The sequence below is a fragment of the Mytilus galloprovincialis genome, chromosome 1 (genome assembly GCF_965363235.1).
Source record: "Mytilus galloprovincialis chromosome 1, xbMytGall1.hap1.1, whole genome shotgun sequence".
In the NCBI taxonomy this organism is placed as follows: Eukaryota; Metazoa; Mollusca; class Bivalvia; order Mytilida; family Mytilidae; genus Mytilus; species Mytilus galloprovincialis.
This window is the reverse complement of record NC_134838.1, coordinates 59,628,236-59,700,324: the sequence shown is the minus strand read 5'-3', so window position 1 is coordinate 59,700,324 and position 72,089 is coordinate 59,628,236. Positions and strand designations below refer to the sequence as shown.

General features: G+C 31.6%; 2 protein-coding genes across 10 annotated transcripts; one reads left to right on the top strand and one right to left on the bottom strand.

Moving 5' to 3' along the window:
* Positions 1–14,301: 14,301 nt before the first annotated feature.
* Positions 14,302–34,826, bottom strand: LOC143080111 (protein bicaudal D homolog 1-like). Of its 8 annotated transcripts, none has more exons than XM_076255832.1 (5): positions 34,491–34,826; positions 25,661–27,802; positions 24,123–24,158; positions 20,646–20,687; positions 14,302–16,668 (listed from the first exon to the last, which is right to left on the bottom strand). In XM_076255832.1, the coding sequence occupies exons 1-4, from the start codon at positions 34,704–34,706 to the stop codon at positions 20,676–20,678; spliced, it is 2,406 nt and encodes an 801-aa protein (XP_076111947.1). In that variant the 5' UTR covers positions 34,707–34,826; the 3' UTR covers positions 14,302–16,668; positions 20,646–20,675. The 8 variants fall into 8 exon arrangements, with proteins under 8 accessions (XP_076111947.1, XP_076111955.1, XP_076111937.1 ...); XM_076255840.1 differs by lacking the exon at positions 24,123–24,158 and adding an exon at positions 22,792–22,831; XM_076255822.1 differs by lacking the exons at positions 20,646–20,687; positions 24,123–24,158 and adding an exon at positions 22,792–22,831 and having other exon boundaries at positions 25,572–27,802.
* A 2,442-nt stretch (positions 34,827–37,268) lies between these two features.
* LOC143080097 (histone lysine demethylase PHF8-like) lies at positions 37,269–70,101 on the top strand. 2 transcript variants are annotated; one of them, XM_076255781.1, is made up of 21 exons: positions 37,269–37,400; positions 40,873–40,958; positions 41,816–41,874; positions 42,591–42,649; positions 43,043–43,206; positions 43,777–43,918; positions 44,488–44,686; positions 45,471–45,721; positions 49,505–49,611; positions 51,108–51,202; positions 52,658–52,675; positions 56,257–56,352; positions 56,977–57,141; positions 57,824–57,981; positions 61,570–61,763; positions 62,186–62,405; positions 63,762–63,931; positions 65,119–65,202; positions 65,989–66,101; positions 69,209–69,368; positions 69,867–70,101. In XM_076255781.1, exons 1-21 carry the CDS (start codon positions 37,300–37,302, stop codon positions 69,947–69,949), a joined length of 2,724 nt encoding a protein of 907 aa, XP_076111896.1. In that variant the 5' UTR covers positions 37,269–37,299; the 3' UTR covers positions 69,950–70,101. The 2 variants fall into 2 exon arrangements, with proteins under 2 accessions (XP_076111896.1, XP_076111902.1); XM_076255787.1 differs by lacking the exon at positions 52,658–52,675.
* Positions 70,102–72,089: the final 1,988 nt, after the last annotated feature.

The window sequence follows — 72,089 nt, the reverse complement described above, 5'->3', positions numbered from 1 at the left end:
CAGATTTGATGTACTGAAACATATAAATAAATGTCATTGCGAATATCAGGTAAGACAAAAATTGCTATGAAATTGTGAAGCACCCGCAAAATAAGCTGGTTTAAAACATATGAATTTTTGGTAAATGTGCATCATGAAAATATATGTTATCCGATACCTTTATGGTATAACATGACGCGGGACCTTGTTAACACATGATTGATAAACTCATAAATTATTTTTTTTATGCATCATTGGCTTTCGATTGTTAAGGTTTAAGCGTTTTTGATCAAAGTGAATCCAAAACAGCTCTTTGGCTGCCCAAAGTTTATCAAGATCATTTTTCCGTTTTTTTATTTTATTTCTTTCTTTAATTTTTTTACAATTTTTGAAATACTTTACAGCAGTAAGGTAGTTAAAACCTTACCCTGATGAATTTAAATCATTGCACTTATGTTTTTAGTGTTTTTCATAATAGCACTATACCAACATATGGGATCAATCAATCAGTCAGTCAATCAATCAAATGTGCTGATTGTGCATCTAGTTTACGACAATTTGGTTTTACCCAATTTTCTCGCTCATATACTGTGGATTCATTTATATTCGTGGGTATCAATTTTCGTGGACTTGCATATTCGTGGATATTTGACTTCGTGGTTTTGCCAATCTCGGTATACAAAGCCTATTGAAAATATGATATTCGTTGAAAATTTGAATTCGTGGTTCACCTGTACCCACGAAAATCGGTATCCAACGAATAATAATGAATCCATAGTAATAGACTAATTGGTCGGACTTTAAATAGGGGAAAAAATAGAGGCAACATTAGTATACCGTAGTTCAAAGTCATTAATCGATTGAGAGAAAACAAATCCGGGTTACAAACTTAAACCGAGGAAAACACATCAACTTTAAGTTGAAAACAATGAAGTGCAACAAAAACAAACGACAATGTAACATACATAGAAACGAACTATTAGATAACAACAGCTATATTCCTGACCTGGAACTAAACATTTTAAGGAAAATGGAAGATTGAACCCGGTTTTGTGGCTAGTCAAACCTTGCGCTTTTTGACAATTTTAAATATACGCTAAAATGACAATATTACATGACAGGAGTACAGTAAAAATAAGTGCAAGAACAGCCAGGACAGAGAAATACATAATTAGATAATATAATAGTACATTTCGACATCTTTAACACAGAATAATTAGGACAGTACTCAAAAACAGCATAAATGACAAATAATGATGAAGATGAATGCACTTGATTCGTCTCCTAAACATCTAGCTGACATAAGAAAATAAAGTAATTATCATTACTATGATTCAATGAATTTTAAACGGCCTTACCGTTGAACAAAATGCATATGGACATATAAATAAACAAGGCTGCTTTTGGTTCCATTATTTTTTTCCTGCTGCATTTTTTTTTAACATCAAGTGGAAAATTTTGATATTGCAAATATTTCCTGATTGTAAAAAATACATATCCTGTTTTAGTTGTAACCTAGTACTACAAAACTTGTGACAATCGGAATTGAATAACTATGTATAAATAATGATCAAATGTTGAGTTATTTGTTCTATAATTTCACAGAAACTGTTTTATAATTAAACTGAAACATGGGCTATCTGAAAAATTAGACTTGATTAGACGCAGTTTATGCGCTCTGGATGTAAAAGGAACTTATGAGTAAGCGTCACTAAAGATACCAACCTTATTACTTAGTAAACAAGCGTTCAAATAAGAGCAGTTGGTTGGTAGGCCCAAAATCAATTCCAAAAGTCTTTTCTTGACAAGTTTCTGGTTGAGGCAGTGTTTTGGATAAGGTTACACGCAAATCGGTTCACAAACTTCTTCCATATTAAGCTTATATCGTTCAAATTTGTTAGATTAGTAGTGTGTACTGTTGTATTATTATTGTTGTTTTTTTGGGAGTTTTTTGTTGTTTTTTTGTTTGGGGGGGGGGGTGGGGGGTGGTCTGTATAAATCAAACTGTCACCTTACCAAAACATGAGAATATTTCTCTTATGTTAACTATTATCACGTTCTCCGTACAAGAGCAAGGTAAGCAAGGCTCTTTTGGAAATTGATTTTATAAATTTTGTTATAAACTTATTGATTATTGAGGTGGAAGTACAATTCCATCTGCTGACATTGAATAAATGATCAAACTGTTTATAATGATAATAAAAGTGGTTGTTTACATCCCTGTTTTTTATTTTATTTACGTGATCGTTGAGTAACTCATTAATTATAAATTATTTCCCACATTGCGTCAACCTTTACAATGGAATAACCGTTCGACAAATGGTATCGGATATGTTCCTTACGTCGTAACTACAATCCTCATCCCTTTCATGGATGTGACCTACCGAATTAGACTATTTACAGAATTTGTTATCACATAAGCAAAACAACGGGTGCCACATGTGGAGCAGGATCTGCTTACCCTTCCGGAGTATCTGAGATCACCTTCAGTTTTTGGTGGGGTTCGTGTTGCTTAGTCTTTGGTTTCCTATGTTGTTTCTAATGTACTATTGTTTGTCTGTTTGTCTTTTAATTTTTCCAATGGCGTTGTCAGTTTTTTTATCTCTGAGTTTGACTATCCCTCAGGTATCTTTCGTCCCTATTTTACACAAGCAAAGACTAATGGAACAGCATGTTTTTCTGGATAACTTATAATTTGTCTTATAATGAAATTATGTTGTTGTTTATCAGCAAAAGGCAGGCATCAATTGAACAATTGTTTCATTATAATACGTGGCTAACAACAATCCCGCGTCATTCTGAAATTATAACCTTCATTTCAAAATAAATTGTAACATTCGATCATGATGACACACGTTTCCACAATAAAGTGCACAGGTAAACAATAGACTTTATTGTAATCCTGATTTTTCTAATCATTGCGAAAAAAAGTAATTATTATAAGTATTTAATGTTTCTTATGGTAATTTCATAGGGTTGAAAAGCGTTAACCGTGTGCACATTTGAATGAAGCGCTTCTGTGCTTCATACAAAATTTACTTTGGTCAACGCTTTTACATCACAATGAACTTACAATAAAAGCATTCAATTCTTAGACCCCGTTTACCCTGACAAAAAATATCGATCTTTTTAAGATCGATCTTTGGTCCAGTGTAAACGGGTAAGATCGATCTTCAATCGAACTTAAAAAGTCTCCCTCTAGAGGTGGTTTTAAAAAGATCGATCTTATTTGAATCGATCTTTTTTTTGGGTGTAAACACTTAGGTCGATCGCGATCGATTTTTTTCTCTCGGATGAATGCTATATTTAGATACAAATATAAAGGTCAGACCGGTTCTTTTTATTTTGTAGTGTAAACGCACTGGATTAAATAAGATCAATCGCGATCAATCTTGCGTGAGCAATGTAAACGCAAACTGCCTTTTTTAGAACGATTCAAGTAAAGATCGATTCAATTATTTGGTGATGTAAACAGGGTCTTAATTCAAACTTCACCAATTTGGCAATGAATTACAGTTTGGACTATTTTAAGAATTGAAGGAAGACAGAAAAGATCCAATGATAAGAAGCTCAAATGACGCAGACGGTGCTGTAAATAAACAAATCATAGACACCAGGGCTGAAATATGGTATTTGCGCCGAACGCGCGTAAATATGATGAAGTAGCAAATGACATTTGGGATCTAGAAGTGGAAACGGAAAATGAAGAGGTATAATTCCTGGAAATAATGGTCATATCTAGTTACAAGTTTTGAGGTTTGAGATGTTTACCATTATAAATACAGTGCCACCGGTTGAATAGAAAAGTGCAGGACTACGCTTCAAGATTTGCATAGTTAATATAGGGTAATGATATGAATATGATATATTACAGATGTTAAGCCTGCAAAGAAGGAATCAATTGAAAATTGCACCATTGCTTTACGAAATATTCACTTATATTTGATCATTCGTTGGTAGAATCTTTTTATACTGTGCGACGTCATCGGCAAGTTGTCGACCCAAAAGCGTGTGTACAATTGCAAATTGCGGATGCAGTCATCAGAGACATAGAGGAATCGACTCAGTGGTAATTATGAATAGAAGATACCAAGTTGCAATCTTAAGCAATAATCGTATTTCAGAAAGACAATCATGATTAAAAAAAAAGCTGTTGGTAAGGATGATTTTTTTTTGAGAAAAATAAGTTAAATATGTTTTTTTTTGATTTTGTGTTTTTACCTAGTGTAAACTGTATATAGGGTCCGTCTACAAAGTTGCTCGTGATTCATTGTAAAGTTGGTCAATAGTAAAGTAAGGAGGGGTAGAGGCGTTTAAAAAGGGATCTGTAAAGGAATTCTAAATGTAAGTATTTTTGATATTTTATCCGACTAAATAGTATTCTCATGTCTTTGAATTGGTCTTTTATGTCAAGTTAATACTGATTTCAAAATCTCTCCGCAATAAAGAACTCTACATGTCACCTTTATTTTTCGTGATGAACCTTTCGTGACAAAAGTATATTAAGGATCAATCTACAACAGCTGTGTAAAATACTTAGAAATAGGTTTAGCTATATACTTAACAGTATTTTGTGGACATTTTAACCCAGTGAAGGTTTTAGCGGTGCACCATGAAATTGACAATTACTCTTTTCATAGTCGTTGCAGTTTGCCAGCTGATCTTTGTTGATCATGTTGATGGACGCTGTACTTTTAGTAAGTATAATTCAGATTTTTATTTTAACTTTATATGCATGTTATTTCTTTATTTCGTGAGTTTATACAAAGCGATTATGGCATACCTGATTTGGCTAACTAGCTAACCTCATATAAACTTCTAAAATAACTTTGGTCAATAGCGAACCTGTAGAAACCATGTATATTTGATATAAGGTCAGTGGGAGTGGTTTATTTGAAATACATTGTAAGTAGTTGTTTTTCTTCATTAAAATTGTTATTGCTGGCATTTGTTTAAGAAATAATTGATGCAAGCTATACTTTATTGTACTTTTAACATGGGTAGGCATTATTTTCGTGATTTTTTTTGCCCAAGCGATAGTGAGGGCTAAAATAACACGAATATAATTAGTTGAATGATTCAAATCAAAATATCTTTTTATCACAGTTGAAAATTCTTAAAAGTTCACGTGATTTTTTTTGCCCGAGCGATAGTGAGGGCTAAAATAACACGAATATAATTAGTTGAATGATTCAAATCAAAACATCTTTTTATCACAGTTGAAAATTCTTAAAAGTTCACGTGAAGATAGAAAATTTAAATTAGACATAGCTGTATTACAGTGAACAAGTCATTGCCTTGGGAATTCTTGTACCTACGTTATCTATTAATCTTCTTTAATAGTAGTTGAGTTATGTTAGAAAAATAGGGGAAATGAGAAACGTTTACCTGTTAACTAATCGAGATATTTTTCATTCAGATAATTGTAGCCATCAAACAGCAAAACAGATTCCTGCCTTTAGTGCATCAATGACGAATGCTAAAATTCTTGGTGCCACCGAAATTTTGCAGTTCGACAAAATTTGGACAAACAATGGAAACGATTATGACCGGAATACTGGGATATTTAAGGCCCCTTTATCAGTTCTCCTTCACAGTAATGTCCAGGCGTGGGAAGAAATTACGGGTTTATCTCTGGCATAATGGAAACCGTTTGGTAGCTGTATATCCTGGTATTGGTTATAACGAAGGAACTGCTACTATGGTGTTAAATCTGGAAAAGGGCGATAAAGTTTACGTCAAGTGTGGCGGGAGTGGACACGGATACATTCACACAGACAATGGATATTGGTACAGCATGTTTTCTGGATATCTTATACATACAACTAAATAAATTGTTTATTTAACGATGAAATTTTGTTGTTGTTTATCAGCAAAAGGCAGGCTTTATCTCATAATTATTATTCACACTATGTTACTATTAGTTGTCTTGGTCTCATGCTCCTTGCCCGAAATTAATATAAGTATTAAATTCCACTAGTCACTTATATTTTGGAAGATGCCAAAAAAGATATAATATGTTACATAAATTTTCAATTTTCGTCAATGGTGTTAATGCTTTATACTTCCGATATCCTAATGAGACAACCACCAAAAACGATTGGTTTGACATTCTTTTCATCTAAAAATAGCAAACATTTTACTTTACACTTTGCCTAAGCATTCCTCATTTCAAACTAAAAGACAAATTGACAAGTTGGTCCAGCTATGCTTTATAAAAAAATGGCAAACATAGATACATTCATCTTGTCCTGATTAGATAAATCATACTTTGTAAGAATTCACTCTGATTTTAACAAAACAAGAATGTGTCAATAGTACACAAATGTCCCACTCACACTATTTCTTATTATCGTCTCCTCGGAGACGATATTAAGAATTGAACGATGGACAGTCAGTGTGTGAATGCTTCTTACTAGTGGACCGTGAAATTGGGGTCAATAATCTAATTTGGCATTTAAATTAGGCAGTGGCTATTCGTCCGGCTAGCCGCACAAATAGCATTTTTACGGTATTTGGCTATTTGTCCGGCCAAAAATATAATGGTGAAGATATAACATCGTGATTTAAGGAGATAAATAAACGCTGAGTAGTTATGAGAAATATTGTCTAAAATCGTATATCAACATCTATGCAGCAAATACACCTTTGAATAAGTTACTTATAGTCCTGGTAAAAAATTGTGCAAATTATTTTCATTCATTCACTAAAACATATCAAAATGCAAATGAATATACTACAAAGTAGACATTTTATTCAGATTTGTTTTTATTCTAAGGGAGTTTGGGGAGGACAAAAAGACTCTCCATGATCTATTTATTTGTTCTACTTATGAATTTCATTTAAATTAAAGAGTCTGACCACTGATTACTGGCTTCTGTAGACATCTATGATTCCATAAGCAGATTCTGAATTTATTGTTCCTTGAAGTTTGGTTCAAATCAGGTCGTCAAATGATTTTCAGATCATATTTTTTTTTATTTAAAATGTTCGGGGATTTTTAACATTTTAATAGGAAATAAGAGAGAACGGTAGGCAGGTGTAACCTTCCCCAAAAGTCAAATTGTCTTTACGATAGAAAAATATAGAAAAATTGTTTATTAAGTTAAACATAATTAAACAAGAATGTGTTCCAAGTACACGGATGCCCCACTCGCACTATCATTTTCTATGTTCAGTGGACCGTGAAATTGGGTCAAAACTTTAATTTGGAATTAAAATTAGAAAGATCATATCATAGGGAACATGTGTACTAAGTTTCAAGTTGATTAGACTTCAACTTCTTCAAAAACTACCTTGACCAAAAACTTTAACCCGAAGCGAACGGACGGACGAACGGACGCACAGACGAACGGACGAGCAGACGCACAGACGGAAGGACGAACGGAGGCACAGACCAGAAAACATAATGCCCCTCTACTATCGTAGGTGGGGCATAAAAAGGGGGGTTACCCCAACCCTGGTATCCTATTCCGAGTCAAGGTATATCAATGCATGTTCATAGATCTCCGTTGTAGTAGAACTTAGAAATAATGCATCCAACCAAATTTGATTTAGTTATTATCCGAATTCGTTTTGTCTCCATTGGGTAAATCAGAAATTCCAGTTTGATGTCAGGCTTTATTCCTCTAAGTTTACATGTATACTATATATGCTATTATTCTGGAGTCACTAATATATAAAAAATTGTTTCTATTGTCTCTATAGTGGAAGATATTAGCAAGCAAAATCAAGGGAATTGTGCAAATGATGATACAAGCATGAAAATTAGCACAAAGCATCATTATTATATACTTTTTAAGAAAAAACTGCTGGCCATAAGAAATTTTAATTTTTTCAAAATGGCCACCACTTTTTCTAAAATGGCTGATTTTTTCAAGATTGAAATATTTATATTTCTGGAAAACATTTTCTTTGACCTTCTCTGAGTAAAAGATATTACCAGGTTTGGTGAATACCTTCTTAACATGTGACGTTTATACTAGAAATAAATATTTGACATGTTCTTTGTTTGCGCATGCGTGAAAATGTTACAAAATTCCAACTCAAACATTTAAAGTATTTATTACATGCTTAGCGCTTTTGAATTTTTAATGATGTTATGAATTTGTTTGATGACATCTTTTAAGGTTATGATACAAATGCGTTTAACAATTTCGCACATGCGCAAACTATTTATTAATAAAGAACGAATACCACGCACTGCACTTGAAGGGCACAATGATGGAAATCGTAGTTCATCTATCAGATGAGGATTTGAATTTGTTTAACATATCTTGATCTCATTAATTCCTCTTAGCATCTAGGTTCTGTTCGAGTATAAAGTGTTGCTTTTGATGCCACTGTTTGAAAACATGTCCTTTCAGTTGCAATGATCAAGCATTCGATGGATAAGATGAAAAAGGTGGTTAACTTTCTAAATATCGGGCAAACAGTTGGAATGGCCAGACTTGTACGAAGAACATATGTTTATCGTCATGTTTGGTGGATTGTACAATAAAATGGCGTATTAAATTATAATCCTGGTGCCTTTGGTGACTATTTTACACCACTGGGTCGATGCCACTGCTGGTAGACGTTTCGTCACCGAAGGTATCAACAGCTCAGTAGTCAGCACCTCAGTGTTGGCATGATCATCAATTATATGATCATTTAAATAAATTTCCTGTCTACAAAACTTTGAATTTTTCCAAAAATTAAGGATTTTCTTATCCCAGGAGTCGATTACCTTAGCCGTATTTGGCACAACTTTTTGGAATCTTGGTTCCTCAATGCTCTTTAACTTTTTACTTTTTATAGCTGTTTTGATATAAGCTTCACTGATTAGTCTTATGTAGACGTAACACGCGTCTGGCGTATTAAATTATAATCCTGGTGCCTTTGGTGACTATTTTAAAATTCTGAGTGATATATTGCGTGATAGTGGATGGACATATGTTCCACTGAAGCCGATATTGCAACACCTAGAATAACAGATGCTTTTTATGTATGTTCAAATGTAATTAGGAATAGACACGCGCATCAGATAACTGCATACATGTATGTGGTTTGCTTGTAAGCCGTTACGAAAGCGTTAACACAGAACATATAGTTCATGACTCTGTGTGACGTTCAAGTATGGCTGTGATCAACGGGTATAAGGAAAAAGGGTCATATCGACCAAAGTTTAATTTCTGGCGTTCAATTATGAATAAAGAACTTCATGTTCCTTCGGTAGTATGCTCACTTCACGAGTCAGATGTCGTAATTTACAAGCAGTCCATATCAAGCATGATACCAATGTTGGTCTTGATCGTGTAAATCATGTTCGATGGTTACCCATCCATCTCCATGATATGGCTTCCCTTCAACAACATCACCAAAACGTGGCAATGAAATTTGCAAAAGCAAGTTGATTTCTTATATTACAATTGATCAGACACAAACACAGAATAATAAGTCGTGAACGGCGATGTTGTTACCATACGTTTAATCGAAGATCCCTTCGAGACGATAAATGGTAGCTGGACCAAGAAGTGAGTAGACTGGTAGATGAATTTGAAAGATCTCGTGGTTTGAGTCATTCCACAACATAAACGACGTCATGAAGACTCTACGAAAACACGAAATGATTTCTTCGAAAAACTTTAAAGGCTTTCTAAAGTGATGAACAAGTTTGATAATCCATTTCTAGAAGAGTCGTCAGATTTGTACAAAATTTACTCTTCTAAGGATATTTTTGATTCAGAAGTAGGTAAGATGTGTATATAAACTCCAAGATATTGGGTCCAAACAGCACCATCTTTTGAAGCAAACGCGAAACGAAAGAGAATCTGCTTTTTTAACCAGATGAAAAAGAAAATTTCCATATAAGAGCCGTAAAATGAAACTGGAAACTTCTTTGTCAAAAAACAAAGCTACAGAACAAGAACACTGATTGCGTTCTCTTTTCTATATTTTTTATTTCTTCTTTAGCCATTAAAACCAAACTGCTCCTCCGTCTATGTGTCAGGATGTGGCATTAAATCGCAGCAAAGGTATACTTGAAAAATTCTGCGATTTGCCATCAACTGATCCAAATTATGATGCCTTTATTGTTGGTTGGGCAGCAATGGTTAATTTATTGCCACCACTTGGGGCAAACATATTTGACGATTATGTAAATGATATCATACTGCCTTACATAAATCTTCCTTCGATAATAAATATCCAAGAGTAGACATCGATTTGTTGTTTACTAAATTAATTATTTAAAGGCTGGGACGAAAACATGAGGCAAAGAACTGGTTTTAGACAGAAAGATGTTGGTTCTGGTAGAACGCCAAGGGTTTGGAGTAGTTTTCTCTGAAGTTGATAACAAAACGAAATTGTTCAAGTTTCTTGCCGACAGAATTGCTTCTTTAGAGACTAATGAAAATGCTTATGCTACTCAAGTTGAAAATGTACTTTGCAATTTCAATATGATACGTCCCAGACATTCCCTTGTAACCATGAATAAGGAGACACACGAAAGATTGTCCATGAAAATGGTTGTATAAAGTAATTTTAAGTAGTACTGACATAGATGTAGTAGTATTAGGAATTGCAGTGCTCGCAAGATAAGGTGTGGACAAATTGTGGATAGGTTTTTGAGGGAATAAATACTTTCGACTGCCTCCTGTACATGTCATATTAAATGTGTTTGGTCCTCGTGTAGCAGCTTTTCCTTTCTTCAATGCATTTAGTGGGTGTGACACTAAGTCGGCATTTCATTGGAAAGTGAAAAAGTCAACTTGGTAGACATTAGAAGTATTTTCAAATGTAACGGACACAGACATGGACATCATAAAAATATTTGTTTGCATCATGTACGGAAACATCACCGTTTGCTGTTAAGGAGGCACAATTAAAATCGTTTGCAAGGAAGGAGCGGCCTTATTATGCTATGTCGCCTACCAAAAAATCATTATGATCACCTGTGGTAGGCGGAATAGCATCAGAAGGCCGCTGCTTCCTTGCAAACGATTTTTATCTTCTGGAGCACATCAAAGGAGAAGCATATATCAAGGTGGACATGTTTGGGCTAGTCTGGATTTATGCATTCGACAGGTTCATGTACCAAGTCATGACCACAGGAGTTGGGTTAAAGAAAAAAAAAAGAATGATTATTGGAAACCAAAATGGACTTCCTTGTTGGCCGCTGATCCTCGTGTCATGATTTTTTAAATGCGGATACCAGAAATTCAGCTGTGTTGGTAACTGTAAATACTACCGTTCAGGCCTTCCGTGTACATGTTTGTGTATTGGTAACTGTCAGATAATTATAATATAAGCAACCTGCCTTTCTAAACAAACTAAATATGCATTTGAACTTTAAAAAAGTCAGTAATATCTCTTGTTAAGATGATAGAAATGATAAAATTGACATTTTCCACATTTTGCCGCCATTTTGGGACCGGAAGTCACGCTTTTTCTTCATGTAGGTATTTTTTTTCGTACTTTAGGAACTGTACTTTAAGTACTTTATCAAAACTGACATTGGACTATACCTATTCCGCAGGTTTCAAATGATTTACGAAATGTAACCAATTGCATATGACGCCATTTGCAAAATGAGCGGTGGCCATCTTGAAAAAATGAGAATTTTTTATGGCCAGCAGCTGATTTTTTTTAATTATCATTTTGTCTACCCATATACCAAATTTCATGCTTGTATCACGATTTGCACAATTATGTCCATAATATCTCCCACTACTAGTTTTCTTTGTTACATCTTTAAATATAAATCACGATCTCCAATTCTCAGAACGTCCATTGCATACGCGAGTTTGTTATCCGACACCTCATCCGGGACACGTTCAGCGCCACATGGCACTTTTATTGATATTAAAGATTTGCCTATATGCATACGGTTAGCCAGACGAATAGACACTCCCTACATATTAGGAAGATCCTATTATAGGGAACATGTGAACTAAATTTCAAGTTGATTGGACTTCAAGTTCAACTTCATTAAAACATGTTCATACACCAAATATAGTTGACCTATTGCATACAATATTGGAAAACAGACCATAACACAAAAACTTAACAAAAACCACTGAACAATGAAAATCGGGCAAAGTCAGATGACACCAGCCAGTTAGACGATAAACCTTATAATCATTCCATACATCAAAAATATAGAACTATTGCTTATAGAAATGGATTTAACCAAGAAAACTTAACCTTGTTCTAACTGAACCATGAAATGAGGTTGAGGTCAAGTGAAAAACTGTCTGATGGACATGAGGACCTTGCAGGGTACACACATACCAAATATAGGTATCCTAGTACTCATAACAAGAGAGAAATTAAGAATACTAAATATCTTCTTTTTTTTTTTAAATAGTCACTAAACCATGAAAATGAGGTCTTGGACCATGGACATATGACAGACGGGAACTTCATAACATAAGGCATCTATATACAAAGTATGAAGAATCCTGGTCTTCTACCTTCAGAAAATTAAGCTTTTAAGAAGATTTTTGAATCACTATCCCTATGTCGAGCTTTCTGGGACTAAATTGCAGGCTCTACAAAAATTATACGACCACAGAGATGGAAACTTTAATAGTTAGAGCAAGTTTGGACACATTAAATGAAGCTTGATACGGTTTGTATCAGCAAGTTCTGACCAAGATGAAATGTGTGACTCATACCCTATGATTTAAAAGACATATTAATCAGAACATGATAAAGAGCTTTTGCTGCCTATTGTAAGGGATAACCAGGTGCTCCGCAGGGCGCAGCTTTATACGACCGCAGAGGTCAAACCCTGAACAGTTGGGGCAAGTATGGACACAACATTCAAGCTTGATACAGCTCTGAATTTGGATTGTGATCAAATTTTTTACATTTTATGAGTTTCTGACACAAAACAAATGTCAAGATCTTACAAATCTATTGTGCAATATAGCACAATTAAAGATTTCTTCTTCAAACTTTTCAAAAATTTGGAATTTGAGAAATTTAGAAGAAAAAAAAATGAAAACTACTACTACCCCCTTTTTTTGTGCAACAAGTCCAAAACCTGACTGACATTTCTTTATACATAATTTACAAGTAATGTAAGGGAGGTAAATCCTAACATACCCAACATTGTATGTTAAATGTTTTTGATTTACCTCCCTCACACTGCTTTTAAATTTTCTTAATTATCCATTGACAAGAAAAACCTAGTTTTTCCCTTTTTTTGCCCCCATTTCCAAAACATTTTGAGCCATCAACCCCCAAAGTCAATACTAACCATCCTTTCATGATATTGAGATATGTGGTATAATTTCAGAGAGATTCATACACTGAAACACAAGTTATTGTTTGAAAAGTACAAAAATGCTTATTTTGGGCCCCCTTTTTGGCCCCTAATTCCTAAACTCTTGGGATCATAACCCCGAAAAATCAATACTAGCTATCCCTTCATGGTATGGAAAGGCATGGTATAATTTCAGAGAGATTCATACACTTATACACAAGTAATTGATTGAAAACTACAAAAATGCTTATTTTGGGCCCCCTTTTTGGCCCCTAATTCCAAAATTGTTGGGACCATAATTCCCAACCTTCCTTTAGTGGTATTGAACCTTCTGGTAAAAATTCATAAAGATTCATTCACTCAAACTAAAGTTATTGTCCGGAAACTAAATATGTCTTTGAACGACGACAACATGATAGCATTATACGACGCAAAAATTTGTTTGCGGTTGTATAAAAAGTATAAAGTCATAAGGTCAAAAGTATAAAGTTATCAGAGGAAAAACAAAATTTGGATTGTGATAAAATTTTTGACACAAAATAAATGTTGTCAAAGATCTGAAAAATCTATTGCTAAATACTGTGCTTTTGTGCAATACTGTTCAGTTGCAGATATCTCCTTGAAACTTTTCAAAACCTAAAATTTCACAGAGATCCATCCACTTACACCCAAGTTATTGTCTGGAAACTACAAAAAGGCTTCTTTTTGGCCCTTTTTGGCCCCTTATTTCTCAACTTTTGGAACCATAACCCTCAAAATCAATCCCAACCTTCCTTGTGTGGAATTGAACCTTCTTGTTAATCTTTATAGAGATCCATTCTCTTAAACTTAAGAAATTGTCTTGAAACCAAATTTGTTTTCAGATGACTACGACCAAATTCCAGACGAAGCAGATTACATCCTTATAGCATTACATAAACATAAATATTTTTTTGTGTTTGTTTAAAAATGGATCACAGGGCACTTTGGGCCAGGTGAGTACAAATTGAATTGGCCTTCTTCTTAAGTTATCCTAGGTACAAACTAACATAAAGAGTAGAGATTTTAAAACATGAATGAAGATAAACACATTAAGTTTATATTTTTACTTTATGCATATTCAACATTTGCCCAGCAAAGACAAAACATACAAAATAAAACAAATGAATTATTTCTACATTTGACAAGAAACATGTTATGCATTTTTCTTCTTTTTTTAACAAAATCTTAATGAAACTTTTTAATGATACCAAATTAACAAAACAGATTTCCTTTTGGTATTACTTTTTTTTTATTTTGATTTTAAGAGACTTCTATAATAGAACATATGTAAATAACAAATATAAATTTTTCAAATATAAAGTAAAGCTTGGTAGCATTCTACCAACTTCTAGTGTAAATTTAATAAAAGTTTTTTTTTTCTTTTATGTATGTTCTTGTTAGTTCAACAAACAAGTGTTTTTTTCACTTGTATTTTTTTCAAAATGATTTTTACTCCTAAAAATTGGAATCATTAAAAAGTTTTCCTTAAAAAAGTTTTTGTAAGATATGATTCAAAAATGTTTTTTTAAGACATTTTATAAAATGTAATAAAAAACATGATAAAAATGTATATGGACGATGATAAAATAACGATATAAATTAACATATTGCATTTTTGTATAGCTTTTTTTGTTCTAAATTTAAACATACAACCTCACATTCAAGCAATCTCTTTCAAACACACAACCAGCATAGTGGTTACCATAGATACACATAGAAAGTATTAACAATTATTTTGAGTATATTAAATTAGTTTTGTGTATAAATACTGGACTAGCTTATAAATACATAATATATACAATTGCAATAACAGTCATATTTGTGCCATAAAAACAGATATTACATGTTAGAACTAATTAGCTACATGTTAATACCAGATAGTTACTAATATAGCCTTGTGTTACAAATATTTTGAAGAAAATTAGGTTCAGACATTTTGCAAAAAGATTATTTTCTGCAAAAAAATCAAGTAGTTTTATATGATGCCTTTATACTAATTATTTCCATCATGATAGGCCAATACAAATGTGTTTTATTTAGGCAAAACTGTTGGTTTAATCCACCTGTATGAAAATAGTAAAATTAACACTATAAAAGACTGTATAATTAAAATTGTCTCCCTTTTAACAATTGAACACAAGTACAAGCTCTGTCATCAATAAGAAAAAATTAAAATGCCCTTTCAAAATATTGCACAGAAAGACGTGCTCAATTAGTTGTACAACTAGTAATTCAATAAAATATTTATCTGTTTTCATGGCACAGTCTATTCTATATGAGGTATTATAAAGTAAAGGTCTTTATTTTGACATGGGTTAGTTAATATCTTTGGTGGCAGCATGGCAATAAAAACAAACCAAGTACCCTTCAGACGACCTTGAACATAAATAAAATAATTTAATTTTAAGACATCCCTGATGTCCACAAATTTAACATCCAATGAGACAAAATAAAATCTCAAAATGTTAAGCTAATGATATCTGCAATTTGTGCACCATTAAAAGCTTTTGAATTTTACATCTTTGAGATCTCCCCTTTTAATCCAGCCATGGAAATGACACACAAAATGTAATAAGCTCTTATATCACAGTGAAAAAATTCTACATCTTTGGGGAGCATCTCATTACATTTGGAATGAGCCATGAATGGCAAAAATTGAGTATACACATTAATTAAGTAAATTATTTTTGTAATAAGTATTTTGAATATTTTTAATACAAATATTAATTTTGCATATAAAATGATTGGTTAATACTGTACAAAATGAACTTTTCCTTCACCTTTTACTACCAAACCATTCCATATAAAAAGGGCATAACTAGAAACTCATACTTAAATAAAATAAACTTGTCATTTTTAAAATCCTGTTTACACTTACAACAAAATTATAGCATGTAAAATTTTAGCCAGATCTATATTGTTCAAAATGTGGTAAGAGTAAATAAAATCTAACAACCATATTGTAATTGTGTTATAAACAATTAAAAAATCAATAATAGAAAAATGGAAATCACTTTTTTCTTTCAATAAAATTAAAACCCATCTCGATCAAAACCATATAAAAAATTATACTTTATAAATAAAATATTAAATCTATATGTTTAAAATTTCTCATTCTTATTAGTAGGCAAACATTATTCTGCCAATAATCTGCTGGAATATAAATAAACTTGATCTTTGATCAGTAACATAACAAAATGAAAACATTCAAGTATATCTATTCCCATTGAGTCCATATCAAAGGCATCTGTTTTTTTATGAAACACAAGAAAGCGTTGACACATCTAACACAGCGCTGTACATCAACAAAATCTTATCCCACACTACCACTATACACAAGGCGGAGTACATTCATCCTTTCTGTTTCTTTTTTCATTTTTCTGTCTGTCCTATATTGTTATTCCCTTTATCTAGCACTGAAAATATAATAAACAATTCTTTTTATTTATTATTCATAAAATAAATTCAATTCAAATCAAATGCTAAACAAGCAACAACCTTTTACTTTATCATCACCAAAATATTTTCTAATTGCATCTCATAGTATCTATAGACAGTAAGATGTTTTTCCAGTGAAATTAAAGATATAACCATTCATTGAATTGAAAACAATTTATAGTTTTTAATTTATCCCTTTTAAAATATAACTTCATGTAATGGATTATCATTAGTTTGTTAAAAAGATACTGTGAGAGTGGATGTAAATATAATAACTTAAATATAGAACTTTCAGTTCTGATAATGGATATTATATATATATAATTTTGGTCCATAATAACCCTTACTTAGAAATCTCTTTTGATCTGTAAATTCAAATACTGTGGATTCATTTATTTTCGTGGGTACCAATTTTCGTGGTTTGGGGAAAACTTGCATATTCGTGGGTATTTAATTTCGTGGTTTTGACAAAGTATGCATATATTCCTTTAGAAAATTTGCAATTCGTTGAATATTTAAATTCGTGGTTTCCCGGTACCCACGAAATCCACGAAAATTGGTATCCAACGAATAATAATGAATCCACAGTATGCTCTTTTAACAAGGACAGTCAAACTTTCTATGGTGATGGGAAATTTGTTAACACTGAATGACAAAACTTTTCATTTATTTCCATTTATACATTATTGAACTGTGAAAATCAAAATATATTAAAATACACTTCATATTTCACTTCTACCCATTAAAAAAACAGCCCCCCCCTTTTTTTAAATCCTTGATATTCCATTGCCATTGTAGTGGTATTTTTAGAACAGGTTTCATAACATACGCAGCTGCTTAATGTACTACCTAACAGTACATCTAATATATAAAGATATTATCAATATAGATCTAGCAGAAACAAAAGGTTTTCATGCTCCATGCAATCAATAAATCAGGAATAATGTAAGTAAATTGGTAAGACAGTCACTGATGTACTAGATGGTTCTCAAGGGAACAGTAGGCACTGGCAGATAACAGTTTTCTAAAAATAACATCTCATACATATATATTTAACTGTTTTCATCAGGTGTTGATGTGTAAAATGAAAGTCATGAATTCAAAATAGATATTTATTATGTGGGACAAAAATGTTTTAATTGCATTGGCCATTGTCCTTCTAGATTTTTTATGAATGATCTTAAACAAATTTATTTTCCTGTTATCTGATAGACAAAATGCAAGCTAATCTAACTACTTAATTTCATGCCATATCTGGTTGGTCTTTTTGTTAACATATAACTTGTAATGTAACTCAAGTATACACTGGGGTAAACACGTATACTTTTACTATTCTCTTATAAAGGGAAGCAACTCATAAAAGAGAATTTAGAATTCAGGAAATGACTGCTAAAAAAAGTCACTAGTAAATGTGACTTTTCTTTTATTGAATTCATAATCTGAATGGTTAAAAACAGACATTGTTTGAAAATCACAATGGAAATATCAAAGAAAATCTTGACATTTTTACAGGAAAGACTTACTAAGAAAATAATTCAATGACAACATTAGTAAACCCAGAGCGGAGCAACAACAATAGCAACCAAAAAGATAGAAATAAAGATGTAAATTAATAAATTTGAAAATAAAAGAAAAATCTTGAATATTTTGACAACCTTAGTCGTTAATTCAATACATGTACATTTAGGAGATAACTGTATTGTATTTTAAGCTCCGACGGCATCAATTGGGGATTTGATGGTCGCAAATTAAGTTTACTGGCGACGCGTTAGCGGAGACAGTAAACAGGTATTTGCGACCATCAAATCCCCAATTGATGCCATCGGAGCTTAAAATACAATATTGTTATCTCCATTCTAATTAAACTGACAGAAAATAACGTTCAAAACATGAATTTAAAATCTGTCATATGCCGTCTGCGCTTGCGCGTACGTCCCATAGCATCAATTGTCAATTGATGCCATGTAAGAAAGTGGCGTTATCCAATTAAAATGAACGTTACAAACGTTGTTGCATTAGAATATAGGACTTTCTTAATGTTGTATCCAAACATGTAATTTTACAATCAAATGATGCCAATGTACTTTTAAAGAAGTTCCATATTTTGACTATTTAACCTATTCTATTATGTCTGTTTTGTTCACGCATAGTTGTAAATATAATGGAATTTGATGCGACTGTCATACAAATGAGAGGTTTAGCCCTATAAAACCAGGTTCAATCTGACATTTTTAACATTTGAAAATGCCTGTACTTAGTCAGGAATATGACAGTTGTTGTCCATTCATTCGATGTGTTTTATCATTTGATTTTGCCATTTGATTAGGGACTTTCCGTTTTGAATTTTCCTCGAGTTTAGTATTTTTGTGATTTTACATTTTCCCATATATGTATGTGTAAAAAAAATATAAGTTGTGACAAACAAATCAAAAATGTGTTCATTTTAAAAATGTGAGATTAAAAAAAAACAAAAAAACACACTATTCCACCATTTGATGTTATGGTTACAAATAACAAGTGATATCAAACATATAATAATTTCAAAATTATATCCTAAACACAGATCCAATCTTCAAATATTATATTAAATGATGTGTAAGTTAGGAAAACTGTATCTGTACACATTTAGTAATGCAGGCGATAATACACATTTATAACTTCAGTTTGACCTGACTGTATGAGCATGGCTGAAATAGCTAAGAAACAGGTTAGGTTCTATTTAAAAGGAGATTTGTTGCGAGACATTTCAGTAACAAATTCATTTGTGGACATAAATAAGACGAGGGTCTATGCCAAAAACTTTTCTAGCTACTAGCCGGAATTAGAAAATTTCAACATTTTTCCTACATAATTCAACAAAATTTCACTGAATTTTCAATAGCATAAACTGATTCTTACTAGACCCTGACATTTGGGCAAGAGGCTAAAGGCACGGACTGAGACGATAACAAATCAGTACATGCATTACATTTAACCTTTTCTTGGAAAGAATGTCCATAAATTATGTAACAATTTGAACCAGGCTCAAATAAGGTTGACTGAATTGAGTTATACATTTGTAGACTAGTAAGGTAGAGTAAATAATCATTACAGAATAGAAAGTTAATGGTAGTTTATATAAAATATCAAACAAGAATCACTCAACCTGATATTTTCCTTCAAGATTTTCAAAAGACAAGATGGACAAGTTTTAATTCAGTGACAGCTACAGCAATTATTGTTGAAAACAGATGGTATGAAATTTTTAAACTGTCACTGCTGACCTCTTTTCAAATAGGCGAAATTGAAGATACCAAATGAACTTGACAATGCCAAAATAAGGAAAAAACTACCAAAAGACAAATAACGGTCCACAAAACATAACATAGAAATCTAACACTGAGCAAAACTGTCCCCTTACCCATGCTTAACAGGCATTGCCAAAATATATATGTTTAGACATAGAGAATTCAGAGTTCTATCTAATAGCTGCAGTGCTTTGTTAAGACATGGCTATCACATATCCGACTATCTTCAAGAAATTTAGGTATACCTTAAAAGACCTTCTTTAAAATGTTCCTGATGCATTCTCGAGTTTAAATATAAATTTTGGAAAATTGGTCAAGAAACTCTTAATTTTAATTACATGTGCAAAGTCAGATATATGATGATTTATTTAAAAGTTGTATGGTAAACCACAATACAAATCTCTCAAGACAATTGATTGCAGGCCTCATGTTGCCTGCTGAGTCTACTTTGTGAAAATTTACAAGCCTAATTATAAGCAACCTAGTTTCTACTGCCATGAAAGCACCCAGTAGCAATTATGCTTTTTTTTCATTTGTACTCCACATGCATCCTACAACTTTTGGAAAACAAGAAAAAAGAACATGCCATTTGACAAGCAAACTAAACTTCTAGGAGAAACCATTGTTAAAGTAGGCTAAAGGCTTGGATGCATCAAACAGATTTATACCTTTTTTACTTGGATTTTTATTTAGGAATATCAGAATTCATTCTGGAAATAAAGAAGAAATAAGTTAGAGTAAGAAAATTACAAAAAGTAAATAAAAAGCATTCATTCAAACAAATCTGCTTTGTCTTGCAAAAGGTAAAACCAATATATATGCACTTGCATTTCCAACTGTTATTTCTTTAAATAATAATCAATATCAACTAAAAACTTTTTTGTAACGAAAATATGATAAATTACATCAAATATAATGTGGATTCATTTTTTATTTTGTGGTTACAAATTTTTCTAGAATTGAGGAAAAGTGGTGATTTTTGTTCCACTCATATTTGTATCAATATAAATTATTGTTTACACTGTCTACTGCAATTCTAAAATGTTTTAAATTTGTCCTAGTATCCATGTAACACATGCAGCCACCCACATTTATTCAAAAGTTGTAAATAGTCCCTAAAATGCATGGTTAATGGTCAATTAAGTGAAAACTGTATTGACAATGGTGATCTTACATATGAGAAGCCAGAATGGCCTGCAGATATTTCTCAAAACTCTTTTATCCATAAATAATATAATATTGTATTACAAATATCTTTATTCATATTTGTAGACTTATAGTGCATGTACTTATCAAAGCAACAATAAAATAAATGTGTTACCACATGAACTTGTAACTTAATGTATGCAAATAAAACCATACAGACAAATTTAAATCTGCTTAAATGTAGTTGTAAAATTTGTTTTCCAAGTTATTTTTTGCTGATTTTACAGAATGACTAATGGAAAAGGTCAAGCCAAAGAAATACCTCAATCTTACCCTGTTATTTTGAATCCCATTAGCTGAAAATCAACTTCTTGATGAGTACTAGTGGTAATTAGCATAAAGTATGTTAGCAAAAGAGTTTTCTAGTTCCCTTATTATGGACCCAAAAAGCACTAACATATAGCCCTTCCCTTAATTTTATTTCGAATAGGGAGGGGAGGGGGAGGGGGGAATATGCTTTTGCTTTAATAGTTAAAACTCTTGTTTTTTTTATCTGTTGCAGGATGCTGCATATAACATGTAGAATGGCTATTTAGACAATATTAGAATATCTTTTCAAAATCATTAAATGATACTTAGACATGACAGACCCCAATCAGGTATAGAAAAATTTACATCAATACTATGTAATTTTTTTTATCAAATATAACAAAATGACCTGAAAGTAAGTTTGATTTGCATGAAATTTAGAAAAACTTATTCTATGTTCTTTAAAGAAATATGCACCTGACTGTCACAAGCTGTTACTGCAGACAATATCTGCTGATAAAAATGGACTGTACACATATGTATGCTAAAAATATATATATTTAACATACATTCCTATTGAGTGAGACGTAGATTAGCTAACTCACTCTACAGGAATCTAATAATATTGATTCAAATGATGTGTGCATATTACATACTTAACATCACAAATCAATAATGAATGTTACTTTTTCATTTTTGCTGAATTGGTGATTGACAATATCTTGTATAAATATATTAACCCTTTTTTTCTCTCTTTAGTGTTGTTGGATTCAATTCCTGATTTCTTATTCTTGGGACTTGTTATAATCTAGACCTTTGAATTTACTTTGAAATTACATAGGTTTGAAAAACCAAAGCAGCAGACAATGTTGGATAAAGACTGGATTCACGATTGCCTTGGATCTCATTGATTTCTTAGAGAGCTAACAGATAGAACCCCAAGTTACTTGTCTATCAACTCAATCATATTCATAGTGCAAGGAGATAACAAGAGACAAAATGAATGACAGACAGACAGACACATAAGCAGACCACCTACCTAGTGTAGATAACATGACCAACAGCAACTTAAAAGTGTTACAGTATATATATGTGATGATGTCTTTCATTAAAACAGAAATTTAACAAACATTGATCAATGATAACATTAAACCCTGATAGATGAAATTTGAGTGCACAAATTGTACATTTCATGAAATCAATGAATACAATAAAAACAGCTGTCCAATAAAATAAAAGTCTTAGACAAGAAGAAAAACAAAAGAATATACACATAAACAGCACATCAACATACTCATGTAAGTGCAGACTGAAGCCACAAAAAAAGCTAAAATATATATTATGAAGTTCAGTACATACTGTTATTTCCAGAACATGGATTAGAAAGATTGAAACAGACCTAGAAAAGGGAGATAATTTCACATAGTTTAGCCATACAAATAACCTTTTTCACATGTTCATTCATGTCATTATGACAATTCCAACTTAAACCTCCTTTGGATACATGTAATTATAATCACATATACTGTGGATTCATTTATTTTTGTAGGAACCAATTTTTGTGGATTGAGGAAAAATGGTATTTTCGTGAATATTTGATTTCATGGTTTTGCAAAAGTTTACACCCAAGCATTTGTACTTCGTTGAACATTTTCACCCACATTTTTCGTGGTTCACCCAGCCCTTACCCTTCAAATCCACGAAAAAATTGGTATCCCACTAAAAATAATGCATCCACATTAGTAACTTCTTTTTAAAAAGTAAACACTACCTTCATACCTTGTTAGAAATACAGGGTACTGACAACTGATATAATTAGAAATGATGATGACTCTTGCATCTTCCCATATCAGTAGGCGGCCTTGAACAATTTATCAAAGATCTAAAATGTATGTCCACTGACCCCTGACCTTTGGCTTTAGAGCCAATAAATTCTCATGTTTTGAGGCAATAAAGTCAATAGCTTGCTTATCAGATCAATTATTTCGCATCAGCAATTATTAACCAAGCATTGGCATTTTTATCAGAAAGGAAATTCACAATAATCCTCTTGAAATTTAGAATTTAGAAAACAAAGCCATCTGGAAAGTAGTTAGACTTGCTACAGTTCCCTTTCTAATATTTCTCTCTTACTAATTTATATGTTTACTGATAAGTGCTGGCCTACTGATTGCCCTTGCAGATGTCAGTATAATTGTAATCTCCTAGTTATAGCAGTAAAATTATTAAAGGGGCAAAATTGAAAAAATAATAATAATTAGGAAGGGACATGTAGCAAGTCTAGAAAGTAGTGTACACATGATAATCCTTGAATAACAAAAACAATGGTCATTGATGACTCAATATATTAAGAAGAAAAGAGAAAAAACTCAGATACCCTCGACTTTAGATTATCTGTACCTACAATAATGTTTTCCTGTTGCATGCATATTTGAAGCCTTAATTTCTCTTCCCTTTATTACATTACTGAGACAGAAAAGGGATTTTCTTACAAAAATCCAAATGCTTACCAGGCAACCAGCCGCCAGTCCAGAAACTCATTTTAGACAACAGACTTGGGATATTATGAATTGTTGTTAAGCATGCAAACTGTTTAAAGCCAAAATCAACAAGTTTAACTTCATAAAACACTAATTAGAACTCCCTTTTTTGGTAAAGCCTTAACATGCTTAAGGAGGCAGCTGACATACCTGTCTCCAAAAACGTTTAGGCCATTCAAAAGAAACCTGTAACACATGAATGATGTGTGCAATTTATAACGGCCAACAGAATATACAATTTCACTTGCCCCATTTGTGAATTTGCCTATGTTTTCTTACAATTATCAATTTTCTGAATTTCTAAGATAGTCATTATAAACTGTCATATAAAAAGTGATAAATTTTAAAAGGACTTGTTGCAGATTCATCAAATTTCCTGCTATTACTGTGGATGATTCACTTAGAAATGTTTCTTAGAATTGAAGGCAGTGTGCAATTGTAGCAGCCAACCTGTTTAACTATGATTAACTCAATATTCATGATATATTCAAATGATATTAGTGACATCACTGAAAAAGTGACTTTTTACATTTATAACTGTCTTGTGTGTACTACATGTACCAAATGATTATAAACATGATAAATAATGTACATTTGTACAGTACAGAATGACAGACAAAACACAATTTATACTAGTTAGATAAAAAATCTAGTATGGATATGCTCATGATGCTGAGGGAATCACTGTAGAACAGAATGATTGAACATTATCATTGTTATAACTCACTTGATTTATAAATGCAATCATGGTATTGACATGTACAGGGAAAGAAACAAGAAAAATTGAAGAGTGAATCAATAAATACAACTATGAACATTCACAGTGAAATGCCACTTTTTTGTCAGATTAAATTGAATCACTACATGTACATGTTTATGTTTGTAAAAAGTCTTGCAACATTTAGGCCTGAGAGGTTTGGACAGGAAAAATTATGTTAAAACCCCAAAATTTACATCAGAATATCAATCTGGACATCAAACTCTATTTGGACCTAAATATTTACCTACCTATAGTAAATTTTAGAATAATAAATATATTGAGGGCTTTCAACAGCCAATTTCAATAATCGTAAGTGTACATAGTTCAGCCTGAATTATAGTTTGCTCGAGCTCTAGTCTTGATCAGCTTCTAAGTTGTTTTTTTTAGACAGAAACACAACTACATGTATATGTCATGTATGTGGATACTAAAATGAACATGATATTTATGTGTATACAATAACAGTATACATTAATTTTGAACACACTATATATCCCAATTGAGTGTTAAACTTTACCCAAATTAGTTAAATCTTTTTTATTCATTTGGTTAGTTTTGAAAAGAATTCAATCTTTAAGAACTTCATGCGTGGTTGAGGTATTAATTTAGACTTTGAATATCAAAAACACTTTTCCAAGAGAGCAAAAACACATTTTTTATCAAGTTTTTCAATATATATTATTTCAGAATTACTTTAGAAATTTTAGATATATATATATTACTATTATCAGAAAGAAGAGATGGTGTTATAAAGCTTGGTAAAGATGTAAAGTGAATTTCTAGCTAGCACCCAGAAACCCAAGGACCATTCTCAAGAGACTAACTCTTTATCAACTTACCCTGGGGCCTAATAATCCCTCCTGTTATGGTATGATCGGCCAGAAGCCCTACCATAATCTTCATAATGTGAGTTGTGGTTGTGACTTACTTTGGAAGTCCCCATTTTATTGCGTCCGCCTTGTCCGCTTCTACGCATATTCCGACGTTCTCTGTCAAATTCCAGATCTTCCAACCTCTGTGTAAGGGTAAGTTTTTGTTGAATTGCCATTCGTAATAATGAATTCAATGTCTTCTTCTCTTCCTCTGCGCTCGCCAACTGTCTCTGCATTTCATCCAGTTGTGTGACATATTCATCACAACGCTGTGCAAACATTGCTCTTAGAGATGCAAATGTGGCTGCATCTTCTTTCAATGCTTTCAGTTCATTTCTCAGCTTCATCATTGTCTCAGTGACAATCACTTTTTCAGTGTCATATTTTTGTTTCAGATTAGCTAAAGCTACTTCAGCAGTTGATTTGTTTGCTTTGAGCACACTTCTCAATGTTGCTATTTGTTCTCGTTTTGTAGACAACATGGCTTTCAATTTAACAACTTGTTCTTGTAATTCCTGAACATCTGTATTTTCGTTATCACCATTACGTTGTCGTGACACTTCCATCAAATGCTCTACTGCCCTCTTCAAGTATTTAACCTGATCGATGACGGTTTCCGTAAGTTTGTAACATGATATCGGATCACCCTTGATATCATCATAATTCTTCTTAGCTTTTGATTTGGTCTTTCTTGGTGATTTGTCACCATTCTTTTTAGCGATAGGGTCTTCTTTCTCTTCACTACTGCTACGTGAACCATCTCGAGACAACTGTGCCGCAGCTTTGGCATGATCAAGCATAACTCTGCTTGGTGTTTCACCATTCACCTCACATACAAGATGATAAAGCTGTGCCATTTCTTCTGTGGCCTTTACAAGTTCATCTTGAGTTGTATTCAAACTTCCCTGAGCCTCTGAAGCAGCCATTGTCATGGCTTTCAAATCTTTCTCTAAGTCTTTAATTGTATTTTCATACTGATTACACTTATTCCTGAGGTCCTCTAAAGCATGACCAAATTCTTTCTCGTCATATCTGACAGTACCATGCTGACCTCTAGCTTGAAGGTTGTTAATCTCATCATTTAGGGTACTTATTTCAGAAAGGGCTTTGGAATATTTCCTTTCATTAACACGGAGATTCTTTTTCAGTTCCAGTAACGATTTCTTATCTGGATCAGTTTCATTGGCTATTAATTCATCTAAATCGGTTGAATCATCATCCATGCCAAGCTCCGTCTCTCTTTCCTTTATCACAGAATTTATATGAGATTTCAATTGATCGGCACGTTTCTTTTGTTCTATAAGGTCCTGCTGAGTGTCCTCAATCAGCTTTTGAGCCTCATCTAAAGCTTTTTGAAGTTCACCTTTTTCTTGTTCACTTTGATCTAAAAGTTGTTCTAATTTTTTCACCTCATTCTCTTGAATTTCACTAAGAATGTCATTCACTTTACCAGGACCTGGTTTAACGAGAGATTTTGTATCATCATTTTGGAAGTCTGCCTCTATCCTCCTTAATGCAGGATTATCGTGTTCACCCTGTCCTTCATCAGTGTCATCAATAATTTCTGATCTACTATTTGGTAGTCCTTCACTGAGCCCGCTCATGTGAGCTAAATTACTTAAATTAAACATAGATTCTTGATTAATTCTTTGGTCAAGTTCTTTCTTGAGTGAATGTTTTTGTTCTCGCTCATGTTGTAATGAATTTAATGCTTCTTCCAAATTTTTTTCAACAATTTTTTTCAAACTTGTGTTTTCATCCAATTGAATGTTAAGATCGTCAAGTTCTTCATGAAGTCTTCGAATTTCATGTTTCATTCCTTCAAATTCAACCTGACTCTGTTTTAACTGAGAAACTGTTTTTTGGAGTGAAATGTTTTCTTCTTCGAGTTCAGCATAATCAGCCAAATTTCGATTTTCCCGTTTTCTGAACTCGGAAATGTCATTTTTATATTGTCTTCTTTGATCTTCTAACGTATCAGTTTGTTGTTGTAATTCCAAAACTGCTTGATGTAATCGCTCATTTTCGGCTGAGCTCCGATCGAAGGACTGTTTGAATGATTTTAATTCAGTCTCAAGTTCATTGATTGATGTTTTATAACTTTCTTCCCTTGTAGCTGTTTCCTGTAGGAATGTGTCTTCATGGTGAATTCCACTTTTTTGTTGCTTACGAAATGTGTCCTGATGTTTGTTTAATGCCTAAAATGAAAAAGAAGATGATCATTAATTATTCTTAATATGCACAAAATACAAAACAAACATTCAAATCTTTTAAATAAAACTATATTTGCTTAATGTCCAGTAACTTATACCCATACATGTATCTCCACACTATAAATAACAGAATATTGTTGAACATACATATGCATGTGAATGACTTTCAAGTGTTACAACAATTTGAATGTATCAGTATTTAACGTGTAGACAAAATGTGTTTTTACCAGATTTTGTTCCTTATCATGTCTGTTCCTTTTTTTATTCTATTTTTTCATTTTTACTGCTACATTGTGAACATTGAAATTACCAGTACAGATCAATGGCAATATACACTAAATCTAAAAGTGATTAAATGCATATATATGGCATTGGACACTTATATGGATTGTTACAAACCCTAAGTTAACCTCTTCTTATATTTTATTATAACATGTTGTAGGGTTACTGTTTCATGATGTATAGCCATTATCTCCATTTATTCATATTAACACATTTATAACTTTTCTTAAAACAAAATTGCAGAAAATCAGGAGATATAGATGACTTAATTTTACAGCTTTCATCTGGTACGAAACACATTGCACAAAATCTAAGTGAATTTGTAAAGAACTGGTGAAAGTTTTTCAGATTTCTTCTGATATCTGGTTCTATTATTTCTATTGATCAAGATGAAAACTTAAGATTAAATGTTCATCAATCATATAATATGTTTGATACCAGAGATGGGTCTGATTACTTTCAATGTAATTGATTAAATTACAATTACTTTGTCAATTTTACGATTAAATTAAATTAATGATTACATCATTTCTCAAAATAACTGATTAAATTAATGATTACATTGGCATGTAATCATGATTACATCTGATTACAATGAATTTCAAAATAACCCCTTTGAATGATGGAAATGAATAAAGGTTCAATATAACTAGCACTTCTTGAGAAAGGACTTCATTTGATATGTTATTGAATAATAACTTCAAACTTCATCAATTTAATATACCACAAAGATTCACAACATATATACATAAACATTGTGTCACTGAATCTGTATCATCATTAATTTCTGAATTATTTTGACTTCAGTCGAAAAAAAGTTTGTAAAGAGGTTTGGTTTTTGTCTTTCTGACATCTTCCAGACTTTATATGTATTTCAGGGTGCAATCATGGGAAGTTATAATATGAACGAAATAAAGTTACCAGTTAAAAACATATTTAAAATTGTAATACATTGTTGAAAAAATCTGAAACAAAATATAAGTATTAAAAATCATTGCAATTTACATGTCCATAAATATACCAACATTTGTTTATTTTAAACAACTTAAATATTTGTCACACCCTTTGTTTGTGCTAATTAGATAGATTTGTCTGATTTAAAAAAAAAAAAATATTTTGCCCTACAGATACATACCATTGGTAATTGCAATAAAAACAGACCTTAATTGGTCTTCAAACTGTCAATTCAAAAGTGATAATAGTCTCAATATAAACAAACTTTAAGGATTATAATTCAGGGGCTGAAAAAAGTATTTCTTGAAAGTTACATTCATTATCAAATGTACATTTTTAAATTGTGCATGTACAATATCTTTTAGTTAGGCTAACATGGCTAATGTTGAATTTCAATTCTGTAACAATTCTTTTTACTGAAGTAAATAAATGAATTAACATGCTTTAATTAAACAAAACTATTTTAACAAGTTAAACATTTATTAAATATGAATAAAGGTTCATTTAAGGCATGCCATATTGACCATAAACACAATTTCAGATTTTTTCTTCATTGTAATCAGAATGTAATCAAAAAGTAATCAGGATTACAAGGTATTTTGAAAAGTAATTGATTAAATTAAATTACATGTAATCAGATTCTTGGCTGATTAATGATTACAATGATTACTTGAAAAATTGTAATCAATTACAGCTGATTAATGATTACAATTACAATTACCCCAAGCCTGTTTGATACAGGTTTTATTTTCATGTACATACAGTAAAAGTAGATACTCTTTTAAAGTCTTTTTATCATGTTTATAGCTTTCTCTTTAGATGTGTGGTTGCTACAGTGTATAAAGTTAGGAAAGAGTAAATGGGAGAGAAGGTGTCAATGTTTTCCATTTATTTTTTTTCCTTTTAAGGGGAAATGTTTGTACTTTTTTTATTGGTTGTTGTGGGGTATGTATTAACCCTCTATTGAAAACAGAGGAGTACAAAAAAAATCAAACAGAGATCTAGAAGTGAGCATGACTGACAAAAATGTCACTCCCATCCCGTCTGCACCCTCTGCAGTAAGAACTAAATAAGAATGTATCACTATTACCCCTTATTGTCAACAATATAATTTATGTGATATACACTAAAACTGTCATTTCTGACATGTTAACTAGTACCTGTACTATGCTGAACATTGTATAATCAAATACATAAACATATAATTTTAGGTGGTTTGCTCAATAGACACAATGACAGACATTTTTTTTGTACATGACATAATGGTTTGATCTAATGTGTTAGTATTTAGTTAACACATTAAGTATATGATATACAGGTTTTAGCTTGTAGCTTATTTCTGTCAGAAGTGTGTTGATTTAGTAAATTGTATAATTCATTTATTTTTAAATCATTGGGCTTGACCACAAAGTGGAAAGTAGTTTCTTATTGGGTTAGATCTAAGGCAGAAATTACTTTTTTATGTCTACATGGAGATGAAAGGCTAGGTTTAGAATGTATATATTTACATAGGCGGATCCAGGGGGCCCTGGTTAGCCCCCCCCCCCTTTCATGGGAAAATTTGGTTGATTATATAGGGAATCATTGAAGCATGATGATGACTGAAGCCCCCTCCCCCTTTAGGAAAAGTTCTGGATCCGCCACTGTTTTACCAAGCAAAGGAATAAAACCAGAAAAGATGTCATTGTACATGTATGCATGGACCATTATTAGATGAGAGTCCTAACCAAACAGTACATGTTTAAGTTTCCTAGTCTGGAAGAGTTGCAAACAAACCTAACAGAGATAAGTAAATAAACATCTGCCATCATCAGCCAATGTTATAATGGAATAAAAACTATGATATATAAACAAAGACTATCCTTGATGAGGCATTTAATTGCTCTTGACATATAGGAAATGCAACATACAAAATGTACATATGTTTTTAAGACTGAAAATATCTATTCTTGTTTCCTTCTTCCTGGCAGAGAAAATAGGTTAGGTTGTTACATTTAATGTGAAATAATTTTATTTTGAAAAATATTTCACATATTGATATAATTTTTCTTATAGCATGTATAGGGAAATTTTCTGGATAGTAAATGTATTTTTAAAAATTCAAATGGTTTGATTTCAACAGCGCTTTACTAAAAGTATTCATAAAATGTGTGCTAATTCGATTTTATTGGGTTGCAAAATGCAAGGAGGTCTGGTACCAAAAGTATAGTTTTTTTTAGCATTTAAACCATATAAGGTACCGGTACAATGTATTTTAAAAACCATTTTTTTCACAACATACATGTACAATTGTAAGAAATTTAATTTTTTCCTCCAATCAATGAGTACATAATATTACAATTGTGTAACACAAGATGCATTAATAGCCCTGTACTTATTGATTGTATGATTTAATTAATAATATTATTTAGCATAATTTCAATAATTTCAATAACCTTCAAAATTCTATGATCAAACAGATCAAATGTTACATGTTCAAACATTTTAAATTTTGTTTAGAATATAATTCTGTAACACTTTAATTTCACTCATGTAATCAAAAGAAATTATATAATATATTTTTAACCACATTGAGAAGCACTTTTGATCTGGACTTGTCAACCATAAAATGCTTTATTTACATATAATTTGGTTTTAAGATTTAAAATCAAAGAGATGGGAAAACATTCCAACAATGAATGATCTTCCCTTATTTGGAATAAAATTTATGAAAATGAAATATAATCATGATTTGAATTATGAATTCATAAGCTGTTTAGCCCAAACTTATGGTTGACAGTGCATAAGATATGTATGAATACCAGCAGATACATCCCATTAATAACACATGTGTTACATGTTAATCTACAACACATCAAAAACTACACCCGTAGCCTTATGAGTTAAACAGACATAAAGGTTCATTCATATTTGTTAATACAAAATTTTAAAGTTTACCTGAATCTTTAGAAATAAATTAAACAACCAACACCTTCTGCCTACATCTTTTTATTCAGGTCATGTGAAGAAAAAATATTCCATTATATTGCTTATAAGGATAGGTAGATTTAAGATGTAGGTTGCTTAAAATTATAATTATGTCACACATATCACTAAATTTACGGAGATGTGGGGTACTTTTAGTACAAATGTAGTCTGTCCTTGCAAAATTTTGTTGGCCAAAACCTTGGGACCACATCTTTTCTAGAACTTTGTATTTTGTTATTAAAATCTCATACAAAAGATTTATTGATTATTATTTGCTGAATTTACATTGACAAATATTTCATGCAAACATAGGACATGTTATAATTTAAAACAGAGACATGAGACTGGACATGGCTTCCGGTGATAAGAAAAAGACTTGAGTTTCTAATTCATAATCAATAATAACATTGAAAAGAAAGATTAATGTATAAATGAATGAAAATCTGTGTCCACTGGACAATGACTGGACACAGATTGCCCCATTTGTCAATATGTAAAAGATAGATTCAGCAATTTTTAAATTCATAACATGACATTCCTCGAGAAAAAGTGAAACCCCTAAATTCAAACTCATCTGTGCTTGGAGGTATTATTAACCATTGTGTACAAGTTTCATGACATTTGGTTGAGACAAACTAAAGTTAGAAATCTGAAACTAATTTTACAACATACAGACAGGACTAGATGGACAAGGGTAAAACTTAAAGCCTCCTCTGTCTGGTGTGGCCATCACAAAGGGTTTTTATCTAAAAACATTTTAAATCATCTAATATTTTTCCTTTGCCTCACAATGGAACATAACATTACAGGTACCATTGCCAGCTTATAAATCGTGTTTTTAACATGCACCAAAACAAAGTGTGCTGAAAAGTGTATCCAAACAATCAACCATAAACTTATCCCTGTCACCACGAAACCACTGCACGAAAAAAACAAATGCACATTTTATAAATGTATTATAATTTATACCCATGCAGGATTATTTAAAAGCTCCTGTAAAATAATATTCATGTATATAAGAACCAACAATTAATAGAGTAATACAAACAATACCAGGGTATATGTGTTCATGAAATGCATCCAATGACCCTAGCTTGTCTGGCAAAACAGCTGTTAGACAGACTATAGAATATAAAGCCTTCTTGGTTAATTTCTTCAAAAGTGTACATCAAAATATGTGATTGCTTAACAACGGAAATTCATCCAATAATATAATGCTATTTTCATTTTAGGTACGCACAATAAAATCACCTTTATACCTTTAAGGGCTTTTTTAAAGATATTGAAACAGACAATTCTCAACAGTAGATGTCAACAAGTGTTTGCTTGTGATCAAGATAGCTGATTGAAGGTTTAAAAGACCCCACTTATTTTTTCGCATAATCATCAAAGCCATATGATGCAGTGCAAAGCAAAAGTTTCAAAAGCATATCAAGAAATTTTCCCTTTAAAAGGGGGACATCTTTTTTTTTCTTGAATCTTAAAGTCATATGAAACCAGTGACTGGTGAAAAATAATGTTATTCCAATTCATGTACCAATGCATACAAACATCATAAACAGTCTTCTGTGCACGATTTTATAATTTTTTTCGCATAAATTTCGTAAAATCATCAATTTTTTTTCAATCGGTCAGTGTTATTGAGAAAATATGGCATGTAATTAAAGTTCGTGTATTGAAGCCGAAGTTGAACGATTGTCACCTGTTTGCCAACAATCAACAAAAAGCATGGATATTGACCACTTGTTTAACATGTTAAATCAGATAATTATAGTTTATTTTAAGGACATCCATGCGTATTGCGATCACCAGATTTTTACGACATGGGTCACACTGAGGTCACTTTGAATACGGAAAATATGTTCGGGAATTGCTTCCTGGATGGAATTAACATAAAGTAAACTTCTTCTAAATATGAACAAATTAAAGAATTTTCTTCAGAAAAAAGTATATATGTACATAAGTTTTATAATGAAAACTATCCATGGAGTTAAATAAAAAAGCATATGCATTATTTTTTTTAAATTTGAGGTTTCTTATGACTTTAAAGTAAATAATTCCAAGTAAACCACATTTTTTTGCCATGCTTTGTTGTTTTCAAACTCTGATACAAATTTGAATGCAATATTCAATGTTTGGTTTTATTGGACATTCAATTTCACTAATGATTAATCAAGGAATGTGATTGATTGATCATAAGGATAATCTCAAGGTACATAATCAGTTAAAACGTTTTCTGGTTCAATTCAGACCAATTAATGCTGCTGAGGTTTTAAATCTGCTACAATGCAAGATAATCTGAAGAATCAAAAATATGTAATAATATGTTTAGATGACTTCAAATACGACACGCGGAATAGCAAAATTCAATATTCAACTTTGAGATATTCCCCCAACTTGACGACAGCTAGTCATAAGAAGGGCATTGACGCACCCAAATCTCTGTGAAAACAATAAATATAATATTTACCTCTTTAGCTGTGTCTAGTTCTTGCTTTAATGTTTCATATTGTGTCTCTATTTCTTCGATTTGCTGTTGAAGTTGCTGTTTTTCCTCTAACACTGCAAGTCCGTACTCAGCGGCTTGCACCTTTTCTTGTGTCGTCTCGGCAAGTTCTGTCTGCAGTCGCTCGACTTCTCGCCTCAACTCTTCAACAGACTGGTCGGCACTACTTGGATCTGACATTTTTAACCTAAAGAGGACTTAAATTATTCAAATAACACGAAAATTGGAAGAAAGTTTCAAGGGCAGACTCCCCCATACTATACAGTCGCCATCTTATTAATTTATGCAGCTATGTTGTCATGTGACCAGACTTGTCTTTATATGGAAACCCTAATTAACTTTAATGCTAACCGTGTTTATGTTGGGTTTTTAAAAATTAATCCTATTTATGGAGATCTGGTCCCCATAATGTACATCAAAAAGAAAAAAATTAGTGTAAATATTAAGACAAGTCACCTATCATCAGTTGTTTACAATATATTGATCTTGGATAATAATGTAAATTATGCAAATTCTTATGGCATTAGTACATTAGGCCCTATGATTTATCATATGATCGGTATACTCACTGGAACATGATACATATATTGACCGGTACTATTTTAACTAACTAATGTTAGTATAATAGTGCCAAATATTCCCAGGATATTATATGTCAAGGAAAACAAAAATCGCATTTTTTAAACAAATTAGTACTATCAGACATATACTCTATGTATTTATATGTCTTTGCTGGTACTATGAAGACCTATGAATGATCCACTCGAGGATACACTAAAGCATGTTATGTAAAATAAAAGAAACAGGGGCGGATCCAGCCATGTTTAAACCGGGGGGTGGGGACATCAAAGGATAAAGGGGGTTCATTCAAATGCCGCATTGATCGTCTAAAAAATAATGTAGGGTTCAAAACCCAGGACCCCCTAAATCCGCCACTGAGAAAGTCTATATCGAAATTCTATTTTAAATAAGTGATTACCACTAGCAGACGTGTCATCAGAAACATATATTCTGGTACATGCAAAACTTGAACAACAAACAAAAAATATAAAAACTTGTTTTCACTTTGCACCAAAAACTCACATTTTGTAAGTTTAAACTGGGACTATTACACTAGTATGATATATACGAGTCCTAGGTTATAACTTAAAAAATCTTCGTTCTATGAGTTATTCTAATACTATAACAATGTATATGTGATATAGAAATCTCGGGTGAGTTGGAGAAATAAGGGCACGAACAAGTATTTTCTTTCTTTTGCTAATATGAGCAAAAATATGTTCCAATATTTGACACATCTGGATGTGTCATCAATATAAATGATTGATGTTACATTTTTGAGATTTGCAATCAAATCTTCACATTATATTATAATGTCACAGGTTGAACTGAACATATGATAATTGAATAAGTCGCCTCACCTGGTAATGTTTGTTTCATGAATGCAGTAGTAGAATCTGTTTCGATGATGATACGTCGTACTGTCTATAACTTTTTGAAGCAAAAATGTTGTGAAATTATGATTTCTTTGTTAATCAAATGCATATTCATTTGTGATATTATCTCAATTATGATAACTCTGATTTTAATTAAGTGTCATATAGTTCAATTATCAACTTTCTTAGTTTGATTGTTAAATGTGTTCTTAATTAAAAGATTATTGTCATTTTTAAAAGCAATTGTCAAATGTCAATATTACTCGAAATAAGCATATAAAGGAGGAAGAGGAAAGCAAAAAAAAACTAGTTTTTGATTTTTAATCGAAGACATTGAAAGTATGCTTGGATCTTCCGCAAACTATGTATGTGATGGATATTGCCGACAACGACTTGTATCTGCTCGTCAATAGCAAGACATTGAAGTCGCATATTGTATGTTTCATTTAACATTTTGATACAACAAAATCTCTTGATTATTATTTTAATAAATGTATGAATGTTGTGGATATTCGACTATCACATTTTGAAAATAATTCAGAACTAAATAAAAGAGTGCACAATACGCCTATTTCTAGAATAAGAAATAACCTTTAAGAACTTTGAATTGATAGTCATATGTTACACTATATTTTCGAAGGTAGATAGAAAACGGCGGATAACAAAAACGTATTGCACGGTTATTTTAAGAATATCTAAAAACCAATCTAATTAAAATATAGATATCTGACTTCGTTATTCTATTCATATGAAGTATAACCAGAGACATATATAATACATTGTCTCTGGTTTCAGGTTAAAAAAATGTAAAATTACAAAAATACTGAACTCCGAGGAAAATTCAAAACGGAAAGTCCCTAATCAAATGGCAAAATCAAAAGATATTAGCCTGGTTTCCCGGCCCGATATCTCGGTGACAAGATTAGCCAGGACCCCAGGTTAAAAGGATATATCATACTGCCTTTGTATGGTGTCGTCGACATCATACAAAGGCTATAATTGTATAGTATAGTTTTATATAAAAGTCGAATCAGGAAAGTAATCCTTACAAAATGTTGTTTTTATTATAAACATTTTAAAAATCAAAATAAATCTTTTAAATTTATCTGTGAGAAAAAAACCTTAGATACGACTTTACAAGTGTATTCAGTCTGAGACTACTATAACTACTGTTATAGTAGTCTCAGATTCAGTGTACTCTCGTGATTGTCTACACCGTAAACCGGAACTATTTAGTCGCTGTTCCGATAATATTTTTTAGCAGGTGCCCGATTAAAATCCTGATCCAATTAAATTTATTGCGCAGGCGCACAACGATTTCCCGTTCTCAAAACAATATGGCCGAAACTGAGACGGTCTATTGTTTATGTCGAAAACCTTATGACGAGTCGGAGTTTATGATAGAATGCGATATTTGCAGAGACTGGTTTCATGGAAGGTTAATCATCTTATAGATTTATATATTTTGCCACGCACTTACAGTCCCTAACTCATAATTTTAGTCGTTGTTTATACTTGTCAGTGTTCCTGACAGATGACAGACCCATAATTTTTAAAGTAAAACTATGTATAATTGTTTTAAAGCGGCATTAATTTTATCAAACCATGAATTATCACACTAGGTGGGAGATAAACCAATTGCAAGGCTTTTTGACGGCACCAGAAGCTTTGGCTCAATTGGTTAGAGCGCTGCCTTTAGATCCCGAGATTGAGGGTTCGAATCCTGCTGGTACCATCCATAGATTTTCACAACAATGATCTTCTTAGGCTCAATTGGTTAGAGCGCTGACTTTAGATCCCTAGATTGAGGGTTCGGATCCCGCTGGTACCATCCATAGATTTTCACAACATATTCACTTTTTGATATGGGACGAGCTCTGACATCCTACGACCCCAGCTTGTCTGACAAAACAGCCATTGGACATCAGAGTAATCACGGACTAGTCTGTGCACAACTAATCACATTTTTTAAATCGAGCTCGGGTTTGTTCTGCTTTAAATCAATGAATTTTCAATCGGATCAAATATTTTGTCAGTGCTTGTCTTTTTGTCAAAACAGATTCCAGCAGAGTTTGCAAAATAGTCAGTCCTGACTGCCAAAATAAACCTCTGATCAGTATTACTATTTTGATTGCTGGTGGTGAATCCAGACTCGTTCGCGCCCAATCAAGGTCGCACCCATTCATGTTCGCACCCAAAGTCTGTTTGCGCCCAAATTTTATTTAAACTCTCATAAACTATGAAATACAAATCGTACATTGTATCTTCATATCTTTTTTTTTTGGTAAAAAAAATATCCTGATGGAGTAAAAATTTTATTGGTTTTGTGGTTACTAATTTGTAAATGAGTTTTGAAAAGTGAATTGTTATAAATATTTTGCCATCATATTGTCATACTTGTCCAAACACACATGAGATCAAAGGAGACAAGCTGTTAAAAACAATTATCTTTCATGTTTTTAGCTCACCTGACCTGAAAGGTCAAGTGAGCTTTTCTCATCACTTGGCGTCCGTCGTTCGCGTCCGTTGTCAGTAAACTTTTACAAAAATCTTCTCCTCTGAAACTACAGGGCCAAATTTAACCAAACTTTGCCACAATCATCCTTTAGGTATATCTAGTTTAAAAATTGTGTCCGATGACCTGGCCATCCAACCAAGATGGCTGCCATGGATAAACCGAGAACACAGGGGTAAAATGTATATTTTGGCTTATATCTTTGTTACAAAAGCATTTAGAGCAAATCTGACAAAGGGTAGAATTGTTGATCAGGTCAAGATCTATCTGCTCTGAAATTTTCAGACCAATCGAACAACCTGTTGTTGGGTTGCTGCCCCTGAATTGATTATTTTAAGGAAACTTTGCAGTTTTTGGTTATTATCTTGAATACTAATATAGATAGAGATAAACTGTAAACAGCAATAATGTTCAGCTAAGTAAGACCTGCAAATAAGTCAACATGACAAAAATTGTCAGTCAACCCCTATTGCCCTGTATAGTCAAATTTTTAACAACTTTTCATCATTTTTTGTAACTTGTACAAAAATCTTCTTCTCTGAAACTACTTGGCCAAATTTAACCAAACTTGGCAACAATTATCATTGTGGTATATAGTTTAAAAAATGTGTCCGATGACCCTGCCTTCCAAACAAAATGGCCGACATGGCAAAAATTAGAACATAGTGGTAAAATGCAGTTTTTGCTTTAAATCTTTGAAACTAAGACATTTAGGGCAAATCTTTCAAGATTTAAATGTCCATCAGAATAAGGACTATTCCTTATAAATTTTCAGATGAATCCGACAACCCGTTGTTGGGTTGCTGCCCTAAAATTGGTAATTTTAAGGAAATTTTGCAGTTTTTGGTTATTATCTTGAATACTGTTATAGATAGAGATAAACTGTAAATTATAGATAGAGATAAACTGTAAACAGCAATAATGTTCAGCAAAGTAAGATCTACAAATAAGTCAACATGATCAAAATTGTTAGAGGACCCCTTAAGGCGTTATTGCCCTTTATAGTCAATATTGAACAACTTTTCGTCATTTTTGTAACTTGTACCATGTGTACAAAAATCTTCTTTTCTAAAACTATGGGCCAAATTTAACCAAACTTGGCCACAATCATTACTAGGGTATCTATTTAAAAAAAGTGTCTAATGACACTGCCTACCAACCAAGATGGCCGACATCAGTAAATACAGTAACAGGTGAGCGACAGGCTCTTGAGAGCCTCTAGTTTATTTGAAATTTTCAAAGTTTTAGTCTTACCAAGCTAAATATATGCAGTTAATTACATCAAAGCATTAGTTTAAAGAATTTAAACAACAATCATGATTTTTAAGCCCATTAAAAATAAGACCAAATTAGGCTGCGTATAAATACCAATTAGCAGTAATCATACATAATTAAGATTTTAAAATAATTAATCATCAAATTATATAAAAAAATATATGATAATTCCTCAAACTTTATTCAAGAGAATAAAATTATCTGGTATATATATACATATAAAAAAATATCTAATATTTCAACTGAAATTCTAATACAAATTGGGCTCGAACGTGTAGGGTGCGAACAGACTTGGGGCGACCATGTGAGGTGGGTATGTGTGGGGTGGGAAAGTATATTGGGCACAAACGAACCTGATACAGCTGGTGGTGGTCTCGATGACTGATGCTTAAACAGCCATTGCAGTGCCCATGTCAGTAGGTTTTTTAATATTGGTCATCGGATGTACCCACAGTTAATTTCAGGTTATGGTTTTTAAACGGACCAACAGAGTGAGCTGAAATTGGCCTACCAAATCTTGTCATGAATCCATCCTTAGCCATGTTAGCAAAACCTACCAACGAAGCCAAACAAATAAATAATAGGCATTATGAGTAGGAATTTAAAATTTGCCTTTAAAGTATAAAACTAATTCATATAAAGTTGAGTTTTTTTAGTCATTGTGGGACTGGCAAAATTTGTATAGGACTGACTTACACATGTACATGTATAAGTCCTATGACTGACAGGTCTAAAAATGTTCTTGAGAACTCTGGTCCAGAATTAGGTAAACTGATCAGGTAAAAGAAAAATGCACAATTTGTGTCCAGGGTATCACATTTGATCCTTATAGTTATATTCTAAAAATCAAACTAAATTATGACAGATTTGTTTCATAACATTTGCATTTCATTGCTAATACCTGTCAACTTGTTTAGGTTCAAATCCTTTTATTTACGTTTGATGAAAAATTCTTAGGGTCACCTCATTTCTAAAATTTTCATTCTCCCTTATTATTGTCCGGTTTCATTGAAATTAATTAAAGTTATGGTAATTTTGAAAATATGGAGCAGATAGATATAATAATCAAAAAGGGTATTGTTTTGAATTTTTATGCAAAGTATTTTCATTTATTTTTTAGCTGTGTAGGTGTACAAGAACATCAGGCATCAGATATTGAAATATACCATTGTCCAAACTGCCAGCTTACACATGGTCCTCTACTCTGTAAGTACACACATTTCGACAAAAAAATATATATGCATGTTTCCTGTTACATGTTTGAAAAATACAGGGTGGTTAGGTATGGATTTTTATTTTTATTTTACCATACATTTTTTTTACATTAAGTCTACGGGAGATACAATCAGACCTTAACAGTGCTTATTGAATTTTTTTTTTTTTAGGATAGGCTAATTTTTCAATTAAAAAAATTGTCAGGGTAGGTTAATAGAATACACACATCTTTTTTTAGTTTGGCCTTATATCCAGTTCAAATGACAGTCACACTTCAAAATCCATTGCAAATTCCACCATACATTTTGACCAGATGGAAAATATTTCCTTTTATGAAAGAAATAAAGGCACATTTATTTAGGCAATAACCATGATAACTAATCAACACAAAAAAAAAGCATTTTCTCTGAAGTTTTGCCTTTTTAGAAGGGCATTAAGCAATGATTTAGACTAAACATTGGAAGTTTGTTTTTTTAAACATTAAATAATAAAAGATTTTAGCAGCCACTCGCACAACTTTCTGAACATGTTTTAGTTTTCATTTCTAATATAGATCAGACCACCTCTGAAACTTCAATTAAAAGTTCTACTTAAAGATAAATGTTATGCCTAATAAATTCTGTTATGCACTCTAGCATTTTCCATTTGCAATTTGTGAAGCTCATCTTTTTTCTAAAATCTGCTATATGGAGCAAATTGATATGATTCATTACTGTGCAAAACCCAATGTGATTATGGAATATCTGTTTAGCTAGTAAATTCATTTGTCAAAAGATTTCAAAATATAGAATTGTAGCATTATCTTTTTTGACAGCTGTAATGTATTACATGTATTTTGATTTTTTCAGTGAAAAAGAGACAAAATTTCCACAGACATGATTATTCTGAAGCTGACGTCGAGAATAAGGTATAAATAATAATTTAACAAAAAAATGTACCACATCAATAAACACTCATATACGAATATTTAATCAAGAAAGAGTTCTCAATTTTGAAATAAGAAGATTGGGTATTATTGCCAATGAGACAACTCTCCAACACAGACCAAATGACACAAAAAAATAGCCATTAAGGTTACTGTAATGTCTTCATCAATGAGAAAATCTCATGCCACATAGTAACTTAGGAAAAGTAACAAAAAGACAAACTTCAAACCATTCAAGAAGTCTGATAATGTGTAAATAGAATTGAGAATGGAAACGGGGAATGTGTCAAAGAGGAAAAAACAATCTATCAGGAGCAGAAAACAACCTTATGACAACACTTTCCTGTACCAAGTCAAAAATATGGTAGTTGTTATCTAATAGTTTGTTTCTATGTATGTTGCATTGTCGTTTAATTTTTTTTGTTGTTTCGTTTTTTTTTTCCTTTTATAGTTGATGTGTTTCCCAGGGTTTTAGTTTGTAACCAGGATTGGTTTTTTCTCAATCAATTTACCGTATGACTTTTGAACATCGGTATACTACTGTCGCCGTTATTTACTATGGTGAAAATTGGGAATTAGAAGAAAACAACAATAACAGCAGGCATCAACATTACGTTTGCTGAATTTAAATAAGAAATGAAATGAAAATATTTAAAATACCCATGACATTTTTTTTTAATGATTTATTACCTTTTCAGGCTGTTCAAACAGGAACTGTTGTATTTATTAAAGAATTAAAAAACAGAACATTTCCCAGGTAATTTGTTTTATTATTTTATTGTACAATTATATTCTGAATCATTTATTTCTGTATATGATAGAAAAGTAACAAAGGCCAGGCTTATACAGTGCAAAAAACATAATCGTCTAGGTCAACTTAGCTTTAGGAAATTGCTATCTTAATTTTTTGTTCATCGACTTCATAAATGGCATTAACTTGTAAGTATTCTGTTTCTATTGTTTGCAAGTTTCAGGATTTGTACTTGAAATTAAGCCAACACAGTGTCAGATGGTATTTTTTACTTCAACCATTCATCCATTAATGTTGGACAAATACTTTGATTATCTCCCTTCAATACAACACTGATCATGTTATTATACCAGTGAAGAGAATTTTTCAAGGCTTGTTTATTAACCTTTGTCTTTACAGTGGAGATGAACTTCCTTTATTACGACTGCATGGCAGTGAGCTGATACCAGAGTTCTTTAATAAAAATGGTCTTGATACTCCAATATTGGTAGAAAAAAAAGATGGCATGAATTTAACAGTTCCACCACGTACATTCACAATTCAGGATGTTGAAAATAATGTTGGTAAGTAAAAGATGCTGATAACATTAAATATGTACCTCTATGGTGAAGACCTGGATCTCGGTAAATTTGTATGAGTTGTGTCTCTTAACATAGTTCTATTGCCATAAACTATATGGTTAAAAAAATGTTTATAAAACTTCAAAACAAAATCAGAATAAATTTCTTTACTGAATAGTCAGTTCCTGCTTATATCAAAACCGCTTCACTATGGGTTTTATGATGATAAAATCTTCAACGAGAAAAAATTCCAAGGATTGTTCAAGCTTCTGAGGGTGTTTGAATAAAGAATTTTAAACCAAAACCTGGTTACTAAATTATTGTTTTAACTATTACATTCGTGTGTTACCTCAGACAACCTTTTTAAGAAAATCAAGTTTTTCAGTTTTTATACAGTAATGTTTCTGAATTTTTTTACTTATTATGTTTGTGTCATAAAGTCTTTGAGTATATATCGATGAGATTTTCCAATCAAGATGTGATTTTTTTTTTCTGAAATAAAATTTCCTGAATTCTTGAAATACAGTCTGTATTGTGTTTCTTTTCACACATTTATAAATTCTTACATTTCAGGTTCCATGAGAGAAATTGATGTGATTGATGTCTCTAAACAGGAAGATTGTAAAATGTTAATGAGAGAATGGACAGAGTATTACAACAGTCCAAACAGAGCAAAGATATTTAATGTTATTAGTTTAGAATTCTCAAAAACAAAGTAAGCTTAAATTGGTGAAAAGAATGATATATAAAAAGTGTGTTGTTCAAAATATATGTGTGTTTGCTTTTAAAGAACGTAAGATACCAGAGGGACAATCAAACTCATAGATCGAAAATAAACTGACAAAGCCATGGCTAAAAAAGAAAAAGACAAACACAAATAAAAAGTACGTAGGAAGCAACATAGAAAACTAAAGACTGAGCAGAGTTTGTCTTTTTAGTATAGGATTAATAGATCCAACATTTGATAAATTTGTTCATACAGATGTTAGAACAATGCAGGTCTTTATCAAACGAAACACAGACAATGTCATATGAATTAATCACACTATATTTTTCATCTTGATTGAAAACAAATTGCTTAACTGTCAGAAAATATACTACATGCATAATTACTATAAAACTTCTTGTCCGAGTGGTTCCAATAAAGAAAGACAAAAAAGTAGGACTTGAAGGTCAGAATGATACTTTTCTTTATATTTAAAACTTTTGCAAAACTCGCGAAATTTTCTACTTCTACTATAACTGTTATATTATGCAACCAAATTTTAAATTATTGTTTTTTAGACTTTCAGAGTTAGTTACACCTCCAGTAATTGTAAGGCAGTTGAGCTGGGTATCAAACTTATGGCCTGACCAATTACCAGAGGATTGTACCTACACACGACCAGAAGTACAGAAATACTGTCTGATGGGCGTGAAAGATAGTTTTACAGACTTCCATATAGACTTTGGTGGGACATCAGTTTGGTATCATGTGTTATGGGTATGTAAAAGATTTTCATTTTTGTTTGTTGCATTAGATTTGGAAAAAATTAAAACTTACACAAAAAAACTAATGGACTGACGTGTACACTGTAGAAAAGAAAGAAAAACGAAACAACAAAAACCTGCATGACATTGTTATACTAATTATAAAGACTGTTTAATTTACATAAATTATAGAGCATTTAAGGGACCATAGGGAATCTCCACATATCTTTTACTGTAGATCCAAATATATTTTACACTGATATAAGTTTTGTGCCTTTTAAATTGAAAAAAAAACATCATCAAAGATACCAGGTTGAAAATTTTGTTTGTCAGACACAAACTGTCAAAATAACATTAGAAAGTTTTAAAGTATGAGTTTTAAAGTATGGTATTTTTTTAACAATACAAATGAGATGCCATATAAATGATTTGTATGAATTGAAAAGTGTTGATATCATGAGGGATTTTTGTCTTTTCTTGATAAAGTTACAGAGGGGACTAATATAGCATGTTGTTTTTGGCCCCAGCATGAACAATTTGTTTAGGTTTGTGATAAGATCAGTTTAAGGTGAACTAATAGTAAGTTGATTGTTGAAAGGAGCATAGTAAATAGTAGTCAACTTGTCTTTCAACAAGTGTAGTTACACAATTTGACAATATCAAAGAAGCAAGAAGGGGAGATAATTCAACTTAAATTTTGACTGGAAATTAAAAAAAAAAACTGCAGGACAAGATATCATAGAAAACACTGTGTTCACATGTAAAGAATGTCAATGTTGAATGATTTATATTTGCAGGGTGAAAAAGTGTTTTACATGATCAGACCAACATCAGCGAATGTTTCCTTGTATGAGAGTTGGGTATCTTCGTCGAACCAGAGCGAGACATTCTTTGGTGATCAGGTTGATGTATGTTATAAGTGTGTAGTTAAACAGGGACAAACCTTCTTCATTCCTACAGGATGGATTCATGCTGTCTTAACTCCAATAGATTCATTAGTTTTTGGCGGAAATTTTCTTCATGATTACAACATACCATTGCAGTTACAGTAAGTGTTACAACTGATACCATATAAATAAGAAGATGTGGTATGAGTGCCAATATCAAAGTCACAATGTGTAAAAAGTAAACAATAACTGTAAACACACTTATTTTTCGCGACTTTCGTGAGTAGAAATATAACCCTTATATAAATTGTTGCGAATATGTAAAACTTTAATCATTACTTGTTCAACTACTTCAAGTAAATTTGAAAATTGCGAAATGGGATAAAAAGGTCTAAACGCGAAATAAAGTATCTGCGAAAATAAGTTGGTTTACAGTATAGGTCAAAGTACAGCCTTCAACACAGAGCCTTGGTTCACACCAAACAGCAAGCTATAAAGGGCCCCAAAATCACTTGGGTTAATCAATTCAAACTGGAAAACCAACGGTCTAATATATATAAAAATGAGAAACGAGAAACACTTATGAACCACACCAACAAACGACAACCACTGAACAACAGGCTCCTGACTTATGACAGGTGCATAAAAATGCAGCGGGTTTAAACGTTGAAACAGGTGCCAACCTTCACCTTAACATGAAACAATGGGGTAATATTACAACATAAAAAGACACACAGTAAAATATCTAATGAAATGGCTTAATTCGATCAAAAAGGACATATACACAAAAACAAGTAAATATACTCTGAATGAATAAGTTTGACATATGACACAATATACATTGTAAATAAAAAAGATTTATCAATGACAAAAAGATACATATAAACCAGGCAATGATATTTTAAGTTGTCAGTTCAATTATATTGAAGGTTATTTAAAAAATTGTTAAATTCAGAATTTAGTACTTCTCATGAATGTTAATTAGATGATTGGGGTAACTCAATCATAGATTTACATTGAGTTTAATGTTTGCAGAATTACATTCATTTTTTTGATATTATGCCACACCTGGGAGCATTATGTTTTTCGGTCTGTGCTTCCATTCGTCCGTCTGTCCTGCTTCAGGTTAAAGTTTTTGGTCAAGGTAGTTTTTGATGAAGTTGAAGTCCAATCAACTTGAAACTTAGTACACATGTTCCCTATGATATGATCTTTCCAAATTAGAGTTTTGATTGCAGATTCATGGTCCACTGAACATAGAAAATGATAGTGCCAGTGGGGCATCCATGTACTATGGACCCATTCTTGTTTTTTTGTGTTTTTTTATACGCCCGTCAAAATTTTGACGGGACGTATTATGGTATACAAATGTCCGGTGTCCGTCCGTCCGTCTGTCCGTCTGTCCGTCTGTCTGTCCGGCGTAAACATGTCGCACTGTAACTTGAGAACGACTTATCCAAATTTCTCGAAACTTAACATAGTTGTTTCTTATGATGGTCAAATGATCTGTATACTTTTTGGTGAAAATAAGATTAAAACTTTTTGAGTTACGGCACTTTGTAACTAAAACAGGGGTGTGTTTTTTTCACATGTCGCACCGTATCTCAAAAACGATTCTTGATTATGGCTTAAAACTTCAAACACTTCTTAGTTATATTAATCCTAATATCTGTATACTTTTTGTTGATGATTCAAAATTTTATTTTTGAGTTATTGAGTATTTTGTAAAAAAGGGGGAGGGGTTTTTTACATGTCGCACCATATCTCATAAACGATTTATGATTATTGCTTAAAACTTTACACATGTCTTTGTTTAATTAATCTAAAGATCTGTATACTTTTTGGTGATGATTCAAAATTTCATTTTTGAGTTATTAAGTATTTTGTAAAAAAGGGGGAGGGTTTTTTTTACATGTTGTGCCGTATCTCAAAAACAATTTATGATTATTGCTTAAAACTTTACACACTTCTTTGTTATATTAATCTAAAGATCTGTTTACTTTTTGTTGATGATTCAAAACTTTATTTTGGAGTTATTGAGTATTTTGTTAAACAGGGGAGGTTATTTTTTACATGTCGCGCCGTATCTCAAAAATAATTTATGATTATTGCTTAAAACTTTACACACTTCTTTGTTATATTAATCTAAAGATCTGTATACTTTTTGGTTTTAATTCAAAATTTTATTTTAGTGATAATTTAAAAAAACAGGGTTGGGGGTTTCACATGTCCCGCCGTGTCTCAAAAACAATATATGGTTATTGCTTAAAACTTTCTCAGAAACTATTTATGATTATTGCATAAAACTTCCACACAAGACGTCGGGCGTATCATGCGCTCATGGCGCAGCTGTTTATTTAATATATATCTTGATATTATTGAAACAGAAGTGATCACTCCCAAAGAAGTTGGTTGACACATTGTTTAAACAATAGATTTTTATGAAATTTGTTTTCAGTTAATTGCATAAATATTTACAATAAACTTCAAAACCAAATTTGGGGGTATCAAAAAATGGGGAAGCTAAACTGTATTGAGCCTGCTGCCCTGCTACTATATATATTATAAAAAGCTGTGTTGGCAAATGAGACAACTATCCACCAGAGACAAAATGGTGTAGATTAAACCAACAATAGGTCACTTTACTGCTTCAACAATGAGCAAAACCCATACTGCATAGTAGCTATAAAAGGCCCTGACATGACAAAATATTAAACAATTTAAACAAGAAATCCAATGCGTTGATTTATGAACAAAACAATAAACAAAAAAACAAATATGAACCACTGGAGTAGGTTTCACCAAAAAAATTACGACTGAGATTGATCATAAGTATACTAAACTGTTCATGACTTACGATTAATCTTATTTGTATGTTTTTTTGTGAAACCAACTTCTGAATTTCAGGTTCCTAATTTTGACAGGCACATTTGGAATGTGGCAGGGTAAAACATGTTTTCTAACCTGGGACAGTAAGAGCTCAACACAAGAACAAACTGTTCTAATCGACTGTTCAGATCAATGCAAAGCACCAAACAAAACCTGATAAAAAGACTAAAAACTGAAAACCAATCGAAGAGTTCTTGCAGTTTCTGAAATCTAGTCCAAAGCCAATAACAACAAGTAAAAAAATCCTGTATTCAAGGCAAAAAACTAGATTATACAAATTTGAATAAAAAATACAAATGGTTACTATGTTTTATTGATATGTGTCATACATGATTGTATGTTTTATTGATACGTGTCATACATGATTGTATGTTTTATTGATATGTCATACATGATTGTATGTTTTATTGATGTATGTCATACATGATTGTATGTTTTATTGATATGTGTCATACATAATTGTATGTTTTATTGATATGTGTCATACATGATTGTATGTTTTATTGATATGTGTCATACATGATTGTATGTTTCATTGATATTTGTCATACATGATTGTATGTTTTATTGATATGTGTCATACATGATTGTATGTTTTATTGATATATGTGTCAAACATGATTGTATGTTTTATTGATATGTGTCATACATGATTGTATGTTTTATTGATATGTGTCAAACATGATTGTATGTTTTATTGATATGTGTCATACATGATTGTATGTTTTATTGATATGTGTCATACATGATTGTATGTTTTATTGATATGTGTCATACACGATTGTATGTTTCATTGATATGTGTCATATGTGATTGTATGTTTTATTGATGTATGTCATACATGATTGTATGTTTTATTAATATGTGTCATACATAATTGTATGTTTTATTGATATGTGTCATACATGATTGTTTGTTTTATTGATGTATGTCATACATGATTGTATGTTTTATAGATATGTGTCATACGTGATTGTATGTTTTATTGATATGTGTCATACATGATTGTATGTTTTATTGATATTTGTCATACATAATTGTATGTTTTATTTCAGGGTGTATGATATAGAGAAAAGAGTAGGAACACCACAAAAGTTTTTATTTCCTAGTTTTGAAACAACAAACTGGTATGCAGCAAAACACATCTATGATTTAATAAAAGGTAAGAATTAAACTGGATTCGGAACACTGTAATTATACCCCACGCAACGAAGTTGCGGAGGGTATAATGTTTTTGACCCGTCCGTCCGTCCGTCCGTCAGTCCGTCCGTCCGTCCGTCCGTCAGTCCGTCAGTCCTGTTTCTTGTCATCGCAACTCCTCTCAAACCACACAACAGAATTTCACGAAACCTTTTCAGATAATAAGGACATGCTATGTAGTTGTGCATATCGACGGGAAATTGCGATTCAATTTTTTTTCTAGGAGTTACGCCCCTTTGAACTTATTTACTTTAATATACTACTGCAACAGTTTGTCATCGCAACTCCTCTCAAACCACACTACAGAATTTCACGAAACCTTTTCAGATAATAAGGACAAACTATGTAGTTGTGCATATCGACGGGAAATTGCGATTCAATTTTTTTTCTAGGAGTTACGCCCCTTTGAACTTATTTACTTTAATGTACTACTGCAACAGTTTGTCATCACAACTCCTCTCAAACCACACAACAGAATTTCATGAAACCTTTTCCGATAATAAGGACATACTATGTAGTTGTGCATATCGACGGGAAATTGCGATTCAATTTTTTTTCTAGGAGTTACGCCCCTTTGAACTTATTTCCTTTAATGTACTACTGCAACAGTTTGTCATCGCAACTCCTCTCAAACCACACAACAGAATTTCACAAAACCTTTTCAGATAATAAGGACATACTATGTTGTTGTGCATATCGACGGGAAATTGCGATTCAATTTTTTTTCTAGGAGTTACGCCCCATTGAACTTATTTACTTTAATGTATTACTGCAACAGTTTGTCATCGCAACTCCTCTCAAACCACACAACAGAATTTCACGAAACCTTTTCCGATAATAAGGACATACTATGTAGTTGTGCATATCGACGGGAAATTGCGATTCAATTTTTTTTCTAGGAGTTACACCCCTTTGAACTTATTTCCTTTAATGTACTACTGCAACAGTTTGTCATCGCAACTCCTCTCAAACCACACAACAGAATTTCATGAAACTTTGTAGATAATAAGGACATACTATGTAGATGTGCATATCAACAGGAAATTACGGTTCAATTTTTTTTCTAGGAGTTATGCCCCTTTGAACTTATTTGCCTCAATGTACTTCTGCAACAGTTTGTCATCTCAACTCCTCTGAAAACACACAACAGAATTTCATGAAATTTTGTAGATAATAAGGACATACTATGTATATTGACAAGAAATTATTATTCAATATTTTTTCTTATACAATTTTTTTTTCTTATACTTATTTAATTTCTCCAATGACAATGTGGGGACGTGGGGTATGTGAGCGTGCTCACTAAGGTTCTTTAATTATTAAAGTAATTAGAGATTTTTACACAATATTTACAAGTTTTTGACATTGGATTGTAATGTTTTTTAACCCTTGTCCTAAGGTTCAAAATCAAAATCTCTTTCGAAGTATATGCGAGGAAAGTTTTACATGTACTTTCAGACTATACAGAAGAGGGAAGAATACCTCCCGATTACCTTGTACAGGGGGCCAAGGCCCTGGGGTCACATCTGAAGTCTTGGACACAAAGAAAAGATGTAAGTGTTTATCTCAATTTACGTGTAAAATCATGATTGCTGTGTTAACTGTAATGGTGGCTGTACAAATAATACCTGTATATAAAGGACAGCAAAAAGGATAAGGCGTCCTTTCTTGTACATGTATTTATACTCACAAACTTAATTGAAAATAAACTGTAGCAGTAGGTTTAACGACATTTCAGTATAAATATATAAAAAAAATAACAAAAGAGATAGAAATGTTATTTTTGTCATCTGCTGCCTAGACCATAATACATGTACTAATCTCAGATCTAAATATTTAAAATTAGAATGTCAAATATAAATTTAATAAATATAATTTTTTTAAATAAAATTATCTTAAAATGTGAAAGCAAATATTTATTATTTGTAGAGTGGATAGTTCTTAATGTGCTATAAAATGAGATGACCAATGTTTGAAAAATTTGTAACCAACTTTTATATCAAATTAGAAACATTCTAAAGGTAAACAGTTGCCTTCTTAAAAAGATTTTATCCAGTTTAAAAGAATAAAGTATGACCGTGACTGACATTCTATAAATTTACAAAAATCTGTTTTGTTCACAATTTATTTTTAATAGGTCAAACTTCTTAAAAGCATAACATGAATTAATGTTTCTTTGTAATTTTTGTTTGAACAATTGTTAATTCCTTGAAAGCATCAACCTTTATTTTTTTCTTTGAATACAAAAATTAGTTTTTAGGTTTGCACCTAAAAGAAAATAAAAAAAGTGCTATAAATATTTAAATTTTTGTTTATTTCACGCTATAAAAAATAGTTTTACATATGGTCAATATTGACCATGAAATTCCCTCTTATTTCAGTTTTATAGTAAAAAATCTATATTTTATGAAAATTAATAATAAAAAAATGTTATAATGTTTTGGCACATTTGCAAAGTGATGGTATTGTTATGAATTTACGATACTGTACTTAAAGAAATGAAGATCTTAATGAGGCCGATTAAGACCTAACCACAGACAATTTTGAGTATCACATATGAGAAACCACAAGTTTATTAATTAACATAAATTTCAGTGAGATTTGTAATTTATTTTGTACTTTAATAGTCTGTTGCTTTTCTTACAGCAAGAAATAGTACTTTAAAATACATTTAACAGCAAATCTAGAATGTTCTCATGCTTTTGAAGCTATCAGCACTATCTAAAGCAAACAGTTACTGCAAATAAAAGATATGATTTTTTTTAATCGCAAATTTTCTAATGCAACTAAATTTTGAGTTTTTGAATTGTTCACATTTAAGTGTCAGATTTAGGCCTATTTTTTAACTCCTTTAGATTAATTTAAAAGATAAATGCAATGATTAAATTTGGATAATTTATTAACTTTGTCTGCCTGTACATGTATTGGTAAAGGGTTTGAATGAATTCTTGTCTCACTATAAATATCTTCATTCATTATTTTCTTTTTCTTTGATGCTGACTTTACAGCTCAACAACCTCCATCTCGTGAGTTTATTTATTTACAGGCGTATTTACTTATCTTAATGTCTGTTGTGCTCGTGATTTGCTTCCTATTTTCATTCCCTGGTCACATGGGGATCATGTGATCCTTACTACATAGCATGTGTTTATAGCCTGTAATAACCTTTTGACCTTTTTGGCAGGCTTACACTATAATTGCTATTTATAGAAGTAGATAATAATTTTTTTCTGGAAAAAGTAGTAGTTTTATTTCTATTTTTAGAATGGTGGATAAGACACTTTGCTATTGCCTACTGCACTACTAATTGTGTATGATATATATATATATATTAATTGTTCATGTTTTGTAATTCTAATTATTATATTTGTCTGTTTTATATATAATCCAAAAGTACTTGTGTTTTAAAACTAAAACATTTACCATGTTTTTGCTTTTAATCCTAATTTAAATGAACAGTTATAAAACATTGTTATAATTAAATTCAGATGTTTTCTTCAGAAATTTTAGTAGCTTTTAGTTTTTCTTTGCTTCTAGATTGTTGGTTCTATTTTCATTTCACTTGTACATTTCTTTCTTTCTATTCTTTATTTTAATGTACAAACTGGAAGGAGAAACTCTTTTTTAAAGTGAAGGATATGTTCATTATCTTTCTATCCTATTTTATGCAACAACTGGAAAAAAGAACTTTTTATGCCCGACATACGATAGTAGAGGGGCATTATGTTCTCTGGTCTGTGCGTCCGTTTGTCCTTCCGTCCGTCCCTTCGTTCGTCCGTCTGTTTCAGGTTAAAGTTTTCGGTCAAGGTACTTCCCCCGGAACCCAAAAACTTTGGTTTCCGGGGGCTGCCTGACTAGTTTTTGATGAAGTCCAATCAACTTGAAACTTAGTACACATGTGCCATATGATATGATCTTTCTAATTTTAATGCCAAATTAGAGTTTTGATCCCAATCTCACGGTTCACTGAACATAGAAAATGATAGTGCAAATTTCTGGTTAAAGTTTTTGGTCAATGTGGTTTTTGATGAAGTTGAATTTCAATCAACTTGAAACTAAGTATACATGTTCCCTATGATATGATCTTTCTAATTTAAATGATAAATTATAGTTTTTACTCCAATTGCACGGTCCACTAAACATAGAAAATGATAGTGCGAGTGGGGCATCCGTGTACTTTGGACACATTCTTGTTTTTAAATGAGATTAGGAATACAAAAATTAATTTCCTTTTCAATTATGAAAAATGAAAACTAGAATGACTCAATTTGGTTTCAGTGTACCTCTTTTTTATCTGACCAATTTTGTTTTTGACTACCAAAGATTTTCTTCATAACTTGTGTATAGCTGTTATCAAATCAATCTATTAAACACCAAGCACAATGACAGGAAACTTTTCCTGTATTTTTTGTATTTCCACATATTTGTTGTTGTTATTGTTTGTTTTGAAATCACCACTTCAATTTTATTTTACAACTGAGACTTTAACAGACTTGATTTTAAGTTTTGCATTTAAACTTTCAAATGTAAATAGTGAAATTTTTCCAGTCTTAAAGATGGACTTTCTGTTTTGGAATTTGAATCAATTTAAAATGTGATGGATTATAACTTTTGAAAAAAAGTGTGATAATTTTGATTTAAAGTCTGAAAAACTGAACAGGTCAGCTTAGAGTCTTTAAGAATTTGACTTTAAAAAGGTTAATATTGATTTTATTTAGTATTGTATTGCTTGTACTAAAAAAATGTTTATTCATCATAATGGACAATTTTTTCCAAAGAAATATTTATGTAAAATGGATGTCTTCAACTCTTAAGTCAACGACAGGTTACCATTACTTGTACGAATAAAAGATGCAGAGAATATGTCAAGAAACAGCAACCCAACAATGATTACAAATAATCCCATATAAGTCACCTACAGTTTTAATAAACAATATGTTAGGCACTAAATGGAACTTGGGCTAGAAAAGTTTTACTAAAAATATACATTATAAAGGTCAATAAACAGTTTTCCAAAAACAATATGTTAAGTATATTATGGCCCTTAGTATGTTATCTAATTTAAATGATCAACAGCAGTTTCCTTGCAAAACAAAAAGAACCAAGATTTTGACCCCATACTTTTATAGGCAAACAGTGTCAAGGTTCATAATTTTTTGACAGTCACATGAATTTGGAGTTTTTTTAAATTGGTTCCACTTTTGACTAGAGTCTGTGATTAGTCATATTCTATTAATCTGAATAGATGATTGTCAATTATTTTTTTTTTTAAATGTACCTTGAAATTTATAAGAAGTCAAAACATGAAATGGTTTTAGTTTTATAGTTTCATGGTGAAGGGCTCCAAAATTTACATTTCAGTATACTCATTTGTATAAATATATGCATGTGCTTCAAGTTAAAAGGAACTTGTTTTCTAATAATACTCTTGACTTTATGCTATTTGCATTGTTAAAACCTAATCCGAAAATTATTTGTTATTGAATCAAACATTTTTGGGTGATTGTTTGATACACATGATATAGAGAATAATGAGTCTAAGTGTTCTAGCTAGGGTTAAGGACAAAGGGGCACAGTTTTAAGATAAAAGTGTGTCTTCATTTTGATACTATGCTTCTTGATTCTTGGCTTTAAAGATGACAACTATGTCATGTTTTTAGATACCAAAGGCATAGGGGAGCTGCATCGCTCTTTTTTTGTCTAGCTAGGACACTGACTACCAGGTTATCTGTAATTTTTTGCTTTTTGAATCAGCTAGATTTCAAGATTTTTAAAACACAGGATATAGTGATAATTTTATATCTGATTGGTTAGTTTATCCATTTATTTATCTGCCTATTTTGTATCCACTAGGATTTTACATAAAAAAAAACATAAGACTCTGACATATTAAAAAAAGGGGGGGCATGTTTGCATCATTTGGTCCTTTTTCTATTTGTAGTAATTTCCTCAATATTGTTATCTGTCACATGATGTGGTATATGTTTTCATGATGGAGAAATTTTATCCAAAAACTAACATTTAAAATACATATGAAAAGCATATATACAGTTATCTTTTTTGTGCGAGTGAATTTTACAATGTTATTATGTCTACAATCATGACAATATCCCTTTTTAAATATGTTAAAAAAAAAATACAATGCTGATGTTATTGCATTGTTAACATTAATGTTCAAAGATTGATTGCGCTCATTTAAAATTATTTATATCTTGAAACTGCTAATGGTTATATAAACAATAAAAAACGAAAATAACACTTATAAATTTCATGCCTCCAAAAAGCTTTTCTGTTTTATATATTATTTCATGAATTGCTAGCTAAAGTCAAGCAATGTGAAGAAAGGTCCAGAATATATCAACTTGATAAGTAATGTCACAACATAAAAGTGAGGAAATAACTAATTGAAGCAAAATACTAAAAGTAGTAATGGTGAAAATATAGATATTATTCATGAATGTACATGTATAATGATTTGAATAATTTATAAACAAAGTAAAGACTAATTGAGCAAGCATGTTTTTAGATTTTTAAAAAAAATTTCATTGCTGTTTCTTATATTTGTTTTTAGCTATTTTATTAGTAATTTATCCTATGTTTTGTGTAGTTTGTGAAAGATGCCAAACACGACCTTCCAGAACATGTGCAATATGGACGTCTGTTGAAAGAACTGTCAAAAGAAGTCAAGTCTATTGAAAATACGGTAAGATTTGTTAAGAATGTGGTCAAATTGTGTTTGGTATTATTTCAAAATTGTTTTGTGGAGTGGTTGTTATACAACTGTAGATAAAAGAAATAAATAAAGAATGCAGGAACTTTATAGTTTAAACTTTGTCTGTCCACAATATGTGTAAATGCAAAAACTTTAAATGTATAGGTAGTTCATTTTTGTTGAGGCTTTGACTTTAGTAAAAAAAAAAAACAGACATATATATAGTGATCCTATATTCTATCGTCGTTGTCGGCGGCAGCAATGTCCACCAATATTCACTCTGTGGTTAAAGTTCTTGAAATTTTAATAACTTTCATAAACTATCCTGGATTTCTACCAAACTTGGACAGAAGCTTGTTAATTATAAAAAGCTAGTATTTAGAAGGAATTTTGTAAAAATATATTTCCTGTTTTCCCGTGTATATATATATTGACTTAGTTTTTACTTCCAGTTAAAATTACATACAGTCTGCCGTTAATGTTCTTAAAACATTTAATAGATTCATAAAAAATGTGAGACACTAGGTTCTACAGAACCCTTATGAATTTCGTAATACCTATATGAATGCCTTCTGTATTTTTTTAATGATTGATTGATAACTGTTTTTGTTGTAGATAAAAAGTAGCCCTGTGAAAGTGAAAGAGAAAGTAAAGAAAAAGAAGAAAAACAACATGCCAACACCTAAACAGATGGTGAATATTGATCTGTTACATCAGCATACTCAGGAGAAATTACAGGAGTTACAACATGATGAAAAGATAGGGGTGTATAACTTTAAAGTAAGTTATTTATTGACAACATGATGAGAAGATAGGGGTGTATAACTTTAAAGTAAATTTTTTATTGACAACATGATGAGAAGATAGGAGTGTATAACTTTAAAGTAAGTTATTTATTGACAACACGATGAGAAGATAGGGGTGTATAACTTTAAAGTAAGTTATTTATTTGATTTTCATTCAATTGTATTCTTCCAACTATTTCATGAAAAAGATATAGAAAAGTCTTTAACTATCAAAACCTTAATTTTGCCAATAAGTATTTTTCAATAACAAGCACATGTCTTTCTTTTTTTAATAATTTTATTGCTGTAGTTACCAATTATGTCAATCAATCATATATGATTTTATGCCCTCTATGGGTCCTCTAATTTGGGCAATAAAATTATTCTATTCTATTCTAAATAGTTCTGATGTGTAATAATTAATTTGTAAGTTATACATTATGGATTGAAAAGAAGTCATTTATAGAAATGTTGATGGTATGGATTTTTATCATGTTTATATGAATGCACTGATGAAAAATTGAATATTTGAAATTTATTCAACACATAAATATTTTGTTTAACTACATGTTTGCAAAATATGTCCACAAACTTTTTATATACTGATGATAAGGAATTCACATTGAATATTTTTTACTTCCATATCTATAAGGCAAATATACTTGGTTTTTTTTCAGGATGAAGAAGATGAGAACACTCCAGCTTCTCTGAAAGTAAGAATTCCTAAAGCAGGTGCTTACATGGAAATGAAACAGGAAGTAAAATCTGATCCAGATGATCTCTCAGGGAAATCTGTCGGTTTGAAGCTCAAGGTGTCTAATGGGAAAATTATTAGGTGAGAAACATTTCATTATGATTTAAAATAAAGATGAAATTTTTCAAGATCCTTAACACTTCCTTCAACCATAGGGACACGCTGTACAAATTACATGTAGTAAATAAACTCATCATAGATACCAGGATTGAAATGTACAGCAGACACATGTTTTGTCCACAAAAAAATCACCTAACGCATAGAATGGTAAAAAAAAACCAAATAAAATGCAAAGTTGAAGAGTATTGAGGAACCAAAATTCCTGTAAGGATAATCATATGATTAAAGATTAAAATAAGGGCTGACAAGTTAAAGAGCTCAGTAGTAAAACCCCTTATTATGAGAGAATTATTCTGTTGAAGGTTTTCCAGAAACATTTTTCAAAACTTATATTATCAAGGATTTTACTCATCATTTTTATACGACCGCAAAATTTGAAAAATTTTTCGTCGTATATTGCTATCACGTTTGCGTCGTCGTCGTCGTCCAAATACTTTTAGTTTTCGCACTCTAACTTTAGTAAAAGTGAATGGAAATCTATGAAATTTTAACACAAGGTTTATGACCACAAAAGGAAGGTTGGTATTGATTTTGGGAGTTTTGGTCCCAACATTTTAGGAATTAGGGGCCAAAAAAGGGCCCAAATAAACATTTTCTTGGTTTTCGCACTATAACTTTAGTTTAAGTTAATAGAAATCTATGAAATTTTGACACAAGGTTTATGACCACAAAAGAACGGTTGGGAGTGATTTTGGGAGTTTTGGTTTCAACAGTTTAGGAATAAGGGGCCAAAAAAGGGCCCAAATAAGCATTATTCTTGGTTTTCGCACAATAACTTTAGTTTAAGTGAATAGAAATCAATGAAATTTAAACACAATGTTAATGACTACAGAAGGAAGGTTGGTATTGATTTTGGGAGTTTAGGTCCCAACAGTTTAGGAATTAGGAGTCAAAAAGGGACCCAAATAAGCATTTTTCTTGGTTTTCGCACCATAACGTTAGTATAAGTAAATAGAATTCTATGAAATTTAAACACAAGGTTTATGACCATAAAAGGAAGGTTGGTATTGATTTTGGGAGTTTTGGTCCCAACAGAATAAGGGGCCCAAAGGGTCCCAGGGCTTTCCATTGAAATTGAAGTAGAAGGCTGAATTAAAATTATAGGCGGCTGTAACATGCGTTCGGCGAAGCCGGACGTCCACCAAGCTGTAAGCTTGGTGCCTTACGGCAGGGGGTCTGGGGGCCGCTCAAGGCCCCCAGAAGCTCTGCCATAAATAGAGCAAAATCCTGCATTCTCGCAATCTCCTGGCACCTAATTTCATCTTTCAAATGACAATTTTTTATGTATGAAATTAAAGAAAAAAAAAAAATCTCAGACTTTTTTTTTTTTTATGTTATAGTTTTTTATTTTCATTTATTTATGCTTAAAATTCATTTACTTTTAAAAGAGATTTATTTATATAATAATCCGGTTTGTTAAAAATCTTGATCGATTTATTTTGCAGAACTACGTGCATTTGTAAACAAATGACCCCCCTTTTCTCTCTAAAGACTGGTACGCGTAACTAAAATCATACAATTATTTTTCAAGCATTGACAGAAAATTGATATATCCTCTGATTTTCTCTTTTAAACTGTTCAATAAGTCGGATACATAAATTATTTGGAAATGTTATTTATTTGAGGTCGAGTCGACAATATTCTACTTTCGTTTTTGACCTTGATTCTCTGAACACCACGTGGGCCTTCAAAAATGAACTTCAAAAGATACTGTTTTCCAGATTCTGAACATTATGATCTACTACACTTTCTTTAATTTGACTGATATTATTCCATAACATAAGATTGTCATCCTATCTGATTGTCTTCACGTTTTAAAAGTAAAAAAGCCAACGAGTTAATGACCCTCGGAACATCTCTATTGTTATCATTCAATGACCACCGGAACGTCTCTCTTGTTATCTTTGAAAAGAAACGATGCATTCTGACTTTAAACAGACAACCAATCAGTGACCTGAATTCATGTGAACTATATTTAGCCCAAGGTAAACACTGACTTTTCATCCTTGTTTATCGTGACCGCGACTTTGCGAACGTCTCTCGGCTGCCTGTAAACATTTGAAAAAGATATTATTTTCTTTTTGAATTTATATTTTTGTCAGTGAAGTAGCCGGCACTTGAAGCCACCGCAAACGGCGGATTTCCGCCGGCTACCGGCTTCAATGGAAAGCCCTGGGGTCCAAAATTAAACTTTGTTTGATTTTATCAAAATTAATTAATTAGGGTTCTTTGATATGCCGAATCTAACTGTCATGACTGTGTATGTAGATTCTTAACTTTTGGTCCCGTTTTCAAATTGGTCTACATTAAGGTCCAAAGGGTCCAAAATTAAACTTAGTTTGATTTTGACAAAAAATGAATCAGTTAGGTTCTTTGATATGCTGAATCTAAAAATGTACTTAGATTCTTGATTATTGGCCCAGTTTTCAAGTTGGTCCAAATCGGGGTCCAAAATTAAACTTTGTTTGATTTCATCAAAAATTGAATAAATGGGGTTCTTTGATATACCAAATCTAACTGTGTATGTAGATTCTTCATTTTTGGTCCTGTTTTCAAATTGGTCTACACTAAAGTCCAAAGGGTCCAAAATTAAACTTAGTCTGATTTTAACAAAAATTGAAATCTTGGGGTTCTTTGATATGCTGAATCCAAAAATGTACTTAGATTTTTTATTATGGGCCCAGTTATCAAGTTGGTCCAAATCAGGATCTAAAATTATTATATTAAGTATTGTGCAATAGCAAGTCTTTTCAATTGCACAGTATTGCGCAATGGCAAGAAATATCTTTTTGCACAATATTGTGAAATAGCAAATTTTTTTTTAATTAGAGTTATCTTTCTTTGTCCAGAATAGTAAGCAAGAAATATTTAATTGCAAAATATTGTGCAATAGCAAGATTTTTTTTTAATTGGAGTTATCTTTCTTTGTCCAGAATCAACTTAAATCTTTGTTATATACAATATACAATGTATATTCACTTTTTACTACCAACTGATAAATTAAAATAATCTTTACCATTCAGTGATAACAAGCAGTTTTTTTACATCTTAATATTTTATGATGTATTTAAATGAGTAGTTATTGTTGCAAACTCCATTAGAAATTTTAATTGAGATTAGTTTTGGAATAAGGGAAAGGGGGATGTGATTAAAAAAATTGGGTTCAATTTTTCTCATTTGAAATTTCATAAATAAAAAAGAAAATTTCTTCAAACATTTTTTTTTGAGAGGATTAATATTCAACAGCATAGTGAATTGCTCTAAGAGAAAACAAAAAATTTAAGTTCATTAGAACACATTCATTCTGTGTCAGAAACCTATGCTGTGTCAACTATTTAATCACAATCCAAATTTAGAGCTGAATCCAGCTTGAATGTTGTGTCCATACTTGCCCCAACCGTTCAGGGTTCAACCTCTGCGGTCGTATAAAGCTACGCCCAGCGGAGCATCTGGTTGCATTAATGATTGTAAAAATACTTATGCAAAGTCAAGATTTGCATATACGTGGGAGGATAGAACTAGTATAAGACTTTTTTTTCTTTGTTACAGTGATATAGGTAAAAAGAAATCTCAGGGAACTAAAAAATTTCAGCCGTTGATCGGTGATGCAGGTGCTGATGAGGATAGTGATGTGGATAATCTGGTTGTGGACGAGAATCCTAAACGTGGGAAACGGCAATCTGCACCTCCCCCGTCATCGGCAACAACAATGAAACAAGGATCTCTCAAGCTCAAATTATCTTGTAAGTTTAAATTATTATATTAAGTGTGGCTTGGTGTCTGTTTAGATCAGATTATTTTTTGTGTTTTGCCCCAGACAAAATTGCTTTGGTGAGCTGTGTTCTGTGAAGGCAGCACAGTCATTAACTGTTTAAGTTTGTGTTGAGATGGGTTTATGTTTGAAAATTTATGGTATAAGGACAACATTAAAAAATTGTGGTTAAACTTAATTTTCAAATAAAATTTATGAGGAAAAGTAATCAATTAAAAGGTACAATGAATTTCACTTTTTTTTTCTAGAAATAGCTCATATTATGTGTTGACCTTAATTGATACACAAAGGTTGATCAAGTTCAGCAATACTCTTGCTGGTGTAATACATTGAAGTTTATACTTACCCTTACTATTTTACAAATGGATGTCAATTTATAAACTTTTATTTTAGTCCATGGTAAACCAATGCCACCAGGCACATCTAGTCAAGAAAGTAGTCAGGAAAGTAGTCAGGAGTCAGAAAGTGCAGCAAGTCAGAGTGAATCAGAGGGGCTAGAGGACCGTACCAACCTTCCAACAATAAGAGGAGGACTCAATGGTAGTATAGCCGATATTCTTGAGGCCAGTGGTTATGGAACAGAGACAACATTTACTGTTGATGAGGATGTTGGGTTAGTACATACAAACTGAGTTTACTGGTCTTTTGGACCAACATACAAGAGTGTACAGGATCAGTAATTTCAGTTAGATAGGACCGAATGACCTAGAGGTACCATAATAAATAATTTCATAATTTGTTATGAATCTGTATATATTTAAGATATTTTTAAATTTATAATTTAGAACTTTTAATTTATGCACCATAGTTAGCATATTTTAAATACCATCATGGCTTGTTTTCAAACAACAAAGGAGGTACCCAGTATAACCTTTAAGAAAGGCTCAGTATTTTCTTTTTTATTAGGGGATAAATCTAACATCTCTAATTCTGTTTGTGACGAAGTACCATCATTTTATAAAACTTGTTATACATACATGTATAACATTTATCATTGTTTATTTGCTTTCCAAAATCCATAGTTAAACAGGATATCTAGTACAAAGACTGCTAGATGTCTGTTCTTTTTATACCCCCGCTTTAAAAAGGGGGGGTATACTGTTTTACCTCTGTCTGTCCGTCCGTCCGTCCGTCAGTCCGTCCGTCAGTCAGTCCGTCCCATGAAACTTTCGTCACATTTTTCTCAGGAACTACACATCCACCCTTTCTGTAATGTGGTATCAACATTTATATATGTCAGCCATACCGTGTGATGCCTTTTCAGATTCATCACTTGACAACTTCCTGTTTACCGAACACTTGTCTGATTTTACACATGATAGCCAAGTTGAAAATTTTCGTCACATTTTTCTCAGGAACTACAATACAAGGATTTCTGAAATTTTGTTTCAGGATTTATATAAGTCAGCTATACCGTGTGATGCGTTTTCAGATTCATCACTCGACAACTTCCTGTTTACCGAACACTTGTATGATTTTACACATGATAGCCAAGTTGAAAATTTTCGTCACATTTTTCTCAGGAACTACAATACAAGGATTTCTGAAATTTGATTTCAGGATTTATATAAGTCAGCTATACCGTGTGATGCATTTTCAGATTCATCACTCGACTACTTCCTGTTTACCGAACACTTGTATGATTTTACACATGATAGCCAAGTTGAAAATTTTCGTCACATTTTTCTCAGGAACTACAATACAAGGATTTCTGAAATTTGGTTTCAGGATTTATATAAGTCAGCTATACCGTGTGATGCGTTTTCAGATTCATCACTCGACAACTTCCTGTTTACCGAACACTTGCATATTTTTACACTATTAATATTATCCACTTGCGGCGGGGGTATCATCAGTGAGCAGTAGCTCGCAGTTTCACTTGTTGGTCTTTTGTTTGTTCTTCATTCTATCAATCACTTTCCCTTATTTAGAATACAAGTTAAATGATAAGTGTATTTGTGTTTTGTAGAAGAGCCTCACCAAGTATGAGAGAAGCTATTCAGGGAATGCTTTCCATGAGCCAAATGAATGAAATTGAATTGTTTTCCAAAGGAGGTAAATCTAGACAACATCAAAGATCTCAGCTAGTTATTGATGAAGAAGAAAGATTACAGAATTGTTACAAAGACGATGAATTCAGTATGTTTATATCTCAATCTGTTCATAATTAGAATTATTCAAATTGAAACTAGTTATTGATGAAGAAATAAATTATTCAAATTTTAACAAGTTATTGATGAAGAATAAAGATTGCAGAATTGTTACAAGGATGATGAATTCAGTAGGTTCCTAAGTTCCATTTTCTTAATTGACCTTAATGTACAATGTATGGTCAATAATTTCCATCTTTCAATAAGAATGTTTTTATATGTTATGTCAACATAATGCAACAAGCAAAAATGTACTTTGGAAAATTATTTATTTTTGTGGGTACCAATTTTTGTGGATTAAGGAAAACTTGCATGTTTATGGATATTTAAGTTTGTGGTTTTGCTGAAGTCTGCATACAAGCCAATAGAAAATTTGCTATTTGTTGAAGATTTTATTTTGTGGTTAAACTGTATCCACGTAATCCAGGAAAATTTGAATCCAACGAATAATCATGATAAAAATTAATCCACTTTATATTGATTTGGACTGAATATTTGGCCTTATTTCATTCATGATAACCTAAGGGAATTAACTCTTTTTAGGTGAATCTTTTTGAAATTTTTGTTTATGCATTTACTAGATACTACTGTGAGATGTAACTATTTTTATGCCCCACCTACGATAGTAGAGGGGCATTATGTTTTCTGGTCTGTGCGTCCGTTCGTCCGTCTGTCCCGCTTCAGGTTAAAGTTTTTGGTCAAGGTAGTTTTTGATGAAGTTGAAGTCCAATCAACTTGAAACTTAGTATACATGTGCCCTATGATATGATATTTCTAATTTTAATGCCAAATTAGAGAATTTATTCCAATTTCACGGTCCACTAAACATAGAAAATGATAGTGCGAGTGGGGCATCCGTGTACTGTGGACACATTCTTGTTAGTAGTATATCAAAATGTCAGTTTTTTCTTCACATTTTGGGATGATGATTGGGTAGTTTGATCTTAGTTTTGATCATTATTTATGTTTCACAGAATTGTACAATGCAGTTTATTGAAGTTAGATATTCATGTAGGGTAATTTTCATGGTAAAATTACGTAACACTCAAGTTAGATGCACACATAAATTTCCAGATAAATAATTGGTTTGGCTTCAAAATCACAAAAAAAACCTCTTTTAGTAGAAATATAGGTGGTTATAGATATAAGATGAAGACATTTCTTTGACTGTTACAGTTTATCCTGACCTTGAAATGTCAGATGAAGAAGAAGGAGGTAGGGGAAAGAAGTCAAAGCATGATGATAATTGGAATCCTAAAGGTAACTATTTACCCAACTCACAGTACAATCTCTGAAAAAAAAAACTCACAGTGCAATCTCTGAAAAAAACAACTTACAGTACAATCTCTGAAAAAAACAACTCATAGTGCAATCTCTGAAAAAAAAACCTCACAGTTCATTCTCTGAAAAGGAGGTAACATTCAATCTCAGATAATTCATCTAGTACTAAAAAAGGCCTTTCTTTAAGAAGGAACTTGCTAGATTGAAGATTGATTGATTATTGCCTTAAGTTGGGTCAAACCAAAATGTATTTCACAAAAAAAAAGCAAATTAGTTAATTTATTAAATCGGACAAACAGTCCAAATGCTTTTTTTGTAAGAACTAGTGTTTAAAACAATATTATTTTACATTTTATATTGCATTTTAGTTTCATACAATTCTTTAAATTTGATTGGGTGAGTTATTCCAAAAGTTATATTTTATTTCTGTATTTTAAAATGTCATATCTGTATTACTGGGCATGCTCTTCATGACAACATTAAAACAATACTTTTGAAAACAAAGGAAAGTTTTTATCAAAGTTATCCAACTTGTAATTTCATTTGCTTCAGATCTTCATACATGTAAGTTATTACTTACACAGAGAATCTTATGATTTCCACGATCATGTAAAATCAATACTGTATTTGATGTATTTGTTTTCTGTCTATGTCGGGTTTGTGTCTATTATTATAATATTGTCTGATTATAATTTAAAAATTTTGGCATTATATTTCTTTGTTATATTTAAATACTGACTTGATATCTTTAATGTTTACTTTCAGCTCGTGTACAAGTAACAATACCTAAGGGAGATAGACCACACAGAGAGGGGGTACGGAAGGAGGCAGTTGAACAGATCTTAGCAGCCGCAGCAGCAAAGCCAGCCCCAATACAGGTTCTTATTTTCTGATATACATTGTTAAGTCAACTCTAACATACATTGACAATTTTGAATTTAATATGACGAGTCATGCAAGCAGAAGGTCTTGGATGCTATACAACATATATGAAGCCACCTTTTTTATTCAGAAAACCTTTACCTGTGTTTAGATTTTCTTATTGACCCTATATGATGGCTATAATGGTTATTTTCAAGGCTGTGACATTTAGTTGTGGAAGGGAGACAAACCATTCCAACATTTTGTTGTCATCAGCTGGGTCACTTTTAGGTACAGTCTGTGGTTAAAGGGTTTTAAAACATCAGTAATTTGGTCAAAGCTTTTTTGAAATGTATAATAGTTCGACAAGAGTTTTTTAAATGATCTCAAGACCGTATTCAAATCAAAATTTTGAAAGATTTTTTTCAGTATTTTCCCAATAGAAGTTGTTTGTTTTTATTTTTGTAGTTGATCTTAAGATACTGTCTTGAACTAAAGTGTATTAGACATCAATAATTTTTTATTAACCTCAGAATTTTATGAAACTTGATAGTTACCACTGCTGGTGGAGATTTATTATCCCAAGGGTATCACCAGCCCAGTAGTCAGCATAAAAAGTGCTGACATGAATTATCATTGATATGGTTTTATTCATAAATTATCTGTTTACAAAATTTTGAATATTTGAAAAACTAAGGCTTTTCTACTTGGGCATAGATTACCTTAGCTGTATTTGGCAAAACTCTTAGTAATTTTGGTCCTCAATGCTCTTTAACTTCGTACTTTATTTGGCCTTTTACAGTGTTCTCCCCAGAAATTTTGGATAGCATCACATTTGGCGTAAAAAAAAAAAATTGTATTTTTTTTCAATGTAATTCATCGTGTCGTGGCAACGCTTTATTTCCTTTATGTTATATACATTATTGTTTATTACAAAATGTATTATAATGTTTGTATGCTATAGGCCCTTATTTGGTAAATAAAATGTTCTATTCCACCCTATTCTTTGTTTTTATATTGTTGAATTCATAACTGAGAATACAATTAAACTCTAACCATGATAACAGTATTTTCAGTTTATGTTTTCTATATTCATTTATAGTTCCAGAATTATTTTTTTCCTCTTAGTCTAAATAAAAATATATGTGTGGTGCCAGTTACCCTACCAATACCCAGCTAAATGAATGAATGGTTTATTATAGTGCAGCCTGTATAGATACAATTGCACTAAATATGTAGGGAAAAAACGGGTTCTTAATAAAAAATTTGAATAGAAAAATTCTTTATCATGTCTTTGAAACATATTGGTTCATGGTCCCAGTTGCTTCTTTTTACAAAATGATATATTTTAACAAAGTTATCTACAAGTAGACTGTTAATGCTTAGTTTTCTCTTTATGTATCATTGTTTTCTGTCTACTGTGCCATTTGTGCATCATGTAGTTCTTATTGTAAAATGCGGATTTTTGTCATATCTGGTCCGGTTGCGATCAGTAGTTTACACTAAAATATTAAATGGCCGCCGAAAGCAATGAAAAATACGAAAATAAACAATGTTTGACAAGAGATTGCGAATGAATATGGTGTTTTTAATACATTAAATGGATGAAACATATACACAAGCCAATTTTGATCACTTGTTAAAGAAAGTACAAAACTTATTTAGCCCAAAATCAAAATTTTCACTCTCGATTTACAAAAAGTAAATGGAAGAGAAAGAAAGTAATACTAATATATTAAAAGTCGTAAAAAGATAAGACTCAACCTCATTTTAAAAGATTGTCACTTTATTGTTTCTTTGAAATTTCATTTAGCAAACATATATTTCGATTTTTTTGATGATTTTCTGATTACGTTTTCTCCTTGTCGAAATTTGCCGATTGCAAACCACGTGGTATTAATCATGTCAAAGTGACAGCTTGGGGTATTCGTATCCAAACAGTTATCACCCAAAGGGCAATTAACACCTATTTAACCACTCTAAATTGCTTCTATTGTCCGACTTGAAGGGATTACAATTAAAAGTGATATATTTTTTTATGATCATAAGTGGTAATTAGGCTAGATGAAAGTTCAAAATTTAGGAACCAGAAAAATAACATACTGAAAATAATTATACCGTTGCGGTAATTATTATAGCGTCACGGGAAGAAATATAGCGTTACGGTACCGCGACGCTAAAACGGCCTGGGGAGAACACTGCTTTTATTTTTTTGGGATTCGAGCGTCACTGATGAGTCTTTTGTAGACGAAACACGCGTCTGACGTATATACAAAATTTAGTCCTGGTATCTATGATGAGTTTATTTACAACCACTGGGTGGATGCCACTGCTGGTGGAGATTTATTTCCCCGAGGGTATCACCAGCCCAGTAGTCAGCACTTTTTTTGCTGACATGAATTATCATTGATATGGTTATATTCATAAATTAAATGTTTACAAAATTTTGAATATTTGAAAAACTAAGGCTTTTCTACTTGGGCATAGATTACCTTAGCTGTATTTGGCAAAACTTTTAGGAATTTTGGTCCTCAATGCTCTTTAACTTCGTACTTTATTTGGCCTTTTATTTTTTTGGATTTGAGCGTCAATGATGAGTCTTTTGTAGACGAAACACGCGTCTGACGTATATACAAAATTTAGTCAATGGTATCTATGATGAGTATATTTACAACCACTGGGTCGATGCCACTGCTGGTGGAGATTTATTTCCCTGAGGGTATCACCAGCCCAGTAGTCAGCACTTTTTGTGCTGACATGAATTATCATTGATATGGTTTTATTCATAAATTAACTGTTTACAAAATTTTAGATATTTGAAAAAATAAGGCTTTTCTACTTGGGCATAGATTACCTTAGCTGTATTTGGCAAAACTTTTAGTAATTTTGGTCCTTAATGCTCTTTAACTTCGTACTTTATTTGGCCTTTTATTTTTTTTGGATTCGAGCGTCACTGATGAGTCTTTTGTAGACGAAACGCGCGTCTGACGTATATACAAAATTTAGTCCTGGTATCTATGATGAGTTTATTTATAGACTGAAGTTTCTTCAAGATCAAGAAACAGTTTCTAAAGGAAGAATTGTTTACAGTATTTAACTGATATATTATATTTATTATATCTAGAAACCAAAGAAGATCAGAAAGAGAAGTAAATCAGAAACATTACCAGAACCCATATCTATGCCAGGAACAGCCTTATCATCAAGTTCAGGTTCAGCCTTCCGTCCAAATCTGTCAAAACCTCAACCAACGACACCAACCAGTCCGGAAAGTCCTACCAAACGTAAGTCTTTAAGAGTACTATTTCACAAAAATCGTATGGAAATAATTTGCATACCGGTATCTCATACAATAAGAAATAGGTTGTTGGTGTATGGACTGATTGTAAGGTGTACATTTTGGTCTGACAGGATTTTTTGTACTGTGGCCTCATTTCATGGTCATTGGTCAAAGTTATTATTTTGTTGAAAGATCTGTTTCATAGATACTATAAGCAATAGGTCAACTAAATATTGTGTGTTCAAGGTCTGTAAGGTGTACCTGATAGTCTGCAAGGGTTAGGTTGACCTTGACATTAATTTCATTGCTTAGTTATAATGTAGTTTTAAAACATCAACAAAAAGTTCAATCATGGTCACTACAACAGGTCATTCTTTGCAGCATGTGTATTCTCAAGTAATTGAATAAATGGAAAATATGGAAACTAATAGAATATCTCTTACATGACTTTCTCCACAGATTGTTTTATTGGTGACAAATTATAATGTTTTGTCTTTTTCAGCCAAGAAACCTAAAAAAGGTCAAGCAACAGCCAAACAAAGACTTGGAAAAATTCTGAAAATTCACAAACTAGGAATGTTTTAACTACCTCATCATGTTCTAAGGAAGTGTGTCTATGTGTGTGTGTGTATGTGTATGCTTTTGTATAAATTATAAAACATCTATGCAATTTTAAATTAGTTTGGTGAAATTTGAATATTTATCAATGAAATGGAGTTATTTTAAGAAAAGAAAAAGAAGCAGGTGAAATTATCATCAAATTTAATGTATCACCTTTATGTAATTTTTCAATATTTATTTGAAAATTGACCAAATTTCGGTTCTCTATATTCACAATTATTTCAAGGGATATCTTTTTTTTTTAAATTTTTTTCAAGTTTTTTTATTGATTGAGGTGCATCTTGCCTGCTGCAAGAAAACATATAGGTATTAAAGTTTGAGTTGCCCTTAAAAAATTCTCTTGAATTTTTTGAATGATGTAATAATTATGCAATAATGAAATTCTATTTTTATTCTATCTTCAAATTCAAAGGGTCAAAATTTAGACATGTGTAAAATATTTGTTTTGTTTTAAAATTAAACTGGTCTTAAGTCAAGTTAACAGTATTAATGGAGATTTGAAGTTTATAGCAAAAATGCTGAAATTCACATATTTGAAACATGTAATTTGATATAAAAACTTATATCTTAAAACTATCAACTAATACACTAAAAGTATTATCAAATGAATTTTTATTTTTCATTTTTTCAGGGGTAAAGGCAATTTATTCATATATTTTTTTCAAGTTGTAGTAGTTTTTTTCAGTAACTATTTACTACCAGTAAAAAAACACTATAAACCAAATAGAGTTTTATGTGACCTTATTTGCTGTTCAAAAAATGGTTGTGTGCTTAAAAAATGTCAGTATTTTTTGCATATCATTTTAATAATAATGAAATTGAAAATTTAAATAAATTTAACCCTATGACATCAATACTATGTGGGCATTCTAACTAACTCTAAGGTTAAAAAAAGAATAGAAAAAATGGCATCCATAAATAACTAAATGTATCTACATCAAAAATATTTTTGAACACTTTTATGCCCTTGATGTATTGAAATTTTGAATATCTTAAATGCATTGACCTTTTTAACATTTGTTGGAATTATATGTAATTAAGAGCCCAATAACTTTGATAGTTAAAAATATACTTTGAATCTTGTTTTTATATTGCTTTGAAAATCACTGCTTCTCTCACCCTTTAAAAAGGAAATAACGAACAGATTTTAAACATTAAAGAATTTTATTATAAATAGTTTTTTGGAGGGAATATTTTGTAAAAGTGAAATCATAAAACACACACACACACACCATTGATAGACATTGTGCTATAAGTATTCTCAGTATTAAAAGATCTCAACCATTATTTCATATCAGGTATATTTCTACATTTGCCAATATTTTTTCAGTCGAGATAAATAAAATAATTAATTATTTTCATAATTTAACACTGAATAGAATGTCGTATCATGGAAATATTAAATCATAGTATAAATTGCAATATTATTTATTTTTAATGATTTGGCTATTCTATTGGAATTTGTATTTTTTGGATATGGGTTGTATGACATGTAATTTATGGTAATATATGTAAGTTGTTGAAGGATTACATGCCCATCCTCTCATACCCATCCACATTCATTTTATAGGAACAGCCCTAAGCATCGAAAAATTAACAGTGCAATAATCTAGGGTAGCTAAAATAAATTTGTTTTATTGGATGAAATTAAACTATGCAGCATAAGGCATTTAAAAATTTTAATATAAAATTATTGCATCTAAAATCAAAATCTTTTTATCAATTTTTGTGGACGGTTAACCTTCAATTTTATCATTAGCTAATGTAACAGTTATATTGTATTGAAATTGATATTAAAAAGTTTCAAACTGTTTGAAATGTATTAAAAGATTTGCATGGGTTATTTTAGAGCACATTAAGTTTCAATACTCAATGATATCAAATACTTAATGGATAGAAAAAAAATGAAATTTACTAAATTATGTATTATTTATGCTGTTTTATATAGAGAGTATCAATGAATGTAATATCATCATTGTAAACATTTCTCAACTACGAGTTGCTAAAATATCAGTACAGTTTTCATATTATTTGAAAAATGAAAGGATATTTGTACTGCATATGTGCTCAAATTTAAGCTGTGTGTTTTATATATAGTTTTTTA

What these genes read in the sequence shown, in the direction of transcription:
- LOC143080111 (XM_076255797.1), bottom strand. Translation starts at nt 34,706, where the DNA reads ATGTCAGATCCAAGTAGTGCCGACCAGTCTGTTGAAGAGTTGAGGCGA. An exon ending in AACTAGACACAGCTAAAGAG is followed by an intron (nt 27,803 to 34,490) that starts GTAAATATTATA and finishes TTTTCATTTTAG; the next exon opens with GCATTAAACAAACATCAGGA. An exon ending in TCCATGTTCTGGAAATAACA is followed by an intron (nt 16,669 to 22,791) that starts GTATGTACTGAA and finishes TTATATTTTCAG; the next exon opens with TGCTAGATAAAGGGAATAAC.
- LOC143080097 (XM_076255781.1), top strand. Translation starts at nt 37,300, where the DNA reads ATGGCCGAAACTGAGACGGTCTATTGTTTATGTCGAAAACCTTATGAC. An exon ending in AAAAACAGAACATTTCCCAG is followed by an intron (nt 42,650 to 43,042) that starts GTAATTTGTTTT and finishes TTGTCTTTACAG; the next exon opens with TGGAGATGAACTTCCTTTAT. An exon ending in GGATGTTGAAAATAATGTTG is followed by an intron (nt 43,207 to 43,776) that starts GTAAGTAAAAGA and finishes CTTACATTTCAG; the next exon opens with GTTCCATGAGAGAAATTGAT.